At 32.7% G+C, this 60,642-nt stretch overlaps 3 protein-coding genes across 8 annotated transcripts; all 3 read right to left on the bottom strand.

Annotated features, from left to right (window-relative positions):
• Positions 1 to 3,593: 3,593 nt before the first annotated feature.
• On the bottom strand, positions 3,594 to 20,014 carry LOC149897468 (facilitated trehalose transporter Tret1-like). The gene is made up of 11 exons (XM_090116455.1): positions 19,537 to 20,014; positions 14,305 to 14,376; positions 13,018 to 13,250; positions 12,447 to 12,600; positions 9,139 to 9,308; positions 8,646 to 8,766; positions 7,820 to 7,918; positions 7,574 to 7,632; positions 7,062 to 7,220; positions 4,565 to 4,747; positions 3,594 to 3,930 (listed from the first exon to the last, which is right to left on the bottom strand). Exons 2-11 carry the CDS (start codon positions 14,339 to 14,341, stop codon positions 3,700 to 3,702), a joined length of 1,446 nt encoding a protein of 481 aa, XP_089972581.1. The 5' UTR covers positions 14,342 to 14,376; positions 19,537 to 20,014; the 3' UTR covers positions 3,594 to 3,699.
• A 1,454-nt stretch (positions 20,015 to 21,468) lies between these two features.
• On the bottom strand, positions 21,469 to 28,503 carry LOC149897467 (facilitated trehalose transporter Tret1-like). 2 transcript variants are annotated; one of them, XM_090116295.1, is made up of 8 exons: positions 28,185 to 28,503; positions 27,271 to 27,500; positions 26,519 to 26,839; positions 26,177 to 26,303; positions 25,820 to 25,897; positions 24,882 to 25,099; positions 23,300 to 23,482; positions 21,469 to 21,828 (listed from the first exon to the last, which is right to left on the bottom strand). In XM_090116295.1, the coding sequence occupies exons 1-8, from the start codon at positions 28,240 to 28,242 to the stop codon at positions 21,586 to 21,588; spliced, it is 1,458 nt and encodes a 485-aa protein (XP_089972421.1). In that variant the 5' UTR covers positions 28,243 to 28,503; the 3' UTR covers positions 21,469 to 21,585. The 2 variants fall into 2 exon arrangements, with proteins under 2 accessions (XP_089972421.1, XP_089972422.1); XM_090116296.1 differs by having other exon boundaries at positions 28,181 to 28,502.
• A 3,146-nt stretch (positions 28,504 to 31,649) lies between these two features.
• On the bottom strand, positions 31,650 to 56,748 carry LOC149897466 (uncharacterized). Of its 5 annotated transcripts, XM_090116100.1 has the most exons (6): positions 56,671 to 56,748; positions 56,509 to 56,540; positions 36,008 to 36,086; positions 35,426 to 35,452; positions 33,934 to 34,014; positions 31,650 to 33,659 (listed from the first exon to the last, which is right to left on the bottom strand). In XM_090116100.1, exons 2-6 carry the CDS (start codon positions 56,509 to 56,511, stop codon positions 32,038 to 32,040), a joined length of 1,812 nt encoding a protein of 603 aa, XP_089972226.1. In that variant the 5' UTR covers positions 56,512 to 56,540; positions 56,671 to 56,748; the 3' UTR covers positions 31,650 to 32,037. The 5 variants fall into 5 exon arrangements, with proteins under 5 accessions (XP_089972226.1, XP_089972228.1, XP_089972230.1 ...); XM_090116102.1 differs by lacking the exon at positions 35,426 to 35,452 and having other exon boundaries at positions 56,671 to 56,741; XM_090116104.1 differs by lacking the exons at positions 33,934 to 34,014; positions 35,426 to 35,452.
• Between the last annotated feature and the right edge of the window lie 3,894 nt (positions 56,749 to 60,642).

The raw sequence follows: 60,642 nt of genomic DNA, 5'->3' as shown, positions 1-60,642 counted from the left end.
GTACCTACACCATACAAAAACTTATCTAAACCAAACGCGGCAAAGCAAATAGACTGAAAGTCCACAATTGGTAAATCATGCTTCTGTAGCAACGTTATCATGTCTTTCAAAAAACTATTCGTCATATTTTATTTTAATTCCGACAAGAATACACCAAATCACTTAAAATATGTTTCTAATAAGTTCTAGAACTTTAAATAGTATCAGTTTTTTTTCTCATGTCAACTTTTTAACTTGATTTTCATTAATCTTTTAAAAATTGCCAAATAATAGTGAGGAATTGTGTATGTACTTACGAGGGCGATTCAATAAATACTTAGCCTACAAAAAGTATACGAAAATTTTGGAATAGTGGCAATTTATTTTTCAACATAGTCTCCTTTTAGTTCGATACACTTAGCCCAGCGATGCTCCAACTTTTTAACCCGTCCGAAAAATAGGATTTCTCAAACTCTGCAAAGTAGGCCTCCGTGGCAGCGATAACCTCCTCATTTGATCCAAATCTATTCCCGGCGAGGGATTTTTTTAGATTAGGATACAGAAAGAAGTCACCAGGGGCCAAATCTGGAGAATACGGTGGATGAGGCAGCAATTCGTAGCGTTATTCGACCAATTTGGCCATGGCAACGGCAGACGTGTGGACCGGTGCGTTGTCGTGGTGAAACAGCACCTTTTTCTTAGCTAGATGGGGTCGTTTTTTCTTTAATTCGGCGTCGAAACGGGCCAATAAATCGGCATAGTAAAGCCCTGTAATTGGTTTACCCTTCTCGAGGTAATCTATGTAGACAACTCCTTGTGAATCCCAGAAAACGGTGGCCGGCCGATTTTACAGTTTTCGCCTTCTTTGGAGCACGTTCCCCGGTCTGGATCCATTGTTTTGATTGCTCCTTGGTCTCTGGTGAGTACCAGTGAATCCAGGTTTCATCGACGGTCACAAAACGACTAAAAACTCCCCTGGATTCCGCTTAAACAGCGCCTAACACGTCTCCGATGTGGACTCACGGTTGCGCTTGTTTTCCGGTGTGAGTAAATGCGGCACCCATCGCGCCGACAGCTTTCTCATGCCGAGTTCCTCGTGAAGAATATGATGCACTGTTCCTTCTGAAATGCCTACAGTCTCAGCTAGCTCCCGAACCTTCAATCGGCGATCTGTCAATACGAGATCATGGATTTTTTAATGTTTTCCTCCGTAGCAGCTGTTTTTGGTGCACCTGGACGTGGTTCATCAAAAACCGACGTACGGCCACGTGCTAACTCGTTGAACCAATTCTTGACAGTGGCTATCGATGGAGAAGAGTCACCGTACACAGCATCCAAGCGGTCTTTGATTTCGATGCGCTCTTTCCCGTCCAAAAATAGGAATCGAATCACCGAACGATATTGCTCTTTTTCCATTTTTGTAACACCGATCGACACGTTCGCTTCCATAGGTTGTCAAATTAAAACAAATGAAGGGATTGGTATGAAAATTAAAAAAAAATAATTAAAAAAGAATGAGCTACACTGTGGTAAACCTATTTTGAAACAATAGCGCCCTCTGGCGATGAGGCTAGGTACTTATTGAATGCACCAGGTATGTATGTCGTGTCGTGTGCGTGTGTGTATTTGTGTAGGTATGTGTGTGTGTGTGTGTGTATAGTAAAATAATATAATACTATGTAAATCATAATTATACTAACTATTAATTAGTTAATTTTAACTGTACGTGTAAATGTGAATGATAGCTCCAATTTTCTAGGCAGTTTCCATAACTATACCTAATATAATATTACAACTATTTTAATTAGTGTACCAGGAAAACATGAAATGCTGAAGAAACTTTTCCACAATGCTACGGTATTTTTACCCGACTGCCAAAGAGGACCACCTGTAGCCTAAACGGCTTGATGGGTTTTGATGTATGAGGTATCGTTAGATTTGTCTTGATTACGGGAGTGTCATAGGATACATTTTATCCTAAAAGTCCCACGGGATAAAGACATAATAATATTTTTTCTAAATTTTTACTCTTTTTTTAGTGTGCAGTCGGGTATTTTGTTTTTTTAATAATAATTACTTGTAACTACATGTATTCAAGACACTGGGGGTAACTAAAAATACATTATCAGATAAGGAATATGCGTTTATTAAAGCAGCTCACTTAATAACAATATTTACACTTAAATATATATTTATTTACAATCCTTAACAATTACTTAGATTAAATTACGTATATTGTTTTGCAGTTCTAATAAGAATAATGCGATCAAAAGTATACACTATATATTATATAAACTGTGCTGTTAAAATAATATTATACTAGAATTCCGCCCGCGGCTTGGCCCGATTTTCAAAGAAAAACTCGCATAGTTCCTGTTCCCGTGGGATTTCCGGGATAAAACCTATCCTATGTGTTAATCCAAGTGACCCTCTATATGTGTGCTAAATTTCATTGTAACCGCCTAGGTAGTATTTGCGTGAAAGAGTAACAAACACACGCATACATCCTCACAAACTTTCGCATTTATAATATTAGTTATTATATCTTTGAAAGGTATGACTGATTTTTATGAAATGTTTTGAGTATATTCGGATTGATCTTGCAAACAATTTTTTATATTCTTAAGTGACTATTCGTTGTCTCGATAATTACAATTAATTAGATTATTAATTACACAATAAAATTGTATTATTATAAAACTTCAAAAGAAGAAAGAAACATTACACACTTCTAGTATCAAAAATAATTCCTTCAAATATTATCATAGATAAGACTAGGATTTGCACAAAATTTTATTTGTTCGCATATAAACCTTGAACTCTTAGACATATTTTAATGGTATTTTATAAAATAAAGCACTTTAATTTTATTAAGTAAATTTAAAAGGCGCTCGTTCCCTTAATATTAAACTAGGGCTAGATATAGCTTGGTACTTATTATGAAAGCATTCGTTACAATAGAAAGCTTTTCCTACTTATAATATTAGTCACAATGTACATTACCTATGAGTTAAAACTATTCTCTTTTCAACTGAAGCGAATATTTTGCTAGTACGTTGAAATAAATAATACATTTATATTTGAATTATCAAATGAATAGGTGTATCATACATTTTACTTATTTATAGGCTATTGCATAGCTTTTTTAAGAGCGGCGACCGAATGTAAAAAATCCGTAACGAAAAAACCTAACACCCCCCACTCCAACCGGCACAGCGATGCGATGCTATGCAATAGCTTTACCGCGGCAGTCCTCCAGTACCACACGTATTTTTGTGTTATGTTTATTTGTTGCGAATAAATCAAAAACTACGAAACTGATTTAAAGATATATTTCACCTATAAAAGGTGACTCTACATTCAATCATACACAAAAATATGAGCTACTAACGTACGCAATTTCTAATTATTTTAACATGCTATCAGTCAAGTGATAACTATGTATCATATAGAACAGAAAAATATGCATTTTGTACATTTATAATAACTTATACAAAAATATTTCATCACAAACAGATTTTTTAGTGCAATACAGATAAAACCGTGTTATTATTATCATCAAAAAAATTACAGCAACCACTTCCAAAATAAATCATTAGTCCATATATTATCTAACTATTTAACACAAATTTTATCAAATACACAAGAAATACACTGCAGTTCAAAATAAAATTAATTGTAAGCACATAAGAAATAAATTACAATAACTCTTCTAAAGTCTTATACCGCCCGTCGACCTCTCAATCTATCCTGTATCTGTTCTTTAGATAGACCCTTAGTTTCTGGTACAAAGAAGATCCCGATCAAGGCGTCCAATATACCAAAAACTGCGAAGACATAGAAGCATCCGTAGATACCCAGTTCCTTGCTCATGAAAGGAAACACGCCGACTAGAAGGAAGTTCAGAAGCCAGACCCATTCCATCACTATCATTGATGCTAAGCTTTGTACCTGGAATGAGGAATATTTTGAAAAAAATTGGTTGTCTGTAAAGTCGGTTTACTGACGATAGTTGAACGTGACAACGTCCGATTGTGCATCTTTGTCGCTCGTTCCGCGCTCTCGCTTGCACTTCAAGCCTTACATGGAACGCCTCAGAGCGAGGTAACGCCGCATGAGTCATGTTTTTTCGTGCGTGCAGCCGGCTATATCGAATTATAAGACGTTGTCACGTCAAAAACAAGTTGAAAATTAACATTTTACTACTCGAAAGAAACCAAATGCATTGACGCTTATGTTAGAAGAATGAAGTTTATTTAATGCAAGGTATTAAGGCTAGATGTACCAATGAAGATTAGATTATCTGTATTTAACACCTGAAAGAACGTTAGTTACGTTACGTAAAGAAAAGCAAGAGAATAATATTTATTAGGCGTAAGTATTTTGACACTGCGACTAAAAATACAGGCATTTGTTTGTTTATTGGATTCAGAAAGGTATTCCATCATTCCTTAAAATCTAAACCACTTAAAAGTTTCAAATCGTCATTACATATTTTTAACATTTACCACCGATTCGGAAAGTAGTATCTATGGAGAAGAACCGGCAAGAAACTCCATAATTGCTCTTGTAAATATAAACCAACCTCAGCCAAAAACAGTTCAGCCAGCAGCACATACGGCACGCTTCCAGCTCCAAACATAAAGACAAAGCAGAAGACAAGGATCATGACCGCTGTCACCCACGCTGGGGCGATGTTCGTCTGCATCAGCACTCCCATGCTGATGAGGCACATGGCCACTATGATGGAGGAGCCGATGATGAGGGGCTGGAAAATGAAATAAATTAACTGTCCAACTTTATAATTTAGACTGCTTAAATAAGCTGCTTTCTTTTGAATATTCAATACAGAAATACATTATTTAACTCGTCAATATAAAATCACTATTCGCTAGGCTAGGGAGGCTAAAAGAAATAAAGCCTACTAGCGAGCCAACTTTATAAATCGGTTCAGTAGTTCATGATAAATGGGCGTTCAAACAAAGAAACAAACCAACTCTTCGGCTATATATTATTAGCAAAAATATTAATTGGATGGCTTTCTTGGCTTAACAACTTAACTGTCCCCATACAATACAAAATAACACTAGGCCACGTCCATCAGTTTTTTTTTTTCTATTAGGATAAAAAGCATTCACATTGTCTTTATCACTACATAGTATAAAACAAAGTCGCTTTCCCTGTCCCTATGTCCCTATGTCCCTATTTCCCTATGTCCCTTTGTACGCTTAAATCTTTGAAACTACGCAACGGATTTTGATGCGGTTTTTTTTAATAGATAGAGTGATTCAAGAGGAAGGTTTATATGTATAATAACATCCATTAAATAGTGGAGAAGTACTGTTATTTTTGAAGTTTCTAATGTGATGTCGTAAAAAACTACATTTTTTCCGCTTACATTGCAAACGCAGGCTGAATCCTACGAGTTTTATCAAAATAATGTACTAAGTATTATACACATTGAAAAGGTCAACAGAAAAGTCCGCGATGGTATATGTCTATCTCTTATGGATAACCCACAATAACTTTTTTTTGTCATTTACTTTTTACGACAAATAATGGCTAATTTTCGAAGCGATTTTAACCAATAGGTACAGCATTTATTCTTAACCAATTAAATACCTTGAATACATTGTTCATTTAATATAGATCTATATTTGCCCTTTACACCGTATGATTTAAGTGAATATTTTCGAAGATATTACAGATTTAAAATTGCGGGACCTAGCGTACCGGTACCGGCCGCCCGGCTATCTATTTTATACACGTGCGAAGCCGGAGCGGGCCGCTATGTTTTTATATTCATAATACAACGTTCACAGTTTTTATGTAGTGTATATTTAGTATCAGAATTGCACCCGTGCGAAGCCGGGGCGGGTCGCTAGTAAATTATATTTTATAAAAATAGTTATTGTTTTTATTTATTTTATTCAATTTATATTTAAGCCTCATATATGAGCATGAGCGTGGGATAAAAGATTTTTTTTTCCAAGTCCAATGAGTCATATGTGTACACATCAAGTATAGACAATAAAACTTGATTGATGACCCGACGAACCGAATTTGATGAACCCAACGTTATAATAGACTATAATGAAGCAAAAGGTATAGATATTTCGGACCAACTAGCATCCTTTCACTCTCCTTTATGCAAAAGCCTAACTTGGTACAAAAAAATCGCTGTTGATATTTTATTTCAAGTTGCTGTAATAAATGCTATGTGCATTTACAATGATTTGGCATCAGGATGTCCTAAATTGTCTGTTTTGCAAGTACAAGAACATTTAGTTCGACATTTTCTAGGGCCAGCAGCGAGAACTACAGAAAATAACGTGCCTCAAAGACTTTCGCTTTCTCTGACTCCCAGATCTCCAGTTTCTAGTTCATCTCCTGGCCATAGTCTTCAAGAAATTCCGCGTAATACTACAAACAATAAGTTAGTTCGAAAGAGATGTACCGGTTGCTATGAAAAATTAAAAATTCAAGGGCTCGAAAAGCTAAACAAGTGCACACAGAGTGCAAAACATGTAAAAAAGCATTTTGTTTATATTGCTACAACGAAAAACATAATATTATGTGTTGATTGGTTCTCCTAATAATACTTACAAACATATTTTTCATAATAAAACGTTTTCCTTTTCACTGTATTTTTTGTTTTATTTCGAACAAATAGGATACACACACCTACCTACCTTAGTACCTACCACAGATAATGTATAAAACTATTGCGAAAATTTATTTCAATTTCTTGAAGGTTAGGGTTTTCGCCACACGTTCACGTAATTATATTTAAAATATCACTCCACGTTCATAACAAAAATATACCCCAAAGATTCTTGAAAAAAAAGAGTCACCTGTGACTCACGAACTTATGCCAAAAGTTCACCATGAGTCATATGTGACTCATTGGACAGTTAAGTTGCTAAGATATAATATAGATACCTATTCGGAAAATATTTTTGAAATAGGGAGAGACGTTATTGAGTTAAATCATAACAAGCAAAAAAACTTCTTCCTTCTTCATTACATTAGTTAAGATAGTCCTATTTATAAAAGAAAATATTCTCAATTAATGGCCGTACCTTTCTCCCAAATTTATCCGAGAATAAAGCGCAGGACACACATCCACACATGAGAACGAGTGCGAAAATCACGGAACACATGTGCGACGATAGACTCGGCGCCGCTTGTGAGAATATCACCTTAGCGTATACTTGCACTGCCACCATGCCCATTAACACCTGGATAAACATGGAAACAAATGAATAAGACTAAATATAGATGAAAACTCAGAAATTGAAGTAATGGATTTTAAACGCGATCTATTCACGTGTCTCCCCGTGATCACGCTCGAGCTCGCTGCAAAGTATGCGCAACGTCGGGATATTGATTTAATGAATAAATCGCGTTTAAAATCCGTGAAAAATCACAAATTGTGCTCTCTGAGAAAGTATACCATAGAATTTTGAAGAAATGCAATAAGATCCATGATATCGAAATAAATGCAATAATTTATTTATCTAGTGATTTGAATGTATTGGTTGTGGGAGTAAATAAATATTTTTTAATAACTATTATGTAAATTGGCACTCACCTGAAATGATACTGTCAATGAAACAATAATGAAAGCACGTCTCGAAGTTGGAGAAAACACTGTAAAAATATACGTCATAAATTATTAAATCTATAGTTGAATAATAATATTTTACATCTGAAGAGCTCACTCTATTGCAATTTAAAGTAAAAGCACATTCATAGATTCAACTAGACTTCTGCACTCAAGTATTTGATTAAGTATTCTTTTTAATTTTTATATCACTAATTTTTAAAAAATACTTACATAGCATTTTATAAGCTGGCATTTTCTCCGTATCATTCTGTACTTCATTATCTTCATCATTTAATTTTTCTTTCTCGGCTTCTTCAAATTTACCATCTCCTAAAATAAAAATATTAAAAAACTAGTATTGTTTAAATTACTTAACTTTAGTAATGACAATTAGTTGATAAAACTCAACAAAAATTTAACCAACTTCTATTTTTTGTGCCTGCTTATATTATGTTTAGTTTATATCAGCAAAATTGTGTATCCATGGTCTTTCAAACCGATCTGCGAATGATCGTATTGTTTAAGACAATTAATATGATAATATCGCAAGATCGTGAGTTATTTAATTAACATTATTTTAACCGACAGCCTGGTACAGTACGCAGAACAGTGGTGGGATTCTAATCCTAGAAGTCGTAGATTTTAATTACCAATTAGGACTAACAAAAAAAAGTTCCACTCAACAGGATCCAAAAGATAGATCGATGACGTGTCCGAAAAGACAATAGATTAAAAAAAAATTGGTTGTCTGTAAAGTCGGTTTACTGACAATAGTTGAACGTGACAACGGCCGATTGTGCTTCTTTGTCGCTCGTTCCGCGCTCTCGCTCGCACTTCAATTCTTACATGGAACGGCTCAGAGCGAGGTAACGCCGCATGAGTCATGTTTTTTCGTGCGTGCAGCTGGCTCTATCGAATTATAAGACGTTGTCACGTCAAAAATATAATGCATACCAATTGCTCACAAGGAGAAACGAGACTTATTCTGAAGAGACACATATTCTGAACATCAAAGAAACGTAATTAAAACTTATAAATATGATTGAATATTATTTACCACTTATAGACACGAGTTCCACAGAAGGTAACAGTTGTTGCTTAAGTCTAGATAATTCTTCTAATACTGCTTTAGACTCTGGTGATACTCCTTTATAATATGCAATGGATTGTCTTGCTTCCTGAAAATTGATAATAAGATAAATTACAAATTTATAAAGAAAACCTTTTAAGTATAAGTACAATAACACAGAAAATTGTCATAAAATCATAACAATGTGTGACAGAAATATTTAGTTAAAATTGAATTCATGATCAACTGTATCGATTTGAGTGTGAGAGCAAATTTTAGTAATTAGTTTATGTGATAGAGACGATTTTGGAGGAAATATTTAGATGTTTCGTTCCAAAATAAAAGTTTAAGGCACTTACTTTCCTTATCAAATCATCATAGCAAATTTTGTATCAAAAAGAAATACCTCGAGATTATGTTTAATGTTTATTGATGGGGAGTAAAAATTATCATTGCTAATTAAAAATGTATAATTAGGTACCTCTTCATTATTCTTCATGAATAAAAATACAGGACTCTCTCTAACCGACATCAAAAGCGCCGCATACAACAGGCAAAAGAATATATTAATCCAAATGATGTATTTGAAAGTGAGTATCCAGCCCATAACAAATGAAACGAAAATTCCGAAACAGTAAAACGCCATAGGAGCTGAAAAAGAAATAAAAGTAGTTTATAAAAATATAGAAAAAGAAACAATGTTAACAGATTTAATTTACTTAGGGGAATTAATGTTAGGTTGAGTTACTTCTGTATTAAAAGCTGTAATGTACCAACTACAAAAAAGTCGTCAACAATTATCTTAATGAATAATAAGTATAAAACAGATTGTATTTTATAATTATTCGAAACAGATAAAATATATAATTAATCAAAATTAATTAATCTACATCAGTATGAAATACAATTTACAAATATCTTGCAACATCCTTTTGGTCTTAGCGTGATGATAACCATATACCCTATAAGCCTTTCTCTACGAAAAATCTGACAATGAAATAATTTTTAAAATCGAACCCGTGGTTCTCGAGATTAGCGCGTTCAAGCGAACAAACTCTTCATCTTTATCTTTAGCAAAGCATACTATTAGTATAGAATATAGATTTACAAAACACTTATTGTATAGTCACAGAATACTTAATAGCAGCTAATAGTATAGTAGTTGATGTACAAAGACTTCTAAATAGTCCGTTTTCTTATGGGAAAAGGTATACATTTTTGAGTAAAGCAATGCCATTTGGTACGAATGTTGTACTCGTCCACCTAAGCCCAAATCGCCTGGTAGCCAGTGTCTACTCCCCGGCAGAAGGGAGGGAGGGGGGGTTATAGAACAGAGCGCCCGGCGCTCGGAAAAAAAATTCTGGCGGATTCATTTGGCCCTTTGAGTCGAGTTTGGTGTCGTTATCAGGTAACTAGATGATGCCCGAATCATTCCCCATACCAGTTTTTTAGGGTTCCGTAGCAAAATATGTCACAATCTTTAAAATAATAAACTTTTGGCAGTGGCAAAATGCAAACAAACCAGTATATTTTTATATTTTTGTATCAAACTTGGTTTATAAAAAAATACTGTCTGAAAGGCCATTTCATGCAGATTATAAAAACATTAACATGTAATATATATCTTACCATTTTCAATGTGAAATAAATTAGAGAAAGTACAGGAACGTTCGTCAGCGCAGCGTAGGGGACGGCTAATAGACCCGAAAAATAAGCAATAACATAAAACAAAAACCAGTCAAGTGTTAGTCTGACTCGCCCATCGAGTGTTTCGTACTTATTTGTCCTATACCATGTTATCTTGTCTGGTAGGACCTGGTTAACTGATACACACACACTTTCGTCTTTATAATATTAGTGTGATTTTTAATCATCTTTAAATTATAAATGAAGTCAGGTAACATTGTTAAAAATAAAGATAGATAATAATAGAACGTTTTTGTATTAATAATAATGACAACCACCTCCACAATTACATAATTCGGTACATTTGAGCTGGCGTATGGCGAAACACTTCAATCTGGAATTGCAAGATTTCACGCACCGACATCTTATCAATTCAAAGCTTCTCTTTTCTTTTTATTTCAGATGGGCAAGGAATATTTTGATTTGTTTAGGTCCCTAAATATTTTATACAGTCTGTAAAACTGCCCTTAAGGTGTGTTGTATAAGGGCAGCTTCTGTGGGAGGCAAATTTTCGATTTGCCTGTCCGTTTTTGTTAAAAATTTGTTTGCGACCCTCATTTACTGTCACAGCGGGGTACAATGTGAAAAACAAACATGTACTTATATAAACATATATAAGTTCTGGATAAGAGTATCCTTAAAATATCGTAATTATAGTTCTTTTAGACCTTCTAGCTTGGAATACATGATATTCTGTACTAGCCATATCTGTCGACTGTTCTTAACATTATTTTGGCTACTACTACTAGGTATATCGTGTGTTCCAAAGCTAGAAGGTCTAAAAGAACTATAGGTACACCTGCATTTGAGGTATGGAAGGCATATCCGAATGTCACACGAGGATTTGAAGCACTTTACAGTGGCAAATATGCAGACAGTGAAATTGAAAAGTTTGTGATTACAATGCATGATAAGTAAGGACGGTCACGATATTTTAAGGATACTCTTATCCAGAACTTATATTTTTTATAATTATTATAAGTACATATTTGTTTTTCACATTGTACCCCGCTGTGACAGTAAATGAGGGTCGCAAACAAATTTTTAACAAAAACGGACAGGCAAATCGAAAATTTGCCTCCCACAGAAGCTGCCCTTATACAACACACCTTAAGGGCAGTTTTACAGGCTGTATAATATATTTAGGGACCTAAACAAATCAAAATATTCCTTGCCCATCTGAAATAAAAAGAAAAGAGAAGCTTTGAATTGATAAGATGTCGGTGCGTGAAATCTTGCAATTCCAGATTGAAGTGTTTCGCCATACGCCAGCTCAAATGTACCGAATTATGTAATTGTGGAGGTGGTTGTCATTACACAATACAAAAACGTTCTATTATTATCTATCTTTATTTTTAACAATGTTACCTGACTTAATTTATAATTTAAAGATGATTAAAAATCACACTAATATTATAAAGACGAAAGTGTGTTTGTATCAGTTAACCAGGTCCTACCAGACAAGATAACATGGTATAGGACAAATAAGTACGAAACACTCGATGGGCGAGTCAGACTAACACTTGACTGGTTTTAGTTTTGTGTTATTGCTTATTTTTCGGGTCTATTAGCCGTCCCCTACGCTGCGCTGACGAACGTTCCTGTACTTTCTATAATTTATTTCACATTGAAAATGGTAAGATATATATTACATGTTAATGTTTTTATAATCTGCATGAAATGGCCTTTCAGACAGTATTTTTTTATAAACCAAGTTTGATACAAAAATATAAAAATATACTGGTTTGTTTGCATTTTGCCACTGCCAAAAGTTTATTATTTTAAAGATTGTGACATATTTTGCTACGGAACCCTAAAAAACTGGTATGGGGAATGATTCGGGCATCATCTAGTTACCTGATAACGACACCAAACTCGACTCAAAGGGCCAAATGAATCCGCCAGAATTTTTTTTCCGAGCGCCGGGCGCTCTGTTCTATAACCCCCCTCCCTCCCTTCTGCCGGGGAGTAGACACTGGCTACCAGGCGATTTGGGCTTAGGTGGACGAGTACAACATTCGTACCAAATGGCATTGCTTTACTCAAAAATGTATACCTTTCCATACAAGCATGCCCATAAGAAAACGGACTAAAATTCCTTACCTGTAGCCAAAAGCCCCCGTATTGACTGATCAGCAATTTCAGACACAAACACTGGGCTATGAACAAAGGAGGCTCCACATGCCATGCCACCCACAAACCTTGCCAATAGAACGAATATAGCTGACGAACTTAGATCCACTGCTAACCATGATAACTGTTAAAGTAATATAAGTATAGGTGATTTAGAAGAACAGGGTTGGGTTTGGTTTATGTTTTATGATGAATTTATTAATAATATAGCAATGTATAAATCCTTAAGAATATAATGGAATGTTCAAAATCGGTGTAAAATTAATGAATAGTATTTAATATATTAAGGAACGGTTCAAAATCGAAATTTGTATTGCTCAAATTCAGTATTTGTTCGAAATGCGTCTATTTTATAGTTTTTATAATCTACTTATTACTATTAAATTGTGTGCTAAGTTTTATTCTGAATGTAATCTGAATTCAGTTTTCGTAAGAACTTCTGCATCTATTCATCCATTTTGCTTTACTCTCATATTATGCCTTCTCTTCTTACTAACCACCACCACATAATATTTTACCTATATCTTATAACAGAACTCACCACAAACGGCATAGCAATACACAGACCACCTTTCTGCCTTCCCAGACCGTTTATCACCGGACCAGCAAGCAGAGTCCCAACCATGGCTCCCAAACTTGGCAGACTGCCAAGCAAGGAACCTTCCACCTCAGTCATAGGTTCTGTTAATAGTGTTGTAGTGTTCGACGTGTATTGGTGAAGAGTGTACGATGGCCAGACGTACAGAACGCCTGTTATGAAATTCCCGAGGGAACCTGTAAAGGAATAATGTATTGAATAAAATAATGTTATGGAATTGGTATTGTGTTTGATTTAATTTTTAGATTCCCAATTTTTTTTAACGATAGGTTCGAATACTTACTGTTACAGTTTCCGAACAATTATTTATATTACTTTAAACCTATATTAAAGTAGTTATTACGTATTATATTATTATTTGCGCAAATTTAATCTTATACTAGAAGTTAGAACCTCAATCATAATTTAATAAAAATAAGCCTATGAGAAAAAATGTGAGCGATAAAATATTTACAAGATTTACAAAGTTTATGAGTCCCTTATCGTATCATAAATCTAAATATATTACACTTTTATTATAATTATAAATTATAATGCTTTCATTTTTTTTCAATGTTATATACATTAACACTATTTACGTGTTTTTTCTTATAAGTTCAAATTAATAAATATAAATTTATAAAAAATTCGATCACGAGGCGGGACTCGAACCCGCTTTTTTTCATGCCAATCCGGGGCGGACGCTTGCCCAACTCAGCCACCCGTGATCCCGCCAGAGCCTTCTTATAAGTTGTCTAACACTAAATTAGACAACAAATTAACTATTACACAGTACAGTTTACGCTCAAAAATAACTTTTCAAAAGATCTATGTTTAGATACTGAATACAATATCAAGATAATTAGGACATTATAACGAGCATATAGCAAATAAAAAGAAAAACTAAACAGTTCGCAATCGCTATAAACTCGATATATCAATACAATTATTGTTCAATAACAATACAAAGATAGTTGTTCTCAAAATAATGCATAGATAACATTCATTACACAACTCAAGATAATGAAAAAGGCCATTGTACTAGGATACGAGAAATATGCAATAGGATAAACCTAGATATTGTCACAGATAATATAATTATATACTATGTATATTATAGAAATGCATAACATACAGGCACAATATACCTTTTTCACACTTTATCACATTTTAACATAACTATACTTATTTGTTATTTCACATAACTTTTCATAAACAAATCCCCACACCAAACAAAAAAATCATACTCACATGCCAAAGTGACCTGATACTGCCTTAATTTGCCCATTTTCGTGTGTTTGTCACCTCATACCGCCGTAGATACTGAAACCAAGATATGTCATCATACAACTTTAACTATTACGCGAAAATCAAATATAACATATTAGATAACTATATCTTTATCGTGATAAACTCTTGGATTATATTATGAATTTTAATTTAATATAATAAACTGTATGTTTTTTGCTTCTATACTAATATTATAAAGCTGAAGAGATTGTTTATTTGCTTGAACGCGTTAATCTCAGAAACTACGCATCCGATTTGAAAAATTATTTCTGTGTTAGATAGGCCATTTGTAGAGGAAGGCTATATATAGGCTATATATCATCACGCTCATCATCAAGTTTGAATTAAATCTGTCCGTTAAAAGTGTGTCACAACGAATTCTAAGGTTTTGTTACATACAAACATACAGGAGAAGCTTAAAAACGTGTAAAAAAATGAATATATAATTGAAAAGTAATGAAACTTTTTTGTAACACACAAAAATTTTAAATTTATGAGAGCAATACGCGTGGAATAAAATTAATTAAATAGTTTTGAAAAACTATTATCAGTAGAATAATTTACATTCTAAGCTATATATTATTCAGAATTTACAAAAAATTCAATTAATTTTGTAGTCTTTAGGTATATTATTATAGAAACAAAAATCAATTTTTCGACCGCTGCGCTACAGTTAGAGGGTCCATAAATTTTATCAAAATTTTATTTTTAACAATTATTGCAAATCATTAAAATATAGTTTCACCACATCATTAATACCAAAATCCACTAAATTCCGATCTATAATTATTTTTAAATAAGTCATTTCAAATTATTTAAATAGGTATTAGGTACATCGAAAGCTAATTATAAATGTAAAATAGCTTCTAACAAAAAATATATTTTTATCAAAAACTAATGAGACTATAACCACGCTATAACTATTATTCATATCAGATAATCACTTACCCCTTTTAATAATTTATTATTATGTATATTAATAATTATTAAATTAATAAAATATGTATTACTTCGTCTAGATCTGACCTGCATATAAACATATGTATGAAATGATAGTATGGTATCTTATCATATTTTTTTTATTAAGAAAAGTCTTATCCATTTGAAATCTCTCGCTATTTCAACTTATTCTTATTGTGAGATTTAATTCTAAATATATGCACCAATGCAATTTAACCTCATATTTATTTTTAAGAACCTAGCTTTTTTAAGTAGCTAGCAAGCGGCTTCTACCGCGTTGTCAAAGAAAATCCCGCGTAGTTCCCGTTCCCGTGAGATTTCCGGGATACAATAGTAGCCTATGTGTTATTCTGGGTATTCATACCAAACATTGTTATCGTTTCAGTAGTATTTGCGTGAAAGAGTAACACATACACTCACATACATCCATCGTCACAAATTTTTGCATTTTTTATATTAGTAGTTATATTATAATTATATACATATAGGTATTTAAAAGTATGTAATATATTTTGTTTAACAGCCATTTGTTTTCTATAATACAAGCGAAAGCTTAGTATGGGATAAGAATGTGCCGTGTATAAAAAATGTCCTGAAAATATTTATTTATTTTATTAATTTTTAACCTTTAATAAAAGGTTATTCGTTTACATCAATTATTGCATGTGATTGCAAGATGTATGATAATTAATGAGAACATCGATTAATCTACAAAGAAATTATATCTGCTCTACATTTAGAGATTATACCTACAGATAATGTATTGATATTGAATATTTATATTTATTAACTCAATTTTAGATGTTTACAATGAAATATTTTCGAGATACAAGCAGGCAATTCATCAATGGAAATAATAATTTGGCAACGAAATTAACATAATATTTAGGGCAGATTTTTCAATCCTTGGTTTAAACTTATTCGTCGAATAACGTATTAAACTACCATTTCAAAAATGTATTTTTTGCCCGTCTTTGACAGTTTACGGGTGAAATCGTGTAATACTTTATTCGACGTTTAGGTAAGTTAAGGTGAGTTTTATCCAAGGATTGAAAAATTGGCCCTTAATAAATGTAAATTTAAATAAGTCTCTTTCTTATTTTTTTATATCATCGTAATGCCAGCCTGGGTCAAGTTGTAAATATAACAAGCATACAAACATACATAATGAAAAACAAAAACAGCTATGATAATATAAGGAGAGCTTATCATTAAAAGGTGATCTCTACCAACCAACACGGCTTTTTTCCTGTTTATTTTAACGTCAAAATACGTAACCTTATTTAAATAGTTATCGTTTTATCTCGTACGATATCGTTTGATTTATTTTGAGATTAATCTTGTCAAACTGTTGCTACTAAGTGAATTGCAAGATACGTAATAAACAAACTCTCGAAAGATTTAGTTTATTTTAGTAGTTTCAATACCTTCTAACAAAATGTATGCAGTTTATTACCCGTGTAATGATATCATATTCATAGTTAAATAAGTTACTTTGACGTAAGTAGGAATAAATTGAAATATTATTTTCAAAGCAACAATATTGCAATTAAATGAAAACACAAAAAATATCTTATTCGTAAGAAATCCTTGTTATCGCTTGTTAACCGATTTTATTTTTATTTTTAAGCAGGTATAAAACCACGGGGAGCATAACATATTAGGAAGGAATTCCAGCTTGTACTTAATAATAATACATGCTTTACAAGTCTTACTTTAAAAAAATGTGTGCGTGTATTAGTGTACACACGTAATAAGTGAAACTTTTTTATGACCTTATTTTTCAAAAAATAATTTACTATATGCAACTTTACAGAAATACGTCGAATGGGACGAAAGGGATAAGAAAAAGATGGCGCGTAACGGAAAAATGTCACGCGTAACGAAAAAATGTTACACTCAATTTTTTTCCAACCCCGATAAAGAAGTTTCACTTCAAACAGGTTCGAATTTTTTTACATACTTCTAAGAAGTTTTGGAAGATTATTCTTTAATAATCAGAAAATTAGGTTTATAGGATAATAAATCTTTATTTATTATCCTATAAACCTAATTTTCTGAATAGCTTCAAAAAGATACATAAATCCAATTAAATAAACTTCATATTATATTATCTATTACAATATCATAGCCATTTCACCTTGAAATTATGAAAATCTATATCTCTTATATATATATAAAAATGAATCGCAAAATGTGTTGGTAAGCGCATAACTCGAGAACGGCTGAACCGATTTCGATAATTCTTTTTTTATTATATTCCTTGAAGTACGAGGATGGTTCTTATGTAGAGAAAACGTAAATATGTACCACGGGCGAAGCCGGGGCGGACCGCTAGTATTATATAAAACTCAAAGGTGACTGATATAGTGATCTATCAACGCACAGCCCAAACCACTGGACGGATCGGGCTGCAATTTGGCATGCAGGTAGATGTCACAACGTAGGCGGCCTCTAAGAAAGGATTTTGATCAATTCTTCCCCCAAGGGGATAAAATAGGGAATAAAACTTTGTATCATGTTTATTTATCTTTTCCACGCAGGCGAAGCTGCGGGCAACAGCTAGTTAGGTATAAATATGGAATCTAATTATTATGTAATATTAAAGTGTCGTCAGTTTGATTTTTATTTATTTTCTTACATAAGTAAATACATAATAATAAGTAGGTATATAAAATTCCCGCGTCACTATTTTTTTACCAATCTCAAACAAGAAAAAAAAACATTTTTTGTGTATTTTTACATAATATAATATTTTATACACTCAGTTCGTTTGCCGACTGGTACCTGAATAAATAATATGTAAGTACAATTTCTTTTATTTTCTTACCTTCTTTTCTCTAAAATGGCTTGACAGATTATAAAAGGACTTTCACGGAAAGACAGCTAAAATTAAAAGTAAAAGGTCTTACCACAAAAAACTTTAGACAGGGTTTATCTTTATTTTGTCGTATTTCATATGGACAACTATTAAAGTGACAAATCCCTGGTTTAAAGTTAGACTGTGTTTAAATTGTTTTGTGATAATACATTTATTTTTCTAAGGAATAGAATTAATAATCACGCAAAATAACATTAATGATATTTTATAGGTTTCCACGTTATCGAGGAAACCTTTATATATCGAGGAGTTATAAACGAACTATTTATCAGTGAAATAACTTTCAAATTGGACCCGTGGTTTCTGAGATTTGCGCGTTCAAACAAAAAAACTCTTCGGCTTTATACCTAATATTATCTGTAAGTATAGATAAAAATGTAATCAACGAACAACGCGGTAACATTAGTTACCTGCAGGTATTATAAATAAATCTCCAATAAAAGGAATACCTACATGTTTTTTTTCTCTTTTTCTTAAATAAAAACCTGTTCATCAAGGCAGACGTCTGCACGGAAAATTTTTGGCAGTCATTATTCATTATTTTTATAAACTGCACCTACCTACACAAGAATAATTATTATTGAAGTAAAACTTCTTTAGGCGCGTTGAGAGCACATTTCTACTCATGTGTTGAGAGTAAGATTTCAAGGTCGCGTGATGGCAATACCGTCACGTCATGGAGTAGAGCGACGATTTTGGTATAAAATTTATCTTTGAATCATGCCAAAGAAGTCTCACTTCGGACACGTTTGCTCGGCACACCCGATTTTTTTTAATTTTACACGATGTAGGTATTGATTAGGTAAATAAATTTGTAAAAATACAATCAAAACTGAATAAAGTATTGCATTTTATAATGCCGAAATAAAGTAATTTACTGCCATATTGTTTTTTCGATGGAGCAGTAATGATTCATATTTCCGAATATTTATAGCTGATTACTATTTATAAAAACATTCGTTTTAGCATACTGTAAATGACCACAAACCGCACAAAATTATTTATGTCTTTTATAATCATTAGTTGTTGTGAATAACAAATATTTTTGCTCTAATTTATGATCAAAACGAGTGAATATTTTTGTTGTCGAATTTTAAAAAACAAAATATTTATAATCTGTTAAATTCCATTTATTATAAATTATTTATAAAGTTAAATATAACTTATTTAAATTAGATATTTTTAAGTTTATAGGTAGACCGTACTATTTACGAGTTATTTTGTTGCAAGAATATCTCAATTATTAATAGTATGAATGAAAAATAAAACATTTGTCAAATATACATTTATTTAATAAAATCACTTATCCAGTATAATATAAAACAACCACAATACATCAAAAAACAACATACCTCTAATGTGAAAAGAATTTGTTGATACAAACAACTTTACAACACTCTAAAACACGCAATTTTTTAATTACTTTTTACACACGATTTTTTTATATATAAAAACACGTTCACACCCATGTATTTTTCGTCACTTATTTATAGAACTTCATTTCAAAATAATATTGAAAAAAATGTCTTATATTATTCATAAATATATTTTTTGTATTTTTTTTTGCAATTTTTACATATTTGCACAGTCACATAGCACGTTGTAAATTTAACAAAAACCAGTACTGATACAGGTCCAATTACTCAATCGACTGACACCTCTATCCAATAATAACATTAAAATTCACGTTTTCGTATAGAATTTAAAACAAGTTCTCAATGAGCTAAGATAACATTATATTATATACGATTACGCGTGGCTTCGCCCGTGTTGTAGAAAACTTATTTACCTATATACTTACTATACAAATACATAATGCCATACTTATTTTATATACAAATTATAGATATATACTAAAAGTAAAACCTTCCTCAAGAACAACTCTATTAAAAATAGAGCGTGTGTGCCGAGCACACGTGTCTGAAGTGAAACTTCTTTGGCTAGATTCAAAAAGCAAAATCGTCGCCTTACTTAATGACGTGACGGTATTGCCATGACGCGACAGTGGAATTTTATTCTCAACGCGCCTAAAGAAGTTTCACATCAAAAACCGTATCAAAATCTGTTACGTAATTTTAAAGATTTAAGCATACATACATACAGACGGCGAAGAGCGTCATTTGTTTTATACTATGTAGTGATGTTCTATGTACAATATAATTAAATAGACATAGTATACTCGCTAACTTTATATAAGTTTATTGACACAGGTGTCTGCGCACACGCATAATTATGAAATCATTTGTATTCAAGTATTCAAAATCAATTTGAAGTTACATAGGCATTTAATCGGATAAGGAAAACTCACGGTTTTTAATGAATTCTGATTAAAGATCTATAAATAAACAATAATTCCATTTATTATTATATAAATAGATTGATTTATTATCTTTTTTCAATACTCAAGTCTCAAAATAAAATATACAATTTGAAAAAAATATACGTAAATATATGAATACAAAATAATTATTTATACCTAACTCTACTACATATATTGTAGAAACTTATTATATCAATTACAATATGATTACTACTAATTTATTATATTCAATATGTTCCCCGTTTTAATTACAAACGAATTTATTTCAATAAAATAATTAAAGTATCAAGAATTGGTTGTTAACAGGAAAACCTGTTGTTTTTACGATAGCCTTGCAAAACCCTTTTAACATGCACCATTCCACTTATTTCAAGGGTAAAAAATACATGTTATTCTTTTTCTTATAGTTAAATCAAAATAGTTTTGAAAGAAGTAAATAATAATCCATACTAATATTATAAATGCGAAAGTAACTCTGTCTGTCTGTCTGTTACTCAATCACGCCTAAACTACTGAACCAATTTGCATGAAATTTGGTATGGAGATATTTTGATACCCGAGAAAGGACATAGGCTACCTTTTATTGCGAAATATGTACCACGGGCGAAGCCGGGGCGGACCACTAGTAAGGTATAAAATAAAGGTTATTATCACACAACCAATATTTAATCAAAAGAAAACGTTACTTTAAGATGGCTTCATCATCACTACATAGTACTTTAAAACTACGCAACGGATTTTGATGCGGTTTATTTTAATAGATAGAGTGATTCAAGAGGAAGGTTTTAGTATATAATTTATTATGTTTTAGACAAAGCGGGCGAAGCCGCGGCCGGAAAGCTAGTAGATAATAATATTAATATGATCTACTTATAAAGTATACTATTTTTTTTATTGATTTATAAATTTATTTAATCTTATGAAACTATTATAATATTGTAAATGACCCTTGATAGTATGCAATATGTGCGTTCAAAGTAAAAATGGGAGTTGATTGCACCACGCACAGGTTAAGCTAACAAAAGTCTGTTAAAAAGTTTACACGATCAAAATCACGCTTATGAATGTAGTCTCTCTAAACCTAAGCCTTTACAGAATCTGGTCGTTTCTTCAAAAACAATACTTGTATAGCGTCAGCTGAAAGTCCCTTAGTTTCTGGTAGACAGAACTGACTGTACATGGCTCCAATCAAACACACTATGGAGAAGAAATAGAAGGTAGGTCCTAGACCAATTTTGTCCACTAGGGGATTGAATATCATGAGGGTCACGAAGTTCATGACCCACATGCAAACCATGGATAAGCTGTTTCCGAGGCCTCGAACCTGTAAAATAAAATCATGTCAAATTTTGGGAAATCGAAACATTTTATCTAATAGTGCATTTACATCAAACGAGCGAATGCCACATGTTTAATGTAAACAGGCGTAGAACATTATTTCGTTGTTCTTAGTGCTTTCGAAAAGATTCAATTCAATTTTCTAATACTGAACGAAGTGAAATTATGTGTATTTTTTAAATAATTTATTTATATATCAACTGATGATATCATAACATTAACATTGCTGAATCAATAGTTTTCTTCTAACTTCCATTAAATATCAAACATGTGTGAAATGTAAACACTGATACACAAAAACTAGTTAAAACAGTATCGAAAAGATAATAACACTCTGTTTTGTGATAATAAGCAAAATATTCTAGGTCACACACAATATTATGTGTTTATAGTGTATTTCAAACCTCAATGTTTTACTAAACACATACACAAGCGTGCGTGCACATGCATTGAAACGATTTTTTTTATAAAGATCGATAGGTTACAGGAAGATAAAAAAAGACGGGTTGCACTCCGGGAGTGCCGGCAGAAGTGAAAACTTGATTATTAACGTTGAGCATGTTTGATATTTTGGAATGGTATCCGTCTTACGCTTTTTCGATCAGGTCACGTGTCCTGACGTGAGTTTAAGATTTTATACTTACCCATTACAGAAAAAGTGCTCAACGCCGCTAAAGAAGTTTTCACTTCAATAATATTATATTGACAATTATGTACTTTGATTTTTTAAGCGAAACTTCTTTAGACGCATTGAGAGTAAAATTTCAAGGACGCGTAATGGCATCTTGATAAAGAAGTTTCACTTCTGATACGTGTGCTCTGCACATGCTCTTTTTTACAAATTTCAATAATAAATTTCATCATATTATAATAGCTTTCGTGGCAACTTAGCGGTCTATTATTTTTATTTCAAATTATGGAAACAAATGACTAAATAAATAATAATGAATAAATAAAAAAATGACTGGTTTATTTTCATTTCATTCACTTAATTCAACAAAAGAGCATATTATTACAATAAAATAGCCGACTCGTCAAATATTCTGCCAATTAGTCATCAACTAGGGACATAAAAAAAGCTTACAACTTATTTTCAGACCTCCAGCACATACATATAGAATTTCATAAACGGTCAAGCCGTTTCCGAGTAGTATTACAACTAGCATTGTAACTGTGCATTTACAACAAACGAACGAATGCTCGTTCTAACCCCTCTCTGTCAAATTCGTAATGTAAACAGACGTAGAACATTCTCTCGTTGTTCTTAGTGCGATCGAAAAGATTCTATGCAATGTTCAAATACTGAACAACACTGAATACGAGTTCTCGTTTACACTAAAAATTACGAAAGTATGCTCTTGCCCTAGCTCTAGCTCTATGTTTGTTTGATATAAATGTAAGGAGAACTATTCTACTTACAATAGAAACTAACTCATTGCCTACGTTATAATACCAACCTCAGGAAGAAACACCTCAGCAGTAAGAACAAAAGGTACTACAGCTGCTCCAAGGTTGAACACAAAGCTGTACGCATAGATGATAAATGCTGTGAACCAATGTGGTGCCCAGTGTAAGTGTAGCTGAGTTCCGAGGAGAATATTAAAAATGGCCGACGCTATGGATGTTACTGTCATCAGCGCCTGGAAGGTTTTAGATTTCATTAGGAAATTAATAGGAAATCTATACTAATATTACAAAGCTAGAGAAGACCAACAGGAGCGGAGCACTGCGGGTAAAACCGCGGAGCACAGCTAGTAGGAAATATATATTTTTGATAGCTGCTGGGTTTAAGCTATAAGATGTTTTTTTGTAAGCGTTGCAAAATCTCAAATCTTACAAAGCAATAATTTTTAACAACAACGCTACTCTCTACTGTCTTGTCTCTACTTTGTTGTGGTAAGCTATATGTATCAATGTATATGGTTGATGGATATCAAATGCATCCACAGCAAGGTAGCATATCAGCTTTGTGGAAAAGCGCCCTTATGTTGGCTTGAGTAAATACGAAAAAAAATTATGTAAATCAATATATTACCGCTGTAAGTAAAAAGACTATGTAATTTTTAACATATTACTAGCGGTCCGCCCCGGCTTCGCCCGTGGTACATGTTTACGTTTTCTCTACATAAGAACCATCCTTGTACTTCCAGGAATATAATAAAAAAAGAATTATCGAAATCGGTTCAGCCGTTCTCGAGTTATGCGCTTACCAACACATTTTGCGATTCATTTTTATATATAAGACTAGCGGTCCGCCCCGGCTTCGCCCGTGGTACATAATATTTACGTTTTCTCTACATAAAAACCATCCTCATACTTCAAGGAATATAATAAAAAAAGAATTATCGAAATCGGTTCAGCCGTTCTCGAGTTATGCGCTTACCAACACATTTTGCGATTCATTTTTATATATAAGATATAAGATTATGTCCTTATCACTATTTATCCTAATGCAAAAATCCATCAAAATATTGAAGATAATATTAATTTACTGTTATCAGTATATTATACGATATTATGAAGGCCAATATCGACTTTTATAGTTATACAGTTAAAGTCTTTTTTGTTAATAACGAAACTAAATTCCTAACCCACTTTTTATTACACAAAATTTCACGTAAGACCGAACATGTAAATCTATTGATCAAAAACAAGTGAAATCATGAAACAATTATAATTTTTAAACAGGCTGAACACTTAACTGATTACATATGTGTTGTTAAGTAATTAACCTTTAAATATAACTAACTATTTGCTTCAGTTTGGTTTGTTTAAAGTAGGTAATGTAATTCTTAGTTTGAAAAATGGCAACGTCATTAAAATCAGTTTCGTCACTTTTATTAAAATCGGGAAGTAAAATTTCACTATCGCGGCATGAAAATACCATCACGTCATGGAGTAAGGCCACGATTTTGGTATCTTTGAATCTTGCCAAAAAAGTTTCACTTCTGACACGTGTGCAGTTTGGTTTACATTTTCATAACACGTTACGCATGTTTTTATAATATTTCTAGAAGATTACAATAATTACTATCTTACCTTCCTCCCAAATCTATCAATCACGGATGCGCAAACCAGCGCCGCGATAAGATAGTCTATGGCCAATAGAATAGAGCACAAATTCGGGTGCATGGTTGGTACAGCCTCTTTGAACAAGGGCTCAGCATATACTTGTAACACGATTGACCCCATGAGAATCGTAATGCCCATAATGAAGAGAACTGAGAATAGCGCCCGTTTTGATGATTCTGACTTCACTGAAATAAGAAAAATGACTTTAATTTACCTCCGTTTTAAGCTTAAGTATTGATTGGATACTTTAAGAATGTAGAGGAATAAACATGAGATTTAATCTTAATATATATAAATCTCGTGTCACGATGTTTGTCCTCAATGGACTCCTAAACCACTAAACCGATTATAATAAAATTCGCACACCATGTGCAGTTTGATCCAACTTGAGAGATATGATCGTTTAAACATGTAGGTACCACGGGCGAAGCCGGGGCGGACCACTAGTATATGTATATGTAAAAATCTCGTGTCACAATGTTTGTCCTCAATGGACTCCTAAACCACTTAACCGATTATAATAAAATTCGCACACCATGTACAGTTTGATCCAGCTTGAGAGATAGGATAGGTTTTATCCCGAAAATCCCACGGGCAAGGGAACTATGCGGGGTTTTCTCTGAAAACGCGGGCGAAGCCGCGGGTGGAAAGCTAGTATATTATATATTTTTATCGGCTGAAACAGCGGTTATTTTTCAGTGCGGAATTTTTCAGTAGATACCTATGTAAAATGCTTGGATAAAATTCTTGTAACTATGGCCGTCTTTTCATACATTTGTGCTTTCTTGTTATTTTCTATGTTCGTATTATTGTCGAAACAAAATTTGACTAATAATCATTTTGGTATACAGTAACATGTTTTGTTTAAATATTCATTCAAAATAATATAATTAAAATTGACTTACTTAAGAATTTCCAAGGTGATTGATTCTTTTCATTTGCAACCGCTGGCTTTTCTAATAAATCCGTAGCTGCAGATGGATCTGAAATATTTTAATTATTAATTAATAAAGTGGTAGTGGTATAAAGGTCCTCTTTATATCACTGGAAACGAACTTAATGTCTAAGATGTATAAAAAAAACATCGAAATATTTTCCGCCAATATCGATTTTTTCCAAAATTATGATAACAATTTATAGATTTCCACAAGTTTTCCTTATATCGTCAAATAGTATTAATTAATTTTTCAGGAATAATAATAGAAATGACTCGTTTATTTCATTCCAAATTATTTTTTTTAGGACAATTATTTTAAGGTTACCTTCATCTCCTTGCAATATTTGATTAATTCGTGGATCTAGTTGCATTTTAATCTTTCTTAATTCAATTTCAACTTCCTTAGACTTTACATCCACTCGACGATAAAATGCAATCGATTTTGCTGCTTCCTGTGATTAAAAAGATAAATTTGTTTTCCAAAATGGTAAAGCTATTACTGTAATTTAATTATATTTTAGAAATTTATATTTACGATAGGTAGGTAGTCAAGTACTATAAAAACAATGAGAAAAAGAAAAAATATCGCCTAGTAAAAAATTATAGCAACACGACATTAAACAACATTGTCTTAATTATTACAACAGGCGCATAAAAATACTAATACCTTTTCCTTCCCTTGCTGCACTAAATACACTGGCGAATCCTTCAACAACATTAATAACAGAATATACAGGATCGACAGTCCCAAATGAGCATAAACCACTTGGTAATACGTCAATTGTCCTCCCAAGAAATAGGACAATAGTAATCCAATAAAGAAAGCAGACACAGTCGATGATGTGAGAGCGCCTCTTATTGAATCTTGGGCTATTTCTGAAATATATATTGAAGATACTGCTTGCCCACCCGCGCCAAAACCCGCAAACCAAATAGCAAACAGGACTACGTTTATCGACTTTGTTAGTGATATTACTGACCATGCGATCTGAAAGCAATGTAATTATAGATATCGATTACAAATGTAACAGTTATGTGTGAACTGTGATATAAAAATTAAAGTAATCATAACAGAAGTTTTTAAGGTCAGGTTTATAGAATTGTAATATTATGAATATTATATTTTTAACAATGAGGTGACCAATGACACTTCGTCTGCTATCAAAAGGAATAGTTCAATCGGTTTTGCAACATAATCTATCAAAACGAACTAGTATTTCTTGTCATTACTCTCTTTACAGCTGTATACATAATATCCGCCCTCTGATTTGCCCGCCTTGCGTAAAAATTAACAAATCATAGTGCCAAGAGTTTCCTCAAGATCCATATTTAGTGAAAACCGACTGTAAATCGGTGCGAACGGACAGTTACTACGGAGGATTTTGTTTCATAATATCCGAAGTATAGAAGATTACTTACAACAAAAGGCAATCCAAACAGCATAGCAGAATATCTCCTACCAATCCTATCCACGACCAACGCACACAGAGGCGTTCCCATCAGCCCACCTATATTCGTCAAACTTCCCAACAAAGATATCTGTGTGGGTGTCATTGGTTCAGTTAGAACTGTTTTATTAGTGGTGAACGTTTCGTATGTGTATGACGGCCAGGCGTAGACGAAGCCTGTTAACCCGGTTAGGTAGGCAACTGAAAAATATTGGGTAGATTCAATTTAACGATAATTCTTAGGGAAACGAAAGATTTATGAAATTTATTCAGATCGTGTTTAACGTAGAGTATCTTATTGGATAATTTTAAAAGAAGTGATATCTAAATCAGTTGTAGATACAGTATACCGCTGCAGAAAGAAAAGTTAGGTATAACCATGGTATAACACTTGATGTTATAAGGCTGTCTCACAAACGAATATATCATTTTTGACTACGGTTTTTTATTTGCAAGTCATCTATATCGAGTTGTTCCTCAGTGTATATAATATTTATAAGTATATGAAACTATGTTTTCTTATGACGATTTATGAAAAATTAAGTTATTAATGTGACCCTTAAAATTATTGATGCTCAAAATAGAAGATTATAGAGCGTAATTTTTTTTATTTCTACAAAGACGGAACGTCGTTTGTGCATCACCCTTATTGATTGATAAATACAAAATATTAAATATTGGAGAGTTTATTAAAGTGAAACTTTTATTACATCGTCTCAAACTTTTTGGTCTGTGTAGCGCATGTCGCGTGACGGTCGGCTGCCGAGTAGGTATAAAGCAGTGTTCGGAAAGTTTCACTTTTACCGTGGTTTCATAAAACCACACAACATTTTTTTTATATCATATATCAGTTAAAATCTGTTTTCATTAACCAAACTCACTCACTGCTCATAGTCGCCAGGATCTGAACTAACATCGCAGTAGTTTTCACTTTTTCACTCATTTTCACACACAATCCACCACACTCCAGAGCAAAATAGTTTAACGTACACAATAAGTACCTACATTGTTTTATAGCATATCTATCGTTTATTGTGCTGGATTAGATAATGCAAACTGTACAAAAGTGCTTTATGATCTCAAGTTATCTCTATGTATTCGCTTTTATGACGGATCTTCTCTCAATACACCAATTATTTTGTATATTTTCTTTGCATGGAACATTCCAATGCCTCAAATTAAGTGATGTAGGTAATATAGACATCACAAAGCTCTATCCTGCGCCTGAACTCTCTCTAGTCCTGTTTATCTTCTGTCCTATCTGAAGAATGAAGAAATAAGAACATTCGTATGTGCTCTAGAACATAATATTATCCCCATAGCAGTTCGCTAGTTGATTTGTAGAGTGGTACGAATTACTGAATCGGCCCAAGAAATGTTAACATGCTTGACCATCGTCCTTCATTAGCTCTTTTCCATTTAAATATCTACAGGCAAGAATACCATAATGTTCATTCTACTGTAATCCTAGAATGTTATTAATTATAGTTCTGCAACTCTTCCTTCTAGGTACTTCATAATTTCTGTTTAAAAAAGAAGGCTTCGTTTAAAATGAAATGAAGTTGAAATCAACATAATGCTTGATTATTTTAATGGGGTAAGATTATCTTATCGTTCATTAAACTTAAATGTCATGTCGATTTTATCATTTGCATATCGAGTGAAATTATCTACGTGTAGGTAATATTAAGGTACTTATGTGAATAATTTAAATAAATAGTAAGATGTTATAAAAAATTTATTTCTAGAAACAATCAAGTTTCTTAGTGTAAGATTAGCTTTTATTGTTTAAAAATGGGATCTAAATTATTTATTTTTACCTGAAAAACGCGTAAAAAGCTTCATCCTGCAAGATTAATCACTACCTACATAGTAACAAAGTCGCTTTCTTTGAATGTCCCTATATCCCTATATCCCTATGTATGCTTATAAATCTTTAAAACTACGCAACGGATTTTGTTGCGGTTTTTTTTATAGAAATAATGATTTTCGAGGAAGGTTTTAGTATATAGAAAGCTAGTTTACAATCTATTCTAATATTATAAAGCTGAAGAGTTTGTTTGTTTGTTTGTTTGTTAGTTTGTTTGTTTGTTTGAACGCGCTAATCTCGGGAACTACTGGTCCGATTTGAAAAATTCTTTCGGTGTTAGATAGCCCATTTATCGAGGAAGGTTATAGGCTATATATTATCACGCTACGACCAACAGGGTTGGAGCCACGGGGGTGAATCCGCGCGGAGCAGCTAGTAAAATATAAAGGCTTATATAATTATACATTTCCCTTTATCTAATTTATAAACAAATCCAAGCTCATATTTTTCCATTTCAGATCTCTCAAATACGAAACTTATCTTTATGTAAACAATTAGTTAAGACGAATAACAATTTTTACTACACTTGTACGGAAATAGTAACGTTATCATAACATTTATGAGAAATGCCTCATGAAAATTTGACTCTGAAGAAATTTAATAATGTGATAATAAATTAGTCATAAAATTATATGAGTTAGCTATTGGTTTTATGGTAGAAGAAGAGAGAAGCAGTGAACAGTTTATCTAAAATCAGTATTTATGTAAAGGCTTGACTAATAGTGAAATTTAAATTAACATCACTTTTCAAATCTTCTATATATATATATGTATATAAAAACCCGTTTTCCTTGGTCACGCATCACGCGTGAATGGGTGGACCGATTTCGATAATTCTTTTTTTATTATATTCCTAGAGGCACGATTTCCTAGACCACGGGCGAAGCCGGGGCGGACCGCTAGTATCATCACTACATAGTATAAAACAAAGTCGATTTCCCTGTCCCTATGTCCCTATGTCCTTATGTCCCTATGTCCCTTTGTACGCTTAAATCTTTGAAACTACGCAACGGATTTTGATGCGGTTTTTTTTAATAGATAGAGTGATTCAAGAGGAAGGTTTATATGTATAATAACATCCATTAAATAGTGGAGAAGTACTGTTATTTTTGAAGTTTCTAAAGTGATGTCGTAAAAAATTACATTTTTTCCGCTTACATTGCAAACGCAGGCTGAACCCTACGAGTTTTATCAAAATAATGTACTAAGTATTATACACATTGAAAAGGTCTATAGAAAAGTCCGCGATGGTATATGTCTATCTCTTATGGATAACCCACAATAACATTTTTTTGTCATTTACTTTTTACGAAAAATAATGGCTAATTTTCGATGCGATTTTAACCAATACAGCATTAATCCTTAACCAATTAAATACCTTGAATACATTGTTCGTTTAATATAGATCTATATGGCCCTTTACACCGTATGATTTAAGTGAATATTTTCGAAGATATTACAGATTTAAAAATTGCGGGACGTAGCGTTTGCGGCGGTACCGAGCACCGGCCGGCCGCCAGGCTATCTATACGAAGCCGGAGCGGGCCGCTATGTTTTTATATATTACAACGTTCACAGTTTTTCTGTAGTGTATTTAGTATCAGCATTGCACCCGTGCGAAGCCGGGGCGGGTCGCTAGTACCTATATAAGAATAATCAAAATCTGTTCACCCAATGGAAAGTTCTGAGGTAACAAACCAAAAAAATATATACTAAAACAATGTTATTACACTAATTCGTCTTTCATTACGTTAAAAGTGCCATTAAATATTTATATTAACAGACAATTTTAATCGTTTAAATATATTTAATTAGTAATTAAAGATACGCAGTGCGAGCATTGCATCTGTTTATCTTTGTGTAAATATTAGATAGTATTATTTATTGTTACGTTATGTAAAGATAGCAAAAAAAATTAAGTTTATTTTTGTTTCACTGTGAAATGAAAATATACTAAGGGTTTATTCAATCGATTTAATAGTTTGCATAAATCGATATAATTCTATACAATAAGAACCTATTAATCTATAAATATAATCCATTTATTCAATTACAACTAAGCTGATTAAAAAAAAATCTTTCACTTGTTGAATGCAGCATTATTCCGAAATCCGGACTGATACTATGCTGCATTAAAATTTTTGCTGCATTAAATATCCCATCTCTGTCGTAACCAGGACGAGCGGCTAATTTTTATTTTATGACTCCAAAAATTTAAAAGTAAAAAATCAAGTACCTACTTAAGAAAATAATGTTTTTTTTGCTATCCGTACCAAGGTTACACGTATGAAATGACAACGTGGCAGAATACAGATAAATATATTATAATCCTATCTTAAATCATATGTTTTTTTCCATAAACACCAAATTAATTATAGTTTCTCTTTATAAAAGCAAAAGTAATTATTAAAAAAAATGTTGCTATAAATTTTCATTGTAATATAATTAGGCTACATATGGCTTAAAATAAAACAAACCAATAATATTTAAACTTTTTATTTAAACTATTATGTACATCACATATAAATTAAAAATACTTATTTTATCTAACATTATGTTTGTGTAAGTTTGTTATAAATAGGCAACTAAAAGCTTATGAAATGACTTCTTATTTATTAAAAAACTGAGTTAAAGTAACTATCAGGCATTATTGGCAGTGTTTCGTTACAAAATACTGAAAACCATAGATTTTCAACATCCTTTTACTTTTTCCTACAGGATCTTTATAAAAGTTTATCTTAAAACCTAATATTAAAAGTATATTACAGCATCTATCTACAGTACCGATTATTCTCTACACTTCTTAATTTTTCGAAAACTTCCAAACCTCTTGTACTTCTGAGTATTTAAAAATATAAATTACATTATTTACGACAGTTTCACATCGCTGTGTGCCTTTTGCCAACAGAATGACACTATGATACTGCTCATTAAAGATCCTAGAAGTACCATGAATCCTCCCCATATAGCTGCTACAGGAGATACGCAGAAATCTGGCTCTCTCGGTAAATCTTCAGCAAAGACAACCCTTAAGCCTTTTCCAATTGTCGTCACTGGCTCCATTGTTCTATTACCTACGTGAATGACGTCTCGTCTTTTCCTTCTGGGCTCTGTACTTCCCGGGTTTGGACACACTTCACAGTCTGTCTTACATAATTCAACCTCACATTGAATGATTAGGTCCATCTCATCTGGGAATTTGAAAGCGTTGAAGTACGCGTATGCTATTATAGATGCTCCTGTGTTACCAGTTTCTCTAGTTTTTTGGAACGCGCCAAACAGTTTCGGTTTAAGCACGCAACCATTTGAATCGGTTAGAGGTACAACGTTGTTGTTATCCGCGTCTCTTGCTATACATTCTCGCACGTGGATGTCAAAACCAGCATCTCCTGTTACAGAAACTACTAGAGTCATTACTTCTCCAATCTTGATTAAACCATTAGCTTCAGGTGCAAATGGTCCTCTACCGGTTTGAATGTCCAAACGGGCCATGGCTGTATCTCCACTAAAATTGCTTGTCACTTGATTCAACATACCAACACTCAATGAAGACACTAATTGCTTTGTCAGATTTCCTTCCCATAGACATCTCACTCTGCGTATGTGATCCCAGACTTCTTGAATTCCTGGTTCGTTTTGCAGTACCAAAACGTTTTCAAGATAAGCCTGACCCTCGTTTTCGAAATCACTGAAGAATCTTGTACCACATGTATTTAAACTAACGGTGAAAGAGTATTTTGCTTGATTGGAGTTTTCCCTGACGTAAATACATTCAGATTCTTTGTAGTGATCTTGGGAGTAGATGATTCCATTGTAAGCTTTGTTGAACTCGATGTTAATTGTCATCATTTCTTTGCCACATTCAACAGAAATAGCGTGAATATGTGGAGGATGTCTGTCGTCATCATCAGGTTCTGAAGGAGCTGGAACATAGTCGTTCTCTTGTGGTTTTTGAGTTCCCTCTGTTTGTTGAGATGTTTCGTATGTTGGTGCAGTTCCTTCAGGACTGCTTGGCAGATTAGGTTGAGATGGGGACGTTTGGTTAGGTATAAATCCGTCTTGGGTTGGTTCATCCGTCTCGGGCTGGTTTTGAGAAGGTTGGCTTGGTTGATTTGTTACTTGTTGATTGGGGAAAAATGTGGGTTGATAAGTATATGACGGTTTTTCCGCAGGTTGTTCAGGAGTTTGAGGGGGTTGGTACGACGTTTGCGGCGGTTGATAAGATGTCTGTGGGGGTTGATAAGAAGTTTGTGGTGGTTGGTATGTTGGCGAAGTTGGCTGGTTTGGTTGGAAGCTTGAGGGATAATTCGGTTGAGAAGGTTGTTCTGAAGGTTGGTACGGCGAGCTTGGTTGGTAAGTTGGTGAAGGTCCTTCGCTGTAGGATGGCGTTGGTCGCGACCCTGCTGGAGGATATCCCGTCACTGGTGGGAGGTAAGAAGCGGGCTCAAAAGGTCGTGGTCTTTCAGGCTTCCCTCCGAAATACTGGCGAGCTGAAATTATTGAAAATAAATATTAAAATCTCGTAAATATATAAATTTGCCAGTAGTGAAAATGTGCTGCAACGCTTAGCTGTGATTTGGTGATCTTAAAACTAAACTTCAAGATTATTCACAAAATTATTTTAATGTAAGTCGTTATATCCTAATTTCAGTCAGTTGCGAACTCGACTAGATGAAAACAATATTATGGTGTCCAGGAATTGACTAAAATACCTATAACAATAAATTAAATAAACGTATGCACTAATATAAGCCTAACACAGACCTTTTCTATTCCTTTGTTGAGAAAATCCCTGAATCCAATGCAGAAGTTGACTTATCATTTCATCTGAATCGCCATGTTCAGCTGAAAAATTTCCTTGATATCAGGAAAATGATAGGAAATAACTTTGAACGTTAATACCATCACCTAAGATAGATTCTCCATGAAGAGAAGAAGACGTTAACTAACTACAGAAGTCGAAGAATTCTAGAAGGTATTATTAAAATTATTATGGTCGATGATAATTTGACTAATTAGTAACCATGCTGGGAATATCGCCCTGAAAATTAGTAGAGAAGAATATTACGGGAAAAGACGACCCAATGTTAATTCAGATATACTTTCAAATGCATTACTTGTTATTAAAAGAATTACAGAAAATGGACGACCCAATGTTGTTAATTCAGAAAATCTTCCAGATACATTTCTTGTTATTGTAATAACTTCAATTGAAAAAGACGAAATTAGAAAAAACGAATACAATTACAACCAAAAAATTTACAGCAGCTTCACCAACAATTGAAATACTGAAGTAAGACTAATATTTTGTTAGAAACCTGTTAAAAAGAAAACGTTCTACATACATTAGACCATAATCAACCATATCCTTCCAAAACCAATATTTAAAATAAACACATGAAAACCAATTTAAAAGAAAAACAAGTGTTCCAGTGCATGTCTAAGCAAAGTGAGAGCAATTACGTAAAATAATTGACTCTTTCATTATGATACATGTGGAAGATATAACATACAGGGTGTCCTTCCGTCAGTATACTAAGCTCAATGGAATTGCACACGCTGATTATGAAACAAATACTCATATTCTAAACGATTTTTTTTGCTATTGAGCGAATTCTTAAAACTTCTCTATATGTGTGTGTGGCAAGTGGCAACCCGCCCTTGTTCACCCGCACATGCCATTAAATTAAAGATTATGTTTTCATAGACAAAGTGCCCACATTAGCACAGCGATATTTGCAAGAGGCTAAGACCATTCCTAGCCTCGTAGAAAATTTAATAAAAAATTAAAGACGTCAATTTGTTGTTTAGTTATTTTTTACGTAATCATTGTAAGCAAAACTATATTATGTTTGAATGCGCTTATTACACCGACGCGACGCGACGACGCGCGGGACATCCTGTACAGTGTACATAGTTTGAATAGTAATCATAAATTATATTTATAATTACTATTAAAATAAGGGCTGATTTTTCAATCCTTTGTTAATACTTATTCGTCGAATAACGTACTAAACTACCAATTCAAAAATGTATTCTTTGAATGTATTTGACAGTTTATTATCGTGTAATACTTTATTGGGCGGATAAGTTTTAAACATGGATTGAAAAATCGGCCCTAATTATTATAAGAATATAATATTATTATATTCTCTTTGTTTGAGTTATAAGGGATAATTGGTTCGAAATTTGTTGTGTGATAGTGATAAATAAAATTGATTCCCTAAAAGGCCCTTGTAATGTGTTGTGTACGTACCGTTCCTAGATCTTATTTTTTTCGGTTCTGAAAAATAGTATTAGTTAGTACATTACTAAAATAATTGTGGGTTATATGACACACATATTAGAGACTAACTTGAAACACATATTTGTTAGCACAACATAAATTTATAATACAAAAGCTATAAATAATTAAATGGACAATATTCTTAAGATAAAAGATTTAAATTTAAGTATAAGAATTATTCTAAATTGAATACAAGAACTAGCTTTCGCCCTTGCGTCGCTTGCTCAACAAATTATAATCTCAATGAAATAATACTATCTTTGTGTTTGAATTTTCAAATATCACAATGCCAAAATTATTTCATCAAAATCGGTTCAGTAATTTAGAGTTAAGACTTTTCTATAAAAAATTAGAATGGATTTTTATAAAAAGTTGGATTCAACATTATTACTGGCTTCCTTACAGCCTCTGATAACATAGAACTGCTAATTAATGCTCATAAAATTTTCACTCTGATACTATTAAAAATAAAAATCACTATCATTAATTCCAATAAAAGAAATATTTGTATTGAATATAGGAATTTATTATGTCTTGATTGTAAACACTTACGGAAGCGACTCGAGTGTGTATCGGATGCGCCCGCGCAGACGAGCGCGAGCAGCGCTACCGCAACACACCACCGCAGCATCTGGAATTAAAAATTAATATTTATTATTATATAGGTACACAATTAAAAAAAATCTTCCAAAGGAACAACACACCGATTTTCATATATCGTAAGTGAGGCAGGAGTTTTTAGCTGGCTTTGAGCGCTATTTAACACTCATTATAATATCATTAAAGTCATTTTGATGAAATGTATTGATATAAATTTATTAGGTACGCATAGAAAACATATTTTTGTTCAATTTTATAATACAAGAGATTCCTTTCAAAACAATAAATAGTCAAAAATACTTTCGCACATAATTTAGAATAAAAAAATATCTATCAAATTTCTCAATTGTCTGAAAAGTGATTATGTAGTATGTATAATATAGTTCTTCCCAAGTTTCAGTAAACAGCGTACGTTAAAAATTACAAATAGCAATCAATCAAGTTCTAATTAAATTGCTTTAAAGGTAAGCCATTGTTAACACGTCACCCGCTGGGAATCGAACCCACAGTAGACAATGCTTAGTGCTAGACGTAGTGCGCAATTGAAAAAAAAACATTAATTGTTATTTATCATGCGGATTGATGACTTGCTCATTAGCTTTGTTTCGTATTTTAAAATTTAAAGGATGCTTTTCGCTTTTATAACTTGAGTGTTTAAATAAAGATGTTTTTATTTCCATTTATTATTTTGTTGGGATAAATAATTTTTACAGTGGCGAGATTTTTTATTCTTGCTGTTTCAATATGTCCGCAATTTTTATTCGATCTTATTCAGTTGCCTGCCACAATATGCATGCTTCTTTGTTGTAGTAATTGTGACAAACATATTTTACTAAATAATTTTAAAACTACAGTTTCTTATGAATTTGGATATCAAGAGAAAAGTTTTTAGTTTACTAATCAAATACTTATTTACAATATTATTATGTTTGTATCATACAAAAAAATATATAAAACCTTTGGTAATACTACATCGTAATCTTATACAGGGTGTCACACTATTGGTATACTAAGCGCGAAGGGACTTATAGGTTTGCATACACTGATCATGAAAAAAATACTTAAAAAACAAAATTACGTCAAAAATTTTTTGCTAAATTTTTCCTGAAAATCCATGTTTTCTTGTCTAGCTTCGCGCAGCCGGCATATAACGCTTCTGTAATGTGAGCATTTTGTCTATGAAAACATAATCTTAAACGATAGCCCACGTGCTGGTGGCAAAGCTGGGCGGGTCGCTTGTTAGGGGTGTACACATAGAGTTTTAAGATTTTATCTATTTGAAAAAAAAATGCGTGTGGAATTTTTTAAGTATTTTTTACGTACTCAGCGTATGCAAAACTATAACCTCCTTTGAGCTTAGTATACCAACAGTGGGACACCCTGTATATAAAAATGAATCGCAAAATGTGTTGGTAAGCGCATAACTCGAGAACGGCTGAACCGATTTCGATAATTATTTTTTTATTATATTCCTTGAACTACGAGGATGGTTCTTATGTAGAGAAAACATAAATATTATGTACCACGGGTGAAGCCGGGGCGGACCGCTAGTTTTTAAATAAATTTAATTTGTTTACTTCAACAACAAAAAAACCACAGACTAAACAATACCACCGATTTAAAAACATTAAAAAAAGTCGCGTTCCGCCCGCCCGTCCACACGCATTACATAAATTACCTATGTCGTAAACAAAACGCATGTAACAGAATTCTGTACACTCTAACATTAGTCATCATTTTTTGACCTTTCCCAAGCCGATTACATCATATCAATTATTAGAAAACTAGAGAAATTGCGCACATGTGCTGTCTTGATTGGTTAGGAAATGCTGACCAATATGCGTTAACTTTGACCTTTTATTACTTACTAACGGAAGAAAAACATAATAACCAGTATTTATCAACACAAAGCAATTTAAATTTTTTTTATTTTTTTTTTTATTTATTAAAAAGTTTCATCACCAGTTGTTACATATGTATCATTCACGTAAAACAAATATAAATAGTTATTTAACCTATAGGTGAGGATAACCCTAATCTTAGTTATTATTTGAAAAGCCCTAAGTTTTATTAAAAAATAAAACCTCTATATCTAAATAATTAAAAAAGCCCAATTTCCTCATATAATGTTAATAATTGTAAACTTACTAACAATTTTTTTTGAAAATGGTCCATAAATCGTTTTTGAGCTTCTAATTTCCTAAAATAAAGCTATTAACTGCAAAGTAAATAATTGAGCAAAACTTTTCGATATAGAAAATGCATGGCCAATGGCCAAAGGTACCATTTATTTAGAACTAGATTTCCGCCTGCGGCTTCGCTCGCGCTGTCAAAGAAAAACCCGCATAGTTCCCGTTCCCGTGGGATTTCCGGGATTGCGTCATTTTCCCGGGATAAAAAGTAGCCTATGTCCTTTCTCGGGTATCAAAATATCTCCAGACCAAATTTCATGAAAATTGGTTAAGTAGTTTAGGCGTGATTGAGTAACAGACAGACAGACAGAGTTACTTTCGCATTTATAATATTAGTATGGATTTTAAAGTAATTATGTACGAATGTAGTTTTACACGCGTAATACATGTTGCATCTTGTTGAACTCTCATTTTAAATACGTCCTTTCTCTTAATTCTGTAATTATGAGTATGTATGAATATTTAAATTATTACACAATGTGTTGAAAGATAATTGTAGCTTAGTGGCCTCTTTAAAACCTGTGATTCCAAAAAACATCATAGGTGCAAAAATGGAAGTGAGTGCAAATTTAATTGTTATTTTCAGTTTATCTTCCCATCGCTCAAATCGGGGAAGAAAAACAACTGGTCCTAGAACTCTAACATTCGACAATGCAGATTTTATGTACCTAGGTATGGTAGTTACCTGTTATCTATACTAATATTATAAAGCTGAAGAGTTTGTTTGTTTGTTTGAACGCGCTAATCTCGGGAACTACTGGTCCGATTTGAAAAATTCTTTCGCTGTTAGATAGCCCATTTATCGAGGAAGGTTATAGGCTATGTATCATCACACTACGACCAACAGGAGTGGAGCCACGGGGGTGAAACCGCGCGGAGCAGCTAGTATGGAATAATTCCATAATTTACAGAATCTGTACGTAACGAAAAAGTAAGCTTATATTATATTTAAAAAAGATATAGGTACTTTTTCATTTCTTATGTCTTAAAACTGTCGCAAAATTAAACCGTATCTTGTTTAAATAAAAAAAAGACGGTTGCACTCCGGGAGTGCGGGCAGAAGTGAAAACTTGATTATTAACGTTGAGCATGTTTGATATTTTGGAATGGTATCCGTCTTATGCTTTTTCGATCAGGTCACGTGTCCTGACGCGAGTTTAAGATTTTATACCCATTACAGAAAAAGTGCTCAACGCCGCTAAAGAAGTTTTCACTTCAAAAAATACTTTTTAATGTGAATTCGTCTGATTTTTACATAACTTTAGTAATTACATCTGTTGCTTCCAACAATAGATAGTTACAAAGATAACAGTTTACTTTTAAAATCTACATCTAAGCTAGATAGCATTCAAACAAAGTTACGTATCCACAACAAATATCTATCTATATAATAATATGTTTTACGATACCACATCCATTGTCACGAATCGAGACCAAGTGGGCAAGTGATGTAACAGACGAATCGATTCGCCAAATATCGATTCTGCAACGCTCGTCTTGAAATGCGAAATCGACTTCCTCGATTAACAATACATGATTCGATGCATATGTCAGTGACAGATTGAACCTAATTTATGGATCTTTGGATATGCTAAAGCTCCATAAATTGGCTTCAATCTAGCTACAAGCTAATTTACAATAAGTAACTAACACGTGGTAAGTATCTGTTAGTCATATTCCTAGCCCCTAGTGCCATATCTTTTTAGTTTTCTTTTCGACCTACGGTGAAATTGAGCAGAACATTTTAGTCCATTATTAAGATCATAAAGCAGCATTTTAGTCAAACATAGAGGCATCGAAAATAATCCATACTAATATTATAAATGCGAAAGTAACTCTGTCTGTCTGTCTGTTACTCAATCACGCCTAAACTACTGAACCAATTTTCATGAAATTTGGTATGGAGATATTTTGATACCCGAGAAAGGACATAGGCTACTTTTTATCCCGGGAAAATGACGCAATCCCAGAAATCCCACGGGAACGGGAACTATGCGGGTTTTTCTTTGACTGCGCGGGCGAAGCCGCGGGCGGAAACCTAGTTAACTAATATTTTTGAACTTAACGAAGAGTTTCGAGTGTCATTATCACAGTTAAAACAAATCTATTGACACCTTTTAAATACAGACTATTCAGCCGTTTACATTATAGAGCATGGCCGAGAAACATACATACAATAATTAGTACCTAACATATTATACTTTGGTACAATATAGATGCTCAAAAAACACCCTTTCCAACACAGCCTTCTAAAAAATATGAGATTTATCACCCATTACATTCACTCGCGATTTCAAGATGCAAATAGCAGTATTATACACAAATAATGATAAAATTATTCGTCAAATTCATCCAACATGCCATTATATTAAATTAACGATAATATTATTGTTGTATTTTTATAGTATAGTGTATAATTTGATTGTTCGCGTGCCGTGAGCATTGGTAATGCGTTGTAATTTATATAACAGACATAAATTGCTTATTACCACTAAAAAGTGTTATTTTGACGCACAAGCGGAACTAAAGAAGTTAAGTATCTTAAATATGATTTTTTTTCTTATTGCAATTATATTATATTTGGCTAGAACTTGCTAAAATATGATCCTTTTCTCCTGCTGCTCCGCTCGGTTTCAGCCCCGTGGCTCCACTCCTGTTGGTCGTAGCGTGATGAAATGTATATGTCGTGGCCATATCGTAGATTTGCTCATTTCATGATATGATCCATCATTTCACGAAATGGTCGCATTTCATTAAATGGCCATATATATAGCCTATAACCTTCCTCGATAAATGGGCTATCTTACACCGAAAGATTAGCGCGTTCAAACAAACAAACAAACTCTTCAGCTTTATAATATTAGTATGGATTCTATCAAACGCAAGGTAAACAATACAGTTTATAATAACGGAATAACATTAAGACAAATAATATATTATTATTATATAAAATTATATAGTTTGTGAATGAAGAACAAATAACAGGTAAATGTTCACATTACCTCGATTAAGCAGTAATAACCCATAAAACTACCATCCCACATTTAATTTCATACAAAATACATAAAATGATGATAATGTATGCACACAAGAGTTAAGTTTGTGTTTCAAATTGACCCCAAAACAGCGAAGCGTGAACTCAAGTGATTCTTACGTATTGGGCAATTTTTAAACATTTCGCCACGCCAAACACAATAGTGTTTAAAAATAGGACCAATATATCTTACAAACTTTAGTTTTAAATAAAAATAAACTTTTATCTATACATATATACAGGGTGTCCCACTTTCGGTATACTAAGCGCAAAGGGACTTGTAGTTTTGCATACGCTGAGTACGTAAAAAATAATTATAAAATTCCAGACGCATTTTTTTTTAAATAGAGGAATTCTTAAAATTCCATGTGTACACCCCCAACAAGCAAACCGCCCAACTTTGCCACCCGCATGTGAGCTATCGTTTAAGATTATGTTTTCATAGACAAAATACTCACATTAGCGAAGCGGTATATGCCGGCTGCGCGAAGCTAGAGACGAATACATGGATTTTAAGGAAAAATTTAGCAAAAAATTTTTCGCGTAATTTTGTTATTTAAGTATTTTTTATGTGATCAGTGTATGCAAAACTACAAGTCCCTTCGCGCTTAGTATACCGAAAGCGGGACACCCTGTATAATAAATCTGTAGAAGGGTCAATTCTGTACATTGAAAATATTGAAAAAATAAATAGCAGGGGGTGTTACTGGATCGATACCAAACCCAAATATGTGATTAAAAAAATTTTTGTCTGTCTGTCTGTATGTGAAGGCATCACGTAAAAACTAACGGTTCGATTTCGATGAAACTTGGTATAATTATACCTTATTATCCTGGGCATAAAATAGGATACTTTTTATCCCGGAAAAATACGTAGAAATAAATAAATCTTAATTTTTCCGCGCGGACGGAGTCGCGGGCGGAAGCTAGTCTATACTAATATTATAAAGCTGAAGTTTGTTTGTTTGAACTTTGAACGCGCTAATCTCGGGAACTATTGGTCCGATTTGAAAAAAATTCTCGGTGTTAGATAGCCCATTTATCGACAAAGGCTTTAGTCTATAGTATATCATTGCTAAAACCAACAGGAGCGGAGCTCTGCGGCTAAACCGCGGGGCACAGCTAGTTATGTATAATGTATATGTTTGTACACATGTAGCAGACAATCCGAAATTTAAAATATTTTTGAAGTGAAACTTCTTTATCGGGGTTGGAAAAAAATTTAGTGTAACATTTTTTCGTTACGCGTGACATTTTTCCGTTACGCGCCGTCTTTTTCTTATCTCTACCACGCGTGATTCGACGTATTTCTGTAAAGTTGCATAAGTATAGTAAATTATTTTTTGAAAAATAATGTCATAAAGAAGTTTCACTTCTTACGTGTGTACTAGTACACGCACACATTTTTTTTCTATTGAGGCAACACACCCAAACCATTACCCTCCTTACATTCTCGCAGTCGGGTAAAAAGAAACAAATATTTGCTATCAATTACTACAATTACCCGACGTGAGAAAGGTTTTTGTTCCCGATACCATCAACACAGTCATTGTAGTGTGTATTCGGAGCGAATTATATAAAAACTTAACATGTCACGCTAATTGTAATTAATTGCTGATTATTTAATTAATAAAAGTATTAAAATATCTGCCCAAATTACTGAAGATTTCATTTAGTGAGAACATACAATAAATGTGTTAGAAAAAATATAAGAAAATGTAGAATGAAACCAGTTATTTATAAATTATCGCGAGGCCAAGGAAAACAATAATTTATGTATTTATAGATTAGTCTTTTATTTTCCATTCAAGATACAGAAAACAAAAAGCTTTTTCATGATTTTTTACTACTGTCTTACCATAAAAAACTTTAGACAGGGTTTAAGTTTAAACGCGGGTTCTCTTTATTTCACATAGACAACTATTAAAGAGACAGATCCCTGGTTTAAAGTTATACTGTGTTTAAATTGTTTCGTGGTAAGACCATATTATTATGTTTCAGTACTATTTACTACTCTTATATGTTTTAAGAATTTTAAGTTTAAAATAACATATCAAAAATGCAGTTACCATTATTCCTCGCATTAGGATTTTCTTGTACCATCAGCCAATCAAAACCACATAAAGAGACCAAATATCTCAATCCATTGCAAATAGTGCTGCAATAATTTCTCACACGCTGTGGGAATAGTGCATTAATATCAGTTTTTTAATTTTTCATGAGCCGATCAGATTATATGAAACAAGATTAATGGTAGAGCGAGTATGTCCCATGATCAACGTGTTAATTTGTGAATTTCGTCATCACTACATAGTTTAACAAAGTCGCTTTCCATATGCTTAAATATTTAAAACATCGCAACGGATTTTGATGCGGTTTTTTTAATAGATAGAGTGAATAGTGATTCAAGAAGAAGGTTTTTAGTGTATAATTTAGGTTTTAGACAAAGCGGGCGAAGCCGCGGGCGGAAAGCTAGTTTTGCTATATACATCTATGTATATGTATCTATAATAGGTAATCGATGATGAAACATTTGCACAAAAAATAAGACAATGTGAAATTGATGTTAGCAAAGGTGAAAACTGTTTTTATTATTTCGTGGGCGTCATCAGAGGTGTTCTGAAAGGTTTCTTTTTGGATTCTGTCGAGTTTTGACGACAGATTTTTATTTTTAACTAATTTTATGATAGTACTAGATTTCCGCCCGCGTTTTAAAGAAAAATTCGCATAGTTCCCGTTCCCGTATGATTTCCGGGATAAAACCTATCCTGTGTGTTAATCCAAGTAACCCTCTATATATTGTGTGCTTAATTTCAATGTAATCGGTTCAGTAGTATTTGCGTGAAAGAATAACAAAGAACACACATCCTCACAAACTTTCGCATTTATAATATTAGTAGGATAGGATATCGTTGTATTTCGTTCGTCTAGTTTGGTAGTGACATTTTCAACGTACTCTTACTTAATTTAAAACCCATTTAAGTGACTATTGTTTCTTTTATTGGCATTAAATTCGTATTAATAGTTCAGGATTCATCGCCCATTTTTGCACTTGATTACCTACTATCAAGTTAATTTTCCGTGAGTAGCTTTATTTTGATGTGACGCCCAATAATTTCTTGTACGAATTACGAAACTCTCGATTGTGGTAGCTCACAGAGGTAACAAGGATAAAATGTTTTGATTTGATGGTTCTCAAATATTTATGTTTATTGAATTTAATGTCAATGATAAGTATAGACTTATAGCACCTTATAGTAGGTCTGTGATGTAACTTCTAAAAGTTATGTCATAGTTCAACTGTCCGTATGTGTGAAATAAGAAACAAAACATTTATTTAGCGAGTCATTGTCAATGAACGATTAATTTTAACTTGAATAACACACATTTATAGTCATTTGTCAAATGTTGTGTGTAATAGTTTGTCAACTCAGTTACAACACAGAATTTGCAAGTAACTTTATAATAATAATTAAGTATATGATGATAGAGCATTTTCAAATACCAAGTGTATTATTATAATTATCTACAACGAAAATTTATTTTTTGTTATAGTTAATGTATTGCTTCCAAATTATTATTTGTAATTTAAGAACATAATTACGTTTCTAATTTCTTTATTGAATAACAAAGGAAAAGCCGTTCCCGTGTGAATTCCGGGATAAAATCCGATATCCTTTTTCAGGTATCAAACTATCTTTGTAGCAAATTTCATTTAATTCAGTCGAGTATTTAGGCGTATAGAAGAGATAGACAGGCAGAGTTATTTTCCCATTTAAGTAGAGAAGGGAGTTCTGTGAAATATACATTGATGTATGGAGATTTATCTCATCAGTGTAAATGAAATGAAAGGCTATTGCATTACTTTTAAGTCCATATTTCAAAAATACGCAATCACCACAAGAAAAAATAAGTCAATCAATGGTCCATTATCGTATCTTAAACCACACATAATATATGTAGTACCACAGACTAATAATAATATACTACGTATACATATAGTACTAGACTCTTACATAACTGACACTCGATTTATATATCACTACCTGTGCCCCGCGGTTCCACCCGCATTGCTCCACTCTTGTTGGTCTTAGCGTGATGATATAATATAGCCTATATTCTATAACCTTCCTCGATAAATGGACTATCTAACACCGAAATAATTTTTCAAGTCGGACCAGTAGTTACTGAAATTAGCGCGTTCAAACAAACAAACTCTTCAGCTTTAGAATATTAAGTATAGATTTATTTGTAATAACATGTCCTTTACTGTTATTAACTTTAATGCTTCTAATACACAGCAAGGTCTAAAATTGCGCCATAAAGTATACAAAATCGGTAGGACCTTTGAAGATGACTTGACACCCTTCACTTTGATTAGCTAGCCAAGGCTTTATTTATTGACAATGTATTGAAAGCGAATCTAATGCTAAATATTAGTTTCGACAAGTGGTCCAAATGCTAGTAATTTTAACAACTATCACCTGTTTAACGCTACTAGTATTTGAAATATAATAATATTATCTTCACTCATCTTTTTACTTTAAAATAGGAATAGACAACCCTCTAAAAATTTACTTTACTTAAGGTACAGGTAATTTATGGTAAATTCATTTGCTATGAGGAAATTATCATAATATATACAAAGTTTGAATTAAATCTGTCCTGAAATAGTGAGTCAAAATCGAGTCTAAAAGCGTCTGTTACATACAAATATACCGATGAAGCTTATTTATTAGCTTCATCTGTCCCTACGTGTGTTAAAAAAACCCTGTATACCAAATGAATACGTTTCATGGTTCGTAATTTAAACTTTCTTTCAGACTATAAAAAGACACGAAAATGGAATGTCATTATTCAAAATAGACCAATCGTGAGAGAGCCATCAATTAGCCAATAGCGAGTCATTATGCTGAGATGCGCTTGCGCAACGAGGATCTCTAATTATGCTGTATGAACTTCGAGAATTCTTATTTATGCGGAGTTCAACTGTTTGCATTTATAAAGAAATTACATAATATCAAATAATTTGGAAAATCCAAAAGTGCACGCCTCATAATTGTTTTTAATAAATATTTATTAATTATTATTTTTGTTTATTTAATAACAATTAAACCACATCGAATCAGACCCTGAAAAATGAAAGGGTTCTATTCCTGAGCATACTCAAGCGTAAGAGAAAAAAAAAGACTCGATTAGTAAAGTATTTCGGTCGCTATCGTGTTAACAAGAAAAAGGATCCGCACATACAGACACACGGACGTCCAAGACAGAACTTTTTTAAACTGTTTTTTAACTAGTTTAAATAACAAAAATGACATCAAAAATATCATGAACGTTAAAAATAGTGTTTTTTCTTAATATGTGTGTGTATGTATTATCTTACAAGTGCAATATAATAAAAAATAAAGACATTTTAAGTTTGAAAAATCAGATGTTTTGCGCGAAGTGACAGTAGTACCCACCTCAACGCTTCGCTTATGAGGCGTGCAAAACGAGCTGTGCTCCGCGGTTTTACCCGCGTGGCTCTGCTCGTATTGGTCTTAGCGTGATGATATATAGCTTATAGCCTTCCTCGATAAATGGGCTATTTAACATCGAAATTATTTTTCAAATCGGACCGTTCAATCGTTCCCGAGATTAGCGCGTTCAAACAAACTCTTCAGCTTTATAATATTAGTATAGATAGAACGGTGAAGGAAAACATCGCGAAAAAACCGACATGTCGAAGAATCAAAAGTTCGACGACATGTGACATCTGCCAACCCGCACTTGGCCAGCGTGGTGGATTATGGCCTGTACCCTCACAGGAGGCCCTTGTCCCAGCAGTGGGGACATATCATATGGGCTGATGATGATGATGATGGATATCATAATGTATGGAGAAATAGGAATGCCAAACCCGGTTTTGTTCATAATAATTATAAAGTAGAGTCATTGATAATAAACATATTACTGAATAAAAATTATTCTTGTAGAATTTCAAACCGTTTCTTATGTTGTTTTCATGAGAAAACGACTAAACCAATTGATATGAATTTCAACACAAGGATTTTACACATTAGAGACGAACATAGACTACTTTTTGCTACCATAATTTGAACTTAAAAGATATGGAAATGGATTCGAAAATTGAATAATGTAGTAGAAACATCGTAACTTGAAGACAAATGCAAGTGAAACTGCATATCTATACAAGTCTATAATATTTATATAGAATCTCCACGACAGTACCCTTTCAATTAAGATAAGACGTTAGTGAAAATGCTAAGGTCAGGTCCTAGAGAAAGTTCTAGGTTGTAGAAACTGGGTACAGGTTCGATCCTCACCTCTGACCCCGCCTTGTGAGACAATATATATAACTTGCTGATGTACCACTGCTATTTAAGACGTGTTTGGAAATATCATTTAAGTTTTGAAAGCTTCAAGGTCTTACAGAATTATTCAGGAAAATTATAATAATTAAAAAATGCGTGTACGCCGAGCACACGTGTCTGGAGTAAAACATCTTTGGCAAGATTCAAAGATCAAAATCGTCGCCTGACTTCGTGACGTGACGGTATTGCCATGACGCGACTTTTCATTACTCTCAACGCGTCTATAGAATTTTAACTTCAACAAATGAGAAAAAATATTGAATTAAGTTGCCATGAATCTGGACTAATAATAATATAGTTAATCAATTTTCTTTTCTTTTTGGAAAATGAACCGGCCGAAAAGGCTATTATTTAAAGTCTCTACCTGATAATTAGCTCATACCTTCTCAATTACATTGCTTTCAACCGAACCACAATAGAAATTGATGGACACTCATTTAAAATACACAGACATCCATTACAACATAAAGCTCCAATATTTTATTACTCAATTTGCCACAAAGGCTTTTATAAAACCGCAAATCATTTTTCATGTCCTAATCACTGACAGTGAATGTGCAATGCATTGCAATATACACTCTATTCATGTAGGATATAGTTCAAATTGCACAACATAAATAATAAACTTATTTTTAAACTTTTTGAAGTGAAAACTTCTTTAGCAGCGTAAGACGGATTTTTTCATTCATTTATTCCACTCCAAAATATCAAACATGCTGAACGTTAATAATCAAGTTTTCACTTCTGCCGGCACTCCCGGAGTGCAACCCGTCTTTTTGAAGTGAAAACTTCTTTAGCGGCGTTGGGTATAAAATTTTAAACTCGCGTCAGGACACGTGGCCTGATCGAAAAAGCGTAAGACGGATGTTTTTTTTTTTTTAAGCCCTTATATTCCATGCGTAAGACGGATACCATTCCAAAATATCAAACATGCTGAACGTTAATAATCAAGTTTTCACTTCTGCCGGCACTCCCGGAGTGCAACCCGTCTTTTTTTTAAAGTTTGAAGTTTAAAAAGCCGTTGAGTTTTTTCTTATTTGTTTTTATTTTAATTTTGTGCAAATGTCGTAAGCTTGTATTTCTTTAAAAGCACGTTGTCACAATGCTGTTTGGTAAATTTTTCATACGTTCCAACTTTTCCGGTTTCCTTATGAAATTTTATTTCATCAATTGGATTAATGGTGAGGTGCAGTTAAATTGAAAAATCTATTAAATATTCCCCCATTCTTCTTGTTTCGAACTTGATAATGCATATCCGCACAGAGCGAGCAGCCTCACGAAGCAATTGCTTCGCGAGGCTGAACGCTCTGTGTGGATCCGCCTATTGAAGTAATAATAATATATTGAGTACAGAGGAATTTTCCGTCGATAAATTTAAGTGCTCAACTTTCGACCTTCAATAATCGTTATGATTTATATCTTTATTTTTGGTATTATCGACTTAACTATCATATTTAACCTTGTTCCAAATAATCGGCAATACACAAAAACAATATTTCAGAATGCATCTCTTCAATTACTTATTACATAGATTTCGCACGACTCAAGTCTTAAATAATAATAATAGTGGACCAATTTGCTGTGAGTGGTCAATTGGCCTCAATGTATTTATATGTAGCAATCTTTACATACATAATGGGCCCTCTTCACAATGGGCAGCGTTGGGCGAGTACAGGCAATCACGATAGAGGGCCAGTGGCTATAATCGGCCGTCATTGTAAATGTTTATTCATAATCACCGGAATAGCAGCAAACTTTGACAAGCATTTGTTGGGCCAACACTGCCCATTGTAAAGCGGGTACATAATGATAAACATTATCAGTTACACAATTTTGAATCAATTATCTTGTTTATCTCATCTTCGTATAATGTATTTTATAACTATGTAAGATACGTCTTGAAAGCTGTTTGAAGGAAAGCTTTTTAATTTTAAGCGATTGCAGTCAATGACTTTCAAATCAATCGGATCTGCAGAAATTAAGCAACACATAATGAAAAATAATAAAAGTAAGAAATTGTATCAAACCGTTTCTGACTAATAGCAACCACTGAACTTTTGCTGAGATTAACATTTGCGACACTGTTTTCATAACCGTCTTTCTAATAAAATTGTATCTTAATAGGTAAATGCAATCTTATTTGTGTAAGCTTCTCAAATATTATAAGTACACAATTTAAAAACATAATGAACATAGCTTAAAATATTTCGTAAGGATGCGAACTGAATTTTTAAATTGCAATCAAAGATTAAAACATCAAGCTGACAGCACAAAACAACTGAGATAAGCAAACATTTATTCATTAAAGGTCAAATTATATCACAATTTGCTAAATAATGCAGACGTGTGAAACTACACTGGGTATAAAAGGTGAGGCAAGAACTAATTTTGGCAAATCTTCGGTCTATTTGTTGACATTCTTTGAGAAACCTCTAATGTTAAATGGCAATGTTCGAGTGCACACATACCTACGTTCTTAAAAATAGCGCACTGTGCAGGTGGGCATTATGTTTGTTTTTTTTTTTTTGTTTTTTAGTTAAAGCAAAAATGCAGAATATTTCAAAGTGTAGTGATTTGGTGTATTTACTTGTATAAAATAAATTCATAGAATAGTCTAGCTTAGATCTAGCTTAACTACGTAAGTTAAAACAGAAAGACATGTTATGTTCAAAACACCTGCCTTTGTTTTTGCATATACGCTATGACCCTCATTTAAGATTAGCGATAGAGTATAAAATTCAGTCAAAGATAAACATAACGTTAATATAAAAGGTTCGCACTTATTTTGAAGAACTTAAATACCAAATGCTCTATTGCATTTTGTAGTTAAACATCACTAAATTACAACTGCGCTTCTATTTTCATAATAGAACATAAAGACTATTGAAACCGTAACTAAAACTTTGTCTTGACTCTTATGCATAATTACTATTAAAGTACTCGACAAAGTGACATCTTACTTCATAAGCATTATGACTGATTACGACCTGTGTTGTTTCTGTTATAACCTTTCTTATGTGTTTAAAGTATTTTAACATGATTTTAACCTTACTGTGATCTGTACAATGGATATTCTATGAAATTTTAGAAGTATTCTGTAATTATATTTTTGTACATGTATAGTAAAATTCTTGGTCTGGGAGGTATTAAGATCATACAATAAATGAAATAAATTAAAATTAAAATGCCTATAAGTGGACTGGGATACCCTGTTTGAAAAAGTATCTTGAAACTATACGTGACTAGCTTTCCGCCCGCGGCTTCGCCCGCGTTTTCAAAGAGAAACCCGCATAGTTCCCGTTCCCGTGGGATTTCCGAGATAAAACCTATCCTATGTGTTAATCCAAGTTGCCCTCAATATGTGTGCTAAATTTCATTGAAATCGGTCCAGTAGTTTATGCGTGAAAACCATACATACATAATTACAAACCTTTCCTCTTTATAATATTAAGTATTTAAGTATAGAAGATAAATACAAAAGTACTCAATCTTTAATTTAATACACAAAATAATAAAAGTAATCACCAATAATAATATTAGATTCTTAATTATACCATTTTAAAATGGTGAAGAGAGTATTTTTAAGGTAAGAGCTTAAAAGCTTCGAATTAATTGATAGCAGAATATACTATTTTGCTATTATTCTATAATATTCCTTTGTAATTTACATCACCATTGCAAAGGCAAAGCCATCTTGTAATGCATATGTAAATAGGTTGCATCTTCAAATTATTTGCTTATTGTGCAAGCGGTCAATAGGTAATGTGTTGCAAGCTTTAGAAGATTATTAGATTGCCTTCTGTATTGGATTTATTTATATTTTTTTTATTTAATTTATAATACCACAGATAATAATATAATACATACTATATTGTAATACTGAAATGTCATTGATGAAAGAAACATTTTTCTTCAAATGTGTTGATTCGTCAAAGTACATAAATAAATTATTAATTAATTTAAAATCAAAGCTAAGATAAGAAATAAATTCTTGTGAAATAATTCCTTGTCAAAGTTTAATTGTTCCAATATAATCGTAATTTATATTATATGCGAAAGTTTGTAAAAACGTAATATTCTCAACACTTTTTTTTTCACGAAAACTACTGAACGAATTCCGATAATACTTGGCACTTGGCAGTGATGTAGCTTATTTATGACAATTAATGAATGAAAAAGCAGGTAACATAAGTGAGAGAAACAGCGCGAAACAGCTAACATGTTAGTATTAGCTTTCGACTTGTGGTTTTTCCTCATGCGTTTGATCGCGTGTATTTGTTTCCCATAACAATTATTTTCATCTTTATTGTTAAATTTATTTTAATTCTAACTGCCTCGGCAAATGTTGTTCTACCTTTCTTTTATCACTTAAGATGTAAAAAATAGATACTGTTCGATTTTCATACCTACCTGATATGCACAAAAAAATTCATGAAAATCGGCCTAGCCGTTTTAGAGGTCTCAACAAGAATTGTATGTAGGTATTAGATTCATCAAAAACTCTTTTGCTCTTTTATCAATCAGCTAAAAACCTGCTAACAGACATTGTGGTATGCTGATAGTAAACATTTAATGATAATATGTTAAAAACAAACATTTTGTTTAATTCGTTCACATAAAAATTAAGTTATGTGATTGAATAATTATAGCAATTAAAACATCATACTTTATATAAACGTATAATTATTTAAGACGTTAACCCTTTACGTTCATAACCATATCAAAATCGTTCAAAAATGCTAATTACGACTTGTTAAGAAAATTTGAACGTTTAAAAATTTTACGCGCGCTTTCACTACAAATGATTAAAGGTAAATTGTTATTGCTATTACAAAATGTTGATTCACGAATTATTATATAATAGCACAGATAATATAATAGTATACATAATAGTGTAGAAACGGTGGATGTCCGAATCAATAAAAATGCAAATAAATAAAAATATTACCTTTATGATTTTCGATTATTATCTGGAGCCTTATTATTTTTTATCTTTTTAACAAAGTTCTTAGTTGGTTGCACCAATTTAAGTTATTAATATTGTAGGTATTATAGATAGGAACATTGTTTTGTTTCTAATAAATAATAATGATTTTGAATTTACAAGGTTAAGGGTGCACTCACATACATCAGTCACCGTCACGGCACGTCACCGGACAGGATTAAAAAAAAATATGTATCAATAGTTCTAGTATGACTCTGTTCCCACACGACAGTCGCCGGCACGAAATCTATCAGTGACGTCACCGGTCAGGCACGTCAAATAATCTTTCCATACATGTATCATACTTTTATCCCCACTCACCCGGTGCCGTCACGTCTCAGTTCAGTCAGCGTCGTGCTACCGTCAATAATTGCTACATGTTCTCTAGCGTGACACACGTCTAATCACTGACTAACCTGATGTATGTGTTCAATGATTCAGTCAAACCGGCGACGTGACTGACGGACAACATGACGGTGACTGGTGTTTGTGGATACGTACACAAACCGTCACCGATCAGTCATCGGTGACTTGACGGTGACTGATGTGTGTGAGTGCACCCTAATTAAATCAAAAAAGAGCACATTTTAATATTATTCAAAAAGCACACAAATAAAATGTTAAAAATATCTTGTCTTGTTAATAAATATACTAATGTATGTGTTTCAGGCAAATTGTATAATCTCGCCGTTAACAAACGGTCGGCATTTTGTAATATGCCGAAAATTCTTCTTTTTCAAAAATTCTACAAAAAGACGGTCGCGAGCCGACGGAGCCCCACTTCGGGGGGCTCCTATTTCTGTGTAGTCTTAAAAAACACGAACCTAACCTAACCCACCCCCCATTGTTTCGAAATAAACGTTTTTTAATTATTTATTTATTTAATTGCCTACATGACAATATTCGCCAGGTCCTTAGATGACGCGTCTTCTCTTTTGCCTCCTCTTACATAAAAAAGATAGTAATAAGTATCTATTATAATAAAGAGCATTTTTTTTTGTAAACGAACAAAATGTACCTACCAAAAAACAATTATACAACGAAGCTCGATCAATCATTTTGAAAATTCTTTCAGAATGCCACATTATTCCGTATTAGAGCGATAAAAAGGTAAAGTAATTATTAATTAAAATATTTCAGGACAATTTTCACACACGGCACGATCTGATCCCATACTATAATTACTAAGCTTTCGCTTGTGTTATGGAAACCAGATGCCAGATAAACATACATATATATATATATATGTATTATAATCTTATATATAAAAACCGGCCAAGTGCGAGTCGGGCTCGCGCACAAAGGGTTCCGTAGCAGCAAATATAATAAATTACAGTTAAATCAACCTATCTCAAAAACTATAAGAGATACTTTGATCAAACCAAAAATCGTTGAAAGAGTTAATTAGCATGCATCACCTCTATTTTTTTTAGAATTTTATACCCCGTAGTTATAAAAATAGAGGGGGGGGGACATACTTTTTACGACTTTGAGAGCTGATATCTCAAAAACCGTTCACTTTAAGAAAAATGTTTTTTAGAAAACTTTATATCATTTTAAAAGACCTTTCCATTGATACCCCACACGGGTATGTACATCGAAAAAAAAAATTTCATCCCTCAGTTACATGTATGGGGGGCCCCACCCCCAATTCTTTTTTTTACTATTTAGTGTCATATTTTTGTAGCGGTTCATACAACACATATTCCCATCAAATTTCATCACTGTAGTACTTATAGTTTCCGAGTAAATCGGCTGTGACAGACGGACAGACGGACAGACGGACAGACGGACATGACGAAACTATAAGGGTTCCGTTTTTGCCATTTTGGCTACGGAACCCTAAAAATGAATCGCAAAATGTGTTGGTAAGCGCATAACTCGAGAACGGCTGAACCGATTTCGATAATTCTTTTTTTATTATATTCCTTGAAGTACGAGGATGGTTTTTATGTAGAGAAAACGTAAACATGTACCACGGGCGAAGCCGGGGCGGACCGCTAGTTTTAAATAAATACGTATATAGATAATTAACACCCAGACACAGAGCAAACATCTATGTTCATCAAACAAATATTTGCCCCGGGTGGGAATCGAACCCACGACCTCTGGCTTGAAAGGCAGGGCCACTACCAACCAAGCCAACCGGTCAGTCGTAATTACAAAAATATTAAATATTTTAATGTTTATGACTGCTTTGTGTTGTTGCTGATTACTGATTAGAATTGGAAATTGTTTGATTTCGCGCAATAAAAATGTTTTGAGCTCTTGAATGTTTGTTTACATTATTAATATCATTTTGTTGACTTTCCTACAAAACAATTAATGCAAATATTTAAATATATAATTAAATGTGACGTCACAAGTTACCTCATTCATTGTTAAATATTTTTAACAATCGCAATGTCTGTCAAATGCATATATAAGTCCGAATTATGAATAATATATGTTAATTTTTGTATTTTTGTTTATGTAATTACCATATAATAATATATTACAGACATTACAAAAACAAATTACTATGAAGAAAAGAATTACATAATTGAATTGACATATCATTTAGGAGGAAAAATACAGTCTACGCCCTAGTCTTAGACCTATCAAACACAGAAATTTCATAAAAATCGATATAGCTATTTTCAGCGGTTCTCTAAGAAGTCTGTATATTGACGCTGATTGTAAAAATTCATTAAACTCATTAAGATACCATAAGAAAATTACATCTTTACCGCTTCACAATTGGGAACCTACAATCCATACTAATATTATAAATGCGAAAGTAACTCTGTCTGTCTGTCTGTTACTCAATCACGCCTTAACTACTGAACCAATTTGCATGAAATTAGGTATAGAGATATTTTGATACCCGAGAAAGGACATAGGATAGGTTTTATCCCGGAAATCCTACGGGAACGGGGTTTTCTTTGAAAACGCGGGCGAAGCCGGGGCGGACCGCTAGTATATTAATAATTATGTATATGTGTTGGTAAGTGCATAACTCGAGAACGAACCGATTTCGTTAATTCTTTTTTTATAATATTCCTTGAACTATGAGTATAGTTCTTATGGAGAGAAAACGTAAACATGTACCACGGGCGAAGCCGGGGCGGACTGCTTGTATTTAGTTAGTAATTAGTTAGGACAGCTACTACCTATTATAAACAACTCTAACATGTCAATAACCTTCCATAGTAAGCTTTTCTACCAAATAGTAGTTGCTTACTACTAAATAGTAGCTTTCATAGTAACTTTTTTTACTTCATGACAACATAGAAAAGAATGCCTTATTTGCCTTCATAAATCATAATACTCACACACCGTAATAAATGGCTCATTAAAATAATTTCAAGTAAAATGGTTTTGCATGCGTTTTTATATTTTGCCCTGATAACACGATTCTCACAGTATCTTCGTACGACAATCATTACGTAAATAACAATGAGCCGTGAAGATGTTAAAAAAATATATGGATTGCATACTGGGATTGTTTGAGATAAAAGTTTTTGAACGTTTTAATTATATACTATATTTTTATATATTATTTGTACTTTTTCTCGTTAATATTGTGTTTATAAATAACCGCAAGTGCATTTTGCGGATAATTTTCATATTAATTTTATTTGGTTGATTATTAAATTATTGAAAGTTTGTTATGTCTATGAGTATAAATTTTTAAATGTATTGATTATTATTAAATTAACCAAATAAATTAAAAATAATATTTTGTTTATTTAAAATAATAATTAACGTAAGATTTTATTTTACGACAAAAATCAAGAGACAACATAATATATCGAACCGTTAGTTAATTTTTTAATTAATTCCACATCTAGTCTAATTTAAAAAGGATTTAAAAGAAAACTCACCATTATTAATTTCCAAACACAAAAAAGCACCGCTAAAAAAAATAAAAACTATTAATATCACAACACACGTTCACTGGCGGGAATCCATTTAAAAAACATAGACAATTTTTTTTTCTAAGGGAAAAGGCCGAAAACAAATCGGCGTTCTATTTTCAAACTGACCGTTCGAATACGTCACGTTGACAATCGTAAACACAGAATGTACACGAGCGTTTCATAGCGCACGCTTATAACCTCTTCTGTGACACTACCACCATTCTAATGCGACCTCCATTTTGAAACTTTTCTCTCCTTACGTGGGATTATTTAATAATGGGTTAGTTTTCGCGCCTTTGGGGGTCATTAGTTTAAATTTCAAATACTAAGAATCTTCGACGCATCCCAAGAATCTTCCTTGCACACTTTACGATGTAAAACTAAGAACAATGTCTTAATTAATCAAAATAAAACTAGTTAAAAATTGCGCAAGGAATTCCGAAGGTTTATAGACTTGTCTGTTTCACAGTTTCAGAACAATTCGAAATAAAGTCGGCGAAACAAAAGACAGCTTTGTTATTTTTATCTATGGTTTTAATCGGGAATGGCATTGCAATTGAATATTGATGTCTAGTTTTATTTCTATACAATTATGTTCTTGAAATTCTTCCAAAGATAAGCATTTAAAAATAAAGACCTTTAATATGAAACATACTATAAAAAAATATTGCCGTCATAAAGATGACAAAAATTATTCAAATTCAAAGACAATAAATTTCATCTTTAAAATAGGTATGAATGGTGACCTAAAAATAACAAAAAATTCAAAGCAAATGTTACGTTCCATATAGTGTCAAGGATTTAACATTTTATTAACTGCATATAATACTCCAGTCAATTTAAACTATGTTTTAAAATAAGCTCACTAAATTTTAATGTGCAATTGATTGATAAATTAAAGTCCATATTTTGTATTTTATTGTAACACACAATATTTTATTTGGTTTATATTAACATTAATCAAGAAAGAAAATCTTTTGTTTTCAATGAAAGTTTTGAGTGTTGTCTAAAGAAAATTATTTCCTTTTTAACAAACGCACTAAACGGTTTTTTAGAAGCATAAACAATAAACATAAGAAATTATCAAAGCTTTACATAGGTGTTACAAAAATTATGTATCTATGGTTGTTTCTTTTTTAATCGAAAGTTTAATTTGAAATAATGGTTCTTAGGTATTTACTTACCTATATTAATTGATCAAATTAGAAATCTCCAAGTTAATCTGCAGCTTTTTTATGATATGTTGAATACGTGAGTTACAAAAACAAAAGTGCTATTAAAAAGAGTTATCGAGTTTCTTATCAATTGTAATCGGTAGAAATTACATTGCGAATCGGTACTGGTATAAAAAAGACTTCGTAAACATTAACAAAAACGTTTTGAGTTTAAGCTGGAAAAGTAAGTTAAGTTTATGTTTGTCTTATTGTAAAGTACGGGAGCTTTTTAATATTCAAATTATGGTTTCTTATTTTGAAAATGTATTAATTATTAGTAATTATTGTAAATCGTGTGGTATTTATGTACTACTGTTTCAGCCCGCGGCTTTGCTCGCATAGTCAAAGGAAATTCCCATGGAAATAAGATGTATACGACGCGGTAAAAAGTATCTATACTAATATTATAAACCTGAAGTGTTTGTTTGTTTGCTTGAACGTGCTAATACTACTGGTCCAATTTGAAAAATATTTCGGTGTTAGGTAGCCCGTTTATCGAAGAAGACTATAGGCTATATATTATCATCACGCTTTGACCAACAAGAACGGATAAATGTGTATAGGTAAATGATAAATCTCCGGGGCGCAACTAGTACTATATAATTATCTTTCTCATACAAATATAACATCATAAAATCAATCCGTTACGAAGTGAAAGAAAGCCAAACAAACACACTTTCGCACTTATAAATTATAATATTAAAGATTTTAATTAACCATTGATAAAGGTCGTAAAACTATTTTTATTTAACATAGCAATCTTCATTACTCTATGTAAATTGTAAAAATAATGCAAGTTGCAGCCATAATGTTCTTATTACATATTATTAACTATTACGTTATGTAAGGCATTATAATTTTAATGCTATACAATTAGTATTTTTATGAATCGTCTGTATCCGACGCCGGAACGAATGGCTAGGAACTGAAGAATTTAAACAATTAGAGATTTTAAATTTCATACTGAGATTAATTTTACATTTTTGAAATGGACATTTCTTCAGCATGTTACTATGTATAAGGTATGTGGTGTTATGGCTACTTTGTTTCGTTGCTGAATATTAAATTTTAAGAAATTTATAAAGAAATTAAAAAAAAAAGACGTGTGGCACTCGACGACTGCCGCGGTAAGGCTATTGCATAGCATGCCTTCAAGCCACACCTCAGCTCCGTGCCCGTCGGAGTGGGGAGCGTGAGGTTTTTTCGTTACGGAATTTCTGGATTCGGTCCCCGCGCTCAAGGCCCGCGATAGAAGCTATGCAATAGCTTAAAAAAAACTAATTTAACCTACTTAATTCATGGCTTTGTATACGATTGTCGGGCAGTGATAAAAACCACTTTATTTTTTTTTAAGCAAGTTGTTAAGCAAGTAATATATCAAAGTAGTGCAAATTGCAATTAATACTATAATCATATGAATCGATACCGCTTATCAATATAATATTATTATCATTTCTCGTAATTATTAAATTAGAACTTTCACGGATACCGGTTAAGGTTTAAACCGGTTTAATTTCCGTTTAAAATCCTTGTTACCTTATAACTTTGTACTTGCAATTTTTGTTCAATCCACTGTAACGTAATGTTATAAAATTTATTCACTACTAGCCGTGCGCCACGGGTTTACCCGCATTTCTCTGCTCCTGTTAGTCTAAGCGTGATGATATCTAGCATAGCCTTATTATTATTATATAGTATGGCGAGTATATTTTCAAGTTTATGCCAAATCTAATCACACAGAGGCTGATTCAAGAATTTTCTGCCATATTTTTCATTCAGTCAAACACAAAGACAGTGCAGAGATAATTATTCTAAGCCCTGACACCGATATTTTTGTTTTAGGCCTTTATTTCTGGCATAAACTTGAAAATATACTCGCCATCTTTGAATGCTCCCCCCACTCCCCCATGCAACTATTTCACTGTACGAACTATTGAATCGTAAACAATGGACTATTGTTAATTATTTAAAATAATAATTTAAAAAATATATTCATGAGTTTTCAATCTATAGTAGTGGTTTAAAGTTAACTCAAAAATGGACCATTTTCGTAAATTTTCTAAAAAATCTTAGAGAAAGTGTAAGAATTATAGTATGCTATATATTCGTGATCTACTCAATAAGCTCTTTCATTTGATACCCCACGCGGCATGTTTTGGAAATGTTTATTTTTTTCTTTGTATGCCATATTTAATTACCGGGGTGCGGGGAAGGGGACCACAAAACTGGTTGGCAACATCTGTCTATAGGATGTCTGGGATCTATACAATATATATCAGAAGTCAGATTTAGGTCCGCTATTTATGCAAACGAACATCTCCTTGGAGCCCGGTCTATCGAATCGTTATTTAAAAAAAGGCTTTTCGTAAACAAAAACAAAAACATTTTGAGTACCTACTACTATAAGCTGGAAAAGTAAGTTAAGTTTATGTTTGTCTCATTGTAAAGTGCGAAAGCTTTTTAATATTCAAATAATGGTTTCTTATTTTGAAAATGTATTAATTATTAGTAATTATTGTAAATCGCGTGGTATTTATGTACTACTGTTTTAGCCCGCGGCTTTGCTCGCATAGTCAAAGGAAATTTCCCATGGAAATAAGATGTATACGGCGCGGTAAAAAGTATCTATACTAATTATTATAAACCTGAAGTGTTTGTTTTTTTGCTTGAACGTGCTAATACTACTGGTCCGATTGTAAAATTCTTTCGGTGTTAGATAGCCCATTTATCGAAAAAGACTATAGGCTATATAATATATTATCATCACGCTTTGACCAACAGGAACGGATAAATGCAAATAAATCTGCGGGGCGCAACTAGTACTATATAATTATCTTCCTCATACAAATATCACATCATAAAATCAATCCGTTACGACGTGAAA

This window comes from Colias eurytheme, chromosome 25 (genome assembly GCF_061535395.1).
Source record: "Colias eurytheme isolate Ceu_HAF_F1 chromosome 25, ilColEury1 Martin Lab GWU primary, whole genome shotgun sequence".
Classification (NCBI taxonomy): Eukaryota; Metazoa; Arthropoda; class Insecta; order Lepidoptera; family Pieridae; genus Colias; species Colias eurytheme.
This window is presented reverse-complemented; position numbering and strand designations above follow the sequence as displayed.

Bases quoted from the DNA above. Each gene is read 5' to 3' on its own strand.
- LOC149897468 (XM_090116455.1), bottom strand. From the start codon at position 14,341: ATGGGCAAATTAAGGCAGTATCAGGTCACTTTGGCAT. The intron at 9,309-12,446 runs GTAAGGAATTTT...TTTCTTTTTCAG, and splicing joins ACGGGGGCTTTTGGCTACAG to CTCCTATGGCGTTTTACTGT. The intron at 7,221-7,573 runs GTGAGTGCCAAT...ATGTTTATCCAG, and splicing joins CATTGACAGTATCATTTCAG to GTGTTAATGGGCATGGTGGC.
- LOC149897467 (XM_090116295.1), bottom strand. From the start codon at position 28,242: ATGAGTGAAAAAGTGAAAACTACTGCGATGTTAGTTCAGATCCTGGCG. The intron at 26,840-27,270 runs GTAAGTAATCTT...CATTGCTTTCAG, and splicing joins TGTTTGGATTGCCTTTTGTT to ATCGCATGGTCAGTAATATC. The intron at 26,304-26,518 runs GTATTAGTATTT...TTTTAATCACAG, and splicing joins TGCAGCAAGGGAAGGAAAAG to GAAGCAGCAAAATCGATTGC.
- LOC149897466 (XM_090116100.1), bottom strand. The intron at 35,453-36,007 runs GTAAGTGTTTAC...ACTATTTTTCAG, and splicing joins TACACACTCGAGTCGCTTCC to AACCGAAAAAAATAAGATCT. The intron at 33,660-33,933 runs GTCTGTGTTAGG...CAATAATTTCAG, and splicing joins TCAACAAAGGAATAGAAAAG to CTCGCCAGTATTTCGGAGGG.